The sequence below is a fragment of the Schistocerca gregaria genome, chromosome X, assembly GCF_023897955.1.
Source record: "Schistocerca gregaria isolate iqSchGreg1 chromosome X, iqSchGreg1.2, whole genome shotgun sequence".
NCBI lineage: Eukaryota > Metazoa > Arthropoda > Insecta > Orthoptera > Acrididae > Schistocerca > Schistocerca gregaria.
Window position 1 is genome coordinate 710,230,269 of NC_064931.1, and position 72,089 is coordinate 710,302,357.

Below are 72,089 nucleotides of genomic sequence, written 5' to 3' on the forward strand. Positions count from 1 at the left end.
AATGCCATCATCATCCCGGTGTGTCTGGATATGCTGTTTCGATCAACTTACTGATTTAACGTAAGACCAGAACTTCCTAGGATTTTCTGTCAAGTCGGTTTATAGAATTTTACTTCCGAATTCACTGAACGCTTCACGCATAGCCCTCCTGACGCTAACTTTGACATCGTTTAGGTTCTGTTTGTCTGAGAGGTTTTGGCTGCATGAAGCTCTCTTTGCTTTCGCAGTAGTTTTCAAACTTTCTTGTTGAACCACGGTGGGTTTTTCCTGTCCCTCACAGTTTTACTCGGCACGTACCTGTCTAAAACGCATTTTACAATTCCCCTTAAACCTTTTCCATAAACACTCAATATTGTCAATGTCGGAACAGAAATTTTCATTTTGATCTGTTAGGTAGTATGAAATCTGCCTTCTATTACTCTTGCTAAACAGATAAACCTTCCTCCCTTTTTTATATTCCTATTAACTGCCATATTCATGGATGCCGCAACGGCCTTATGATCACTGATTCCCTGTTCTGCACTTACAGAATCGAATAGTTCGGGTTTGTTTGTTATCAGTAGGTCCAAGATGTTATCTCCACGAGTCGGTTCTCTGTTTAATCGCTCAAGGTAATTTTCGGATAGTGCACTCAGTATAATGTCACTTGATGTTCTGTCTCTACCACCCGTCCTAAACATCTGAGTGTCCCAGTATATATCTGGTAAATTGAAATCTCCACCTAAGACTATAATATGCTGAGAAAATATATGTGAAATGTATTCCAAATTTTTGCTCAGTTGTTCTGCCACTAATGCTTCTGAGTCAGGAGGTCGATAAAAGGAGCCAATTATCAACTCTAGCTCGGTTGTTGAGTGTAGCCTCCACCCATGATATTTCACAGTAACTATCCACTTCTACTTCACTACAGGATAAACTACTACTAACAGCGACGAACACTCCACCACCGGTTGCATGCAATCTATCCTTTCTAAACACCGTCTGTGCCTTTGTAAAAATTTTGGCTGAATTTATCTCTGGCTTGAGCCAGCTTCCTGTACCTGTAACGATTTCAGCTTCGGTGCTTTCTATTAGTGCTTGAAGTTCTGGTACTTTACCAATGCAGCTTCGACAGTTTACAATTACAATACCAATTGCTGCTTGGTCCCCGCAAGTCCTGAATTTGCCCCGCACCCTTTGAGGCTGTTGCTCTTTCTGTACGTGCCCGAGGCCATCTAACCTAAAAAACCGCTCCGTCCACGCCGCAGAACCCCTGCTACCCGTGTAGCCGCTTGCTGCGTGTAGTGGACTCCTGACCTATCCAGCAGAACCCCACCACCCTACAGCGCAAGTCGAGGAATCTGCAGCCCACACCGTCGCAGCGTGGGCTCTGTACCAAAGGTCCTCAGTCAGTCCTGTCGATGATGCTGCAGATGGTGAGCTCCGCTTTCATCCCGCTAGCGAGACTGGCAGTCTTCACCAAATCAGATAGCCGCCGGAAGCCAGAGAGGATTTCCTCCGATCCATAGGGACACACATCATTGGTGCCGACATGAGCGACCACCTGCAGATGGGTGCACCCTGTACCCTTCATGGCATCCGGAAGGACCCTTTCCACATCTGGAATGACTCTCCCCAGTATTCACACGGAGTGCACATTAGTTTTCTTCCCCTCTCTTGCTGCCATATCCCTAAGGGGCCCCATTACGCCCCTGACGTTGGAGCTCCCAACTACCAGTAAGCCCACCCTCTGCGACTGCCCGAATCTTGCAGACTGAGGGGCAACCTCTGGAACAGGACAAGCAGCCATCTCCAGCCGAAGATCAGTATCAGCCGGAGACAGAGCCTGAAACCGGTTCGTCAGACAAACTGGAGAGGCCTTCCGTTCAGCCCTCCGGAATGTCTTTCTCCCCCTGCCACACCTAGAGACGACCTCCCACTCTACCACAGGTGAGGGATCAGCCTCAATGTGGGCAGTAACCCGGGCAGCCACAATAGTAGTCCGATCGGGGGTTGCGTGGGACGAGCTGGCCGGCCCCGACAAACCCCCATCTGGACCCCCACAGTGATGCCCATTGGCAACAGCCTCATGGTGTGTGACCCAAGCCAACACTGCCTGAAGCTGGAAGCGAAGGGTTGCCAACTCAGCCTGCATCAGAACACAGCAGTTGCAGTCCCTAGCCATGCTAAAAACTGTTGTGCAAAGAACGTCTGAATTAATCTACAGAGATCACAAACAAATGGACACAAAATTTAAATGGTTATTAAAATACAAGATTGCCTAGTAAATGCAGTAATGCTGCTACTTGCGCACTGCTGACACACTGCTTGGTGGCGGAAGGAGACTACGCGATTTTACACTATTCAGGTACTAAAACGCGATGCTACAACTTTCAAATACTTTAATACGCCCAAAATTAATGAATTAAACAATGCAAGTACTAGAAACACACAAAGAAATTAAGAACTAAACTATGTAACAAATGAGTGAGCTAGGAGTATACGACTTGCTCCTGCAGCTGCTTATCTAACGATGGCAGGGAGCACGCTTGAGCAGAGCATTAAAGAGGACTTCACACCGAAAGAGAGAAGACCCTGCTAAAAGTAAGACCAGCACTTGGAAATAAACACTGTACAGCTATAATACGTACAAGGGCCAAAGCACATTAATTATCTGTTTCGAGGTACATAAAAATTTTACAGCTAATTTATTAACAACACGTTATGCACCAAATCGTGCTCCAGATAAGGCTTCTTTAGTATATCCTTTGTAGACGGTGTCTTTCAGCTTTCCCCACAGAAGAAAAGTCTACAGGCACCAAATCCGGGCCGGCCTTTGTGGCTTCAGTCTGGAACCGCGCTGCTGCTAAGGTCGCAGGTTCGAATCCTGCCTCGGACATGGATGTGTGTGTTGTCCTTAGGTTAGTTAATTTTAAGTAATTTTAAGTCTAGAGGACTGATGACCTCAGATGTTAAGTTCCATAGTGCTTAGAGCCATTTGAACCATCAAATCAAGGGAATGGGCTGGCCAAGGTACGGGTCTTCTGCGTCTGATCCAGCGATCTGGAAACCATTCGTGAAGACATAGTATACTACTTCGTGCATTATGGGCTGGAAAGCCATCATGTTGGTAGCACAGGTTCCTCCTCGTCAGCAAAGGAACGTCTTCTTACAACCATGGAGGATGGTCTGTTACGAGCCTGTAATACTTAGACGCGTTCACTGTTCCGTCTATGAAATACGGGTCTATGAGCTGGTAATTCACTATCCCTCACCGCACGTTTTCACTCTATGGACGTTGACTTCAGCCTGACGAAGCCAACCACTGTTATCAACAGACCAATAGTGTCTGACCAACTGTAAATGTGTCTTCGTCACTAAGCGATGGTATCCTGTCTTAATGACGATGTACAGAAGTTAAAACCTTTCTCATAATCATTTCCATGCATCTATTGATGGAGAGAAAGGGCTAGAGATGGAATCTATGTTGATGGAGAATGCATAGGACACTTAACCTGACCCATGCCACTTCCTCGTGAGATTACATGGGTACTAACCTAAGAATCAACTGCAACAGCAGCAAGAACATTAATTTCCCCCTCTTCTGCCGTCACTTGTTCCCATCTGTTACGTTGTCTAGGTGTTACACCACCACTTGCACGTAACTAGTTGAACAGGCTGATAAATAATTGCCGAAATATTTGACACATATCTTGTCGCATATACCGTACAAAAAGGAACGGTATTCTTCCCACACTCCCCATACACCACGAGCATGTCTACTTTTTCTGTACTGGTAAACCCCATCTCCCCCTCACGACCTTCTGCTTGGTGTGTCGAACACTGACTGACTATCGGGACGCAAGTCACTCAAGGAATACAGGAGCACACTGTGTGCAAACATGTCAACATCGTACGTAGTTACTACGCAGTTTGAATAACACAAACATGTGTTGGTGCGGAATCTTTTCAAAACACCACATTCCGTAAACGTCCTGCAACAGAATTCTGCAACAAATACCACTGACACTTTAATTTATCTGATTTTTACTTTGTTAATGTCAATAGGCGTTTTTCCATTTAAGGAGGTTTATGTCGGCACAGAAACAACACTTTGCAAGTACTCTTACTATCAATCCCGCCCGGCTAGCTTCACCGTCTAACATGCTGCTTCCCGGGCGGGAAGGCGTGCCCGTCCGCAGCACGAGTACGCCCTTTGGATTAGTGTTGAGGTCCGGTTTGCCGGCCAGCCTTGGGATGGTTCTAAGGCGGTTTCCCATCTGCCTCAGCGAATGCGGGCTGGTTCCTCTCATTCTGCCTCAGTTACACTATGTTGGTGATTGCTGTGCAAACACTGTCTCCGCGTACGCGTACACCATAATTATTCTACCACGCAAACATTTGAGGTATGAGACGAGACCTTCCGGAGGGGGAGGAGGGGGACTGTCCACTGGGGACCGAGGGTGGGTTCGGTGTGGGGCGGCGGTTTGGTGGGTGGACTGCTTTGGCCTGTTGGGTGGTTGTGAGCCACTGAGGGCTACGGCGGGACGAAGCCTCTCCGTGGTTTCTAGGTATCCATTTCGATACACACACACACACACACACACACACACACACACACACACAATTACTATCTGTTTATTGGCTAACAATACGAACCCCTGATTGCGTATGGTTGCACAAGAACCACACTTTCTAAGAATTATTAATATCTGTTTCCTAGCTAACAATACGAGCCCCTGGCGATCGCGTGAAACCCAGCTCGCGATATTCGTCCACGAGACTCAGAGGGCCATAGACACGGGTTCCCAGGTAGACGCCATGTTTCTTGACTTCCGCAAGACGTTCGATACAGTTCTCCACAGTCGTTTAATGAACAAAGTAAGAGCATATGGTCTATCAGACCAGTTGTGTGATTGGATTGAAGAGTTCCTAGACAACAGAACGCAGAATGTCATTCTCAATGGAGAGAAGTCTTCCGAAGTAAGAGTGATTTCAGGTGTCCCGCAGGGTAGTGTCGTAGGACCGTTGCTATTCACAAAATTCATAAATGACCTTGTGGATGACATCGGAAGTTCACTGAGGCTTTTTGCGGATGATGCTGTGGTATATCAAGAGGTTGCAACAATAGAAAATTGTACTGAAATGCAGGAGGATCTGCAGCGAATTGACACATGGTGCAGGGAATGGCAATAGAATCTCGATGTGGACAAGTGTAATATGCTGCGAATACATAGAAAGAAAGATCCCTTATCTTTTTGCTAAAATATAGCAGGTCAGCTACTGCAAGCAGTTAATTCCTTAAATTATCTGGGAATACGCATTAGAAATTATTTAAAATGGAATGATCATATAAAGTTGATCGTCGATAAAGCAAACGCCAAACTGAGATTCATTGGAAAAATCCTAAGGAAATGCAGTCCGAAAACAAAAGAAGTAGGTTATAGTACGCTTGTTCGCCCACTGCTTGAATACTGCTTAGCAGTGTGGGATCCGTACCAGATAGGGTTGATAGAGGAGATAGAGAAGATCCAACGGAGAGCAGCGCGCTTCGTTACAGGATCATTTACTAAAGCGTTACGGAGATGATAGATACACTCCAGTAGAAGACTCTGCAGGAGAGACGCTCAGTAGTTCGGTACGGGCTTTTGTTGAAGTTTCGAGAACATACCTTCACCTAGGAGTCAAGCAGTATATTGCTCCCTCCTACGTATATCTCGCGAAGAGACCATGAGGATAAAATCAGAGAGATTAGAGCCCACACAGAGGCATACCGACAATCCTTCTTTCCACGAACAATACTAGACTGGAATAGAAGGGAGAACCGATAGAGGTGCTCGAGATACCCTCCGCCACACACCTTCAGGTGGCTCGCGGAGTATGGATGTAAATGTAGATGTAGATGTAGACTACCAATCCATTCAGTGAAAACCTCACGTCAACAGTACATCCCATTTCCGAAATATTGGCGGTGAAAGTTTTAGGTGATTGACCCTGTGTAAGTACGAAATATGTACAATATAATTGTTGTTGTTGTCGTTGTTTTCAGTCTGTGTACTGTTTTCATGCAGCTCTCCATACCATCCTATCCTGTGCGAGCCTCTTCACCTCTGAATAACTTCTGCTACCTACATCTTTCTGAATCTGCTCACTGTATTCATCTCTTGGCCTCCTTCTATGATTTTTAACCCCGAAACTTCCCTTCAGTACGGAGTTGGTGATCCCTTGATGTCTTAGAATGTGTACTATCAACCGACCCCTCCTTTTGATTCAAGCTGTGCCACAAACGTCTTTTCTTCCCAATTTTATGCAGTAGTTCCTCATTAGGTACGTGATCCACCCATCACTTTTCGAAAGGTTCTGTTCTCGTTTTGTGTAAAATGTTTATTGTCCATGTTTTACTTCCATACATGGCTATACTCCAGACAAATACCTTCAGAAAAGATTTCGTAACACTTAATTCTATTTTCGATGTTAACAAATTTCTTTTTTCAGAAATGCTTTTATTTCCGTTGCCTGTTTACATTTTGTATTCTCTCTAGTTCGGCCATTGGCAGTTATTTTGCTGCCCAAAAAACAAAACGCTTCTACTACTTAAAGTGTCTCGTGTCCTAATTTAATTCGCTTAGCATCACCTGATTTAATTCGACTACATTCCATTATCCATGTTTTGCTTTAATTTATGTTCATCTTATATCCCCCGTTCAAGACACTGTCAATTCCGTTCAACTGCTCTTGCTGTATTTGGAAGAATTCAGTGTCATCGGCAAACCTCGAGGCTTATATTTATTCGCCCTAGCTCCGTTTTCCACGTGCCCACCTTTCATGTCACTCGACTCTTATGACTGCCGTCTAGTTTCTGTGGATGTTTATGTATATTACACCAGCTGTCATAGAAATTTCTAAGAGATTATTGCAGTCAACACTGTCAAAAGCTTTCTCTAAGTCCGCAAATGATATAAATATAGGTTTGCCTTTCCTTAACCTATCCAAATATGTTCAGATATGTGTGAAATCTTATGGGACTTGACTGCTAAGGTCATCAGTCCCTAAGCTTACACACTACTTAACCTAAATTATACTAAGGACAAACACACACACCGATGCCCGATGGAGAACTGGAACCTCCGCCAGGACCAGCATCACAGTCCATGACTGCAGCGCCTGAGACCGCTCGGCTAATCCCGCGCGGCTTCACCTATCCTCTAAGGTAAGTCGTACGGTCAGTATTGTCTCGCGCGTTCTTACATTTCTCCGGAATCCAAACTGATCTTCACCAAGGTCTGCTTCTACCAGCAGCCCATGACTGCAACGCCTCAGACCGGACGGCTTATCCTGCGCGACTAACCCCATCAGAGTCCCACAAGACCGTCGCCATGACTTTACTGCTGAGAGTGTGGCTTGGAACTTTTTCCTCTGAGGAGAGCTGGTGTGGCACCACACCAAGCATTACCGTTACTCTTTATGGTCTTTCGTTAGGCGGCGAGGAACCCAGCAGAAACACCTTTTAGTACCCCAGATGGTGGAAGAGTGTGTCAGCACTACCATCAGATATGTCCAGTTGTCCAGCGAGGTGTTTGATTGTAATCAGTCGGCCACCTCGAATGAGTGTGTCGGCATGTTCCAGCATTGCAGGAGTCACAGCTGTGTGCAACTGGCCAGCAAGCGGGAGATGGGACAGATAGGTTTGCGCGACGTTGTTGTGATGATGACACACGCCTCGCCCAACTATCCTTTGTGCTTTTGTTCACTGGCAGGTGTCCGTATACATTCTGAAAGTGCCTGTGAATATCTGCCACGCTCAGTGACAGCGCTCTGCTTGGAACGCACCTCCATTCATAACGTCACATTGAAAGCTACATATAGCGTCCATCTCTTGGATATCCATGAAACTGTAGGGGCTGAAGCAGGAATATTGCACGATGTCCCACAAAAAATTCCGCATTTTGCAACCGAAGCTGCCAGTGAAAAAAAAAGTTGCATTACTTATTGAAAAAAAATGGTTAACATGGCTCTGAGCACTATGGGACTTAACATCTGAGGTCATCAGTCACCTAGGACTTAGAACTACTTAAACCTAACTAACCTAAGGACAGCACACACATCTATGCCCGAGGCAGGATTCGAACCTGCGACCTTGCAGTCGCGCGGTTCCGGACTGTAGCGCCTAGAGTAGCTCAGCCACTGCGGCCAGCCTATAGAGAAGGAAATACTGCGCTGAATAGGCGAAAAAGGATTCTTAGAGACTAAACGCCCTGTTCGGGGTTATGACGTTTGTGCAATATGTCACGCACATACAAAGGCATTAGAATGAGAATTCAACGAAGACGAAGAATTGCAAAATATATGCATTGTGAAGAGCATAATTTAAATCTGGTACTTAACGATGTCGCATACGGAATTCAGAAAGCCAGGCCCTTTTTGACCCTGCAAAAGCGTTCTATCTTTTCTTCAGTCATAGTGTTAAAAGAAGTGAAGTTCTTGTATCTTTTGTACGTCAGAAAAGCTTTACCCAACAATTTGGTGTTGGAGATACCGGTCTGCTAAAGTCATTCGTTATGCTTATGTCGAAGTATTAAGGCTCTGTCGAAAATAACATTGACGTCTAACACAAGGGAAGAAAAAGAACAACTTGTTGTTTTCAAAAACCGATTAGAAAAGTTTGAATTTGTTTTCAGATAGAGCTACAATCAACGTTTATAAAAGGTACTAACACATTATCTAAAATTACGTATCCGCCAAATGTAAAGTTCTTTTGTTCAGAATAAGACTGATAATTCACCATGCTAGCGAAGCACTGTCATCAGCTACGCTCTGACAGAGAAAGGGGGCATTTAACCGCATTTTGAAAGCAAAAGAACTCGAAAAGTGAAAAACACTTTGATGAATTGCGTCAAGACGAACGGCTAGTGAATCAGAAACACTGTTTTTTACGGTTGTTTAACCTAATTGCAGCCCAATTAAAAAGCATGTTTGACGGTATGGTAGTTATAGTAATTTCCTCAACAGTATATTGGTAAAATTTGTAAATTATTCTTCAGAAAACGAGATGCACAGTATAGCTGCATTTCTTCAAAATCAATATGGGGACTATTTATTCCCATCCCAGGTAACAACATTCAAAAACGTTCTGAAAAAATTGCAGTAACCTCTGTAGTTGACTTAAAAAAAACTATTAGTATCTGAGAATTCGCTCGTAGCTGATAGCGTTCCAGATTTATATACGGCATTTTATCTTTTTTTGTCTATTCCCAGGGGCGTGGATAATTTTTTCTAATTTTCGTAAACTGTTTCAACGTTTAGAATTGGAACACAGGTTACATGTGTTGAAAGTTCTGACGCCGTGGTGGTAGTTTGGATTGGCAATCCTGAGATGAGATGTGCGCAAGATCGTTCAGGAAACATTTTTATTAATCGCATAAAATATTAACTGGTAAAATCAAGAGACGCCCCTCCCCCCCCTTTCTCAAACAGTTAACCATAAAATAAAATACACTGCCTATACACTGCCTGTACTGACCTCAAAACACGGCCATTAAAGGGAAATACAGAGATAATTACTTATACAGAAATCTATCAGACTGAATTTTTACGCTAGCCCGTTGCTAATATCACAGTTACGATATCCTATATATCTTAGATCTGTAGCGTCATTTACATCTGTCTTTTATAAAACGATTACATAACATTCATCGGTATTTGAAATCCAGTTAGAACTTTCCAAAAAGAAAACCATCTTCAAACAGTTGCATCGTGACTTTTTAAAACTGAATAGTAAAAATAGGGCTACCCAAAATACTTGATACTCAAAACATTAGGAATAAGGATGGCTACCAAGTATCATGGAAGAGCTTAGAAAGAAGCACGTCTACTTCCATTCAAATGGCAAAGTGAGTTTGCCATAACATCACAAACGAAAAATTTGTATGAATGCAGTGCAGTAGAAAAATTCCTACTCATAGTGATGTCGATGTAAATCTCAAGTATATTTAGCACCTTTGAACTGCATATTGTGTAATAGTTCATTTCAAAGGCTTTCTTTCTCAGCATGGTTCATCTGGAAATAAGACACTTTACAAAAATTTGTCACTCATCTGAATAAAGGAGTAATTCATTAGTCTGGCTGGGGATTAGTGTTTCTGAAAACTTTTTCAGAGCTAAATATAAGAAACCTGTGCGAATTACTGATGACATCCATACGAAGTACACTGTGCGTTCATATTAATGTGACTACCTGTCAGAAGCCTTAATAACCACCTTCTGCATCGAGGACTGCTGCGAGACATGCAGGAAGAGATTCAGTGAGGTTTTGGAATGTCCCACAGGGTTGTGGAGCCATGCCAACTCCTGTGCCGTGGACTGCTGCGGTAGGTTTCTCGATTAAGGATCCATGGTGCGAACAGCACGATCGAAGTGATACCAAAGATTATCGATTTGGCTTAAACCCGGGATTAAAAAATTTGTGCAGGGTATTAGCTACATCTGTGAGATATTTATAGAAAAGCATTTTTATTTGCCATCAGCTGTTTGTATTAAATTTATTCTTGACCGGTTTCGTTTATTTCAATCGTCAGCAACTCGAAGAAAAATTAAAACACCTTTTTGTTTCTAAAAATCCGGGGAGATTTGTGTGCTCAGGCGTGGAAGAGGAAACTCATCCTGGTACTCTGCGGACCACGCACGTAACCTGTGAGCTGTGTAACACGTTGCGTTGCCCTTTCAGTAGATGCCATCGTGCCAATCGAAAACAAACTGCATTTAGCGGTGGATACGATCCCCAGGGGTAGATGGAAATTTGTGTTGATCTATTGTGCCTTCCAGATTGACGTGACTACCCAGGGAACGGCATGAAAGTATTCCCCAGAGCATAACGCTCCATCCTTCTGCCTGTATCCTTATGAAGTGTATTGCAGAGTGTTTGCTTTCTGTCTGATGAAGCATAAAACGTGATTCGTCTGAAAAGGTCACCTGTCGCAACTCGGTCGACATCCAGTTGCAGTATTGGCTTGAAAATTCCAGGCTTCGTCGCTGATGAACAGCAGTCAGCATGGTTGGATAAACCACGTACCTGCTACGGAGGCCAATACGTAGCTCCGTTCACTGAACGGTCATTGCGGCGGGCCGCGCGGGGTAGCCGCGCGGTCTGCGGGCGTCTTGTCACGGTCCGTGCGACTCCCCACGTCGGAGGTTGGAGTCCTCCCTCGGGCATGGGTGTGTGTGTTGTCCTTGGCGTAAGTTAGTTTAAGTTAGATTAAGTAGTGTGTAGTGTTAGGGACCGATGACCTCAGCAGTTTGGTCCCATAAGAGCTTACCACAAATTTCCAATTTTCATTGAGGAGACAGTGCTGTTAGCCCTTTGGTTCATCTGCGTGGTCAGTTGCCCAACAGCATCCCGTACTGAGACGTAGAGCTTCATATCGCGTCTTATGTTAAGTAAGAGACGGTAGCCGGCAGAGAACCTGAGACACTGAGTCATGGTTATCAGAAGATGCGCTGTGATCCAGTAGCTAGTTGCATGTAGTCTGGACTGTTACCGAAAGGTGTCAGCTTCTTAGGGACTAAGAAATTATCGAGTACTTAAGACATAGCCGGCCAGTGTGGCCGAGTGGTTCTAGGCGCTTCAGTCTGGAACCGCGCGACCGCTACGGTTTTCAGGTTCGAATCCTGCGTCGGGCATGGATGTGTGTGATGTCCTTCGGTTAGCTAGGTTTAAGTAGTTCTAAGTTTTAGGGGACTGATGACCTCAGATGATAAGTCCCTTAATGCTCAGAGACATTTGAACTTAAAACATATTCTGGAAACAAAACCAGTTATTGTGACTATTACGACTGCGATTAATTGTTGCTAATTTGTTTATTAATATGAATGATAGTAGGAATGGAAAATAAGACATTTTACGAATACTGTTATGTCTGTTGACTGAGTACACGCTACTGTTAGAACTGTGATTTTACAGAGAAAGTGAATTATACTCTGAAGGGAATTTCATAATGTACAACTAGCCAGTGTATGGGACTGGGAAAACAAGAAACATTATTGTATACTTCTGTTATTTAAACAGGGATTTTTTTTATATTTGTCGAGTTTATAAAATTGTTCACTTAGTAAACTAGAACGAGATTTTCACTCTGCAGCGGAGTGTGCGTTGATATGAAACTTGCTTCTCGAAATTAACAAAGGGTCTGTAAGTGTGATCGATGTCTATCTCGGCTTCTTTGTCTATCTCATCTCTCACCCGTCACACCCCATCTGGCCGACAGGTCGGTAAAGTCGCAAGTAATTAGCGAAGTCTTGCCTATATTTCTTATGCTGTTGCAGCTTCGTGTGTCCATCCAGGAGAAAATGCCAAAAATCCATTTTGTCCGATTCGTTATAGACGTAGCCCACAATCATTCCCCGTATCCATGTCACTGCATTGGTTTTTTGGACCGGAAAATAAGATTCTTGGAGGAAAAAATGTGTGTCTGATGAAATTGTGTGAGGGGCGGAGCGTAACAGGAACGTCAATATCTGTTGTGCCAAGTGCCACACCGGAGCCGTCCCACTACATGCTAAACGATGTTCATCAGTGTCCACTGTTGAGGAGCCTAAACCTAGTGGAGTGTCTGCCAAATGAATCGCGTGCCGCCGTTGATTCGTTGCGATCTTCCTATTTTCCACCACATACCATGTCGAGCGTACCGACGTTGGGAGGTAAACGTTCCGTATAACGCGCCATGTCTGTCGCCAGTTCTTGTCTGGGTACTTCTTTTCCAGGGTATTCCTGGGGCACCGGCGCAGTAAGAGTTGGTATCGCATCGTCGGTAGTCGTGTTGTTGGAAAGGATTCTCTGACACAGCTAAGCACAAAAAAAAAAACTTGAAATGTGACAGCTTCGGTGAAATATGGCCCACATTAACTGAGGGGAAGCATTGAAGTGGGCGCTACTAGATCGGCCAACGCACTAGACAAGTCCACCCTCTCCAAGTGGTAGCATAAGCGTTGTGTATTGGATCTTAAACAGGTGTGCCACACTCACGTAGGTTCCGAAAGTTGTTTGTATCCGTGACGCCATTGTGCGCGTTAAAGGCAGGACAAGCGCCACGTGAGTGAGTCTTGGTGCTAGGTATACGTTAACATAGGTCACCCTCTGAATCATAGCAAACGCTCTTAATTTCGGTAACAGCACCATTGTCCGCATCAGCTTCAATATGCGTCGGTAGTTGTCCGCTGCTGTCCGCTGCACATCCGCGTGGAACGTAACACCTAGACATTTTATGGTCTTAACTAACATGAGCGGGCCTTCCTCCCCCGATTGTAATCCTCGACCGACATTCATGCAGCGTGACTTCTGTAGATTAAGCACGCTTTCTGCCGCCATCCCGTATCGCTTTTTCCATGCCAACGCCGTACGTACTTCGTCGCCTTTCCTTGCCACCAGCATCACATCGTCAGCATAAGCGCGTTAATGAAAGGTCAGTTGTGACAACGGTACTGCCTCCAGTCGTCTTCGGAGACCGTATAGACAGAGTTCCAAAGCCATCGCATTCAAAAATATCGAAAGGGGGCAACCTTGACGACCTGACCTTGAAATAACAATGTAGTCAGTACTCCGACCATTCACCGAGACCTTTGATCGCACGCCGTGTAACAGTAGCATGATCACTAGAATGAAGGCCTGTGGTATTCCCAATCTGCCCATCACTGCGTGCAAAAAGACATGATCCACTCTGCCCAACGCATGATCGAAGTCAATAACGACTAGTGCCCCACGCACTCGGCATGCCGCTGCTAATGCAATGATATCTCGGTAGTCACCGAGCGCCGTATGTACGTTACTCTTACCGCCGAGGCATGTTTGATCTATAAGGAGTCTATCAGAAATTGAAGACCGCAGACGATCCCCAAGGATGCGCGCGATAATCTTATAGTCGCAGTTCAAGAGAGTGGTTTGGGTATTAGGATGTTGATACCCTCCGTCAATTCGGAAGGTATCTCAGACTGCGGTAACAGGAGTTCGTTGTACATCTGAATCCAGGTCCGTCTCATGAGGTAACCAAAGGTACGGTAAAATTCAATTGGGAAGCCGTCCTGTCCTGGGGACTTGTTCGGAGCTCCCCTGGAAATTGAGTCTGTCAGCTCGTCCTCTGTTATCGCTGCGAGGAAAGTCTCTGCATCCAGTGGTGGTACTATATCTTGCATTTCTGAGATGACATCATATAGTGTCTCGTGTTTCACTGGTACAGCTCCAAATAACTGGCGGAAATAGTCAGTAAATACATGTGCTATATTTAAAAAAAAAATGGTTCAAATGGCTCTGAGCACTATGGGACTTAACATCTTAGGTCATTAGTCGCCTAGAACTTAGAACTACTTAAACCTAACTAATCTAAAGACATCACATACATCCATGCCTGAGGCAGGATTCGCACCTGCGACCGTAGCAGTCCCGCGGTTCCGGACTGCAGCGCCTAGAACCGCACGGCCGGCGAACAATATCACGCTGGTTGAGAACTTGCTGGCCAGTTTCAGAGATTAGTGCCCTGATCAATGTCCTTCGTCGTCGTTGGCGTTCACGTACTACGTGGTGCATGGAGGGGGCTTCGCCACCAACTGTGTCCGCCAATCTCGCCCGAGCCATTATCCCTTCTATTCTTAGTCTCGTCAGTTGTAATAACTTGGCTTTTATCCTGCGCATGGCCCTGTGCCTTTCCGGCGATGGTTGTTGGATCATCAGCTCCCTCAGGGCTGTAAAATAAAAATCCGCCGTTGTGCGGCTCCACTGCAATTTGTCCTGTCCGTATCGTATCAACGTTCTCCGTAACGTTTGTTTTGCGCCTTTGATCCACCACTGGAGAACCGAGTGTGTGCTCGTTGGCGGCGAACGCAGGTCTCCCAGACCGCCCCTATCGACCGGTGACACGCAGCGTCACGTAAAAGTGCACTATTCATTTTCCAGTGACGAGTTAGTGAAATCGTACAGACGTACGCCATATGATCCGTAAAAGCCGCTGGCCAGATTTCGGCATCCATTATCGCCGTCCGTAGAGCTTGTGTCACATACGAGGTGCATTCAAGTTCTAGGGCCTCCGATTTTTTTTCTAATTAACTACTCACCCAAAATCGATGAAACTGGCGTTACTTCTCGACGTAATCGCCCTACAGACGTACACATTTTCACAACGCTGACGCCATGATTCCAAGGCAGCGGCGAAGGCTTCTTTAGGAGTCTGTTTTGACCACTGGAAAATCGCTGAGGCAATAGCAGCACGGCTGGTGAATGTGCGGCCACGGAGAGTGTCTTTCATTGTTGGAAAAAGCCAAAAGTCACTAGGAGCCAGGTCAGGTGAGTAGGGAGCATGAGGAATCACTTCAAAGTTGTTATCACGAAGAAACTGTTGCGTAACGTTGGCTCGGTGTGCGGGTGCGTTGTCTCGGTGAAACAGCACACGCGCAGCCCTTCCCGGACGTTTTTGTTGCAGTGCACGAAGGAATTTGTTCTTCAAAACATTTTCGCAGGATGCACCTGTTACCGTAGTGCCCTCGCTGCCCCATCATCTTTTCAGCACTGAAATTTTTTTGATGGCGGTGAATCTGTGTGCTTCCATTGAGCTGACTGGCGCTTTGTTTCTGGATTGCAAAATGGCATCCACGTCTCATCCATTGTCACATCCGGCGAAAAGAAAGTCCCATTCATGCTGTCGTTGCGCATCAACATTGCTTGGCAACATGCCACACGGACAGCCATGTGGTCGTCCGTCAGCATTCGTGGCACCCACCTGGATGACACTTTTCGCATTTTCAGGTCGTCATGCAGGATTGTGTGCACAGAATCCACAGAAATGCCATCTCTGTAGTCGATCTGCTCAACAGTCATTCGGCTATCCCCCAAAACAATTCTCTCCACTTTCTCGATCATGTCGTCAGACCGGCTTGTGCGAGCCCAAGGTTGTTTCGGTTTGTTGTCAAACGATGTTCTGCCTTCATTAAACTATCGCACCCACGAACGCAATTTCGACACATCCATAACTCCATCACCACATGTCTCCTTCAACTTTCCATGAATTTCAGTTGGTTTCACGCCACACAAATTCAGGAAACGAATGATTGTACGCTGTTCAAGTAAGGAAAACGTCGCCATTTTAAGTATTGAAAACAGTTCTCATTCTCGCCGCTCGCGACAAAATTCCATCTGCCGTACGGTACTGCCATCTCTGGGATGTATTGACAATGAACTCGGCCTCATTTTAAAACAATGCGCATGTTTTTATCTCTTTCCAGTCCGGAGAAAAGAAAATCGTAGGGCTTGGAACTTGAATGCACCTCGTACACTCTATCAAGTCTACTCGCCGAGTGTCCCGTTACATACGTATAACCCGGTCTGTCGCCATGCTGCAGTTCCCAGGTATCCAGAAGCTATTTCTGTAAGGTTCGCAGGAGAGCTTCTGTAAAGTTTGGAAGATAGGAGACGAGGTACTGGCAGAAGTAAAGCTGCGAGGACGGGGAGTGAGTCGTGCTTGGGCAGCTCAGTGGTAGAGCACTTGCCTACGAAAGGCAAAGGCACTTAGTAAACTGTTCAAAAAAGCTATTAAGTTGTGATTGGTTAAATGTAAAAGACGCAGGATTGCTTGGTTTAACAGTAACGTGGGACTGGCGATGAAATGTATCAGCCCATCAGAGGACAGTACGTTTGCGCCTATTTTATGGACTACAACAGTCTTTTCAAGTGTAAAGTTCAATTTGGAGCTCAGCCATCATTTTTGGATGCGGATATAAGGACCTCGGAATAGATTAGATAACTTTGCATAATAATGAATTAAACTTGGCCTTGGAGTGCCGCAAAGTGGATGCGAACGTGTGAGAAAAACAAACATTTAAAGTGTGACTTTTGAATAACCAATATCCACGTGGCATGCTATTCAAGCCGAGATTGCCAACTAAACATTCGTAGTAGTCAAATCGTGTAATATTTGAGCGAGTAATCTGTCACAGACAATCCGTTTCGTAATCCTTTTGGTAACGGGTTCTGTTTCTTACCATAGGCTGGGTGTTATGAGTCACTGTGACTGCCTGAGAGTGTTGTATTTGGAACTTAAGGTTAGGACGGGTTTGACAGTGTTTTTGTATCAAATAAGTCCCAATACATCGAAGTTTTTATTCACAAAATTCCTTTCAATCAATCGCTCTGGTCACTTGATAAAGAAAATCATTTGTTGCACCCGTTGGAAATTGGAAATTTGTGGCAAGTTCCTATGGGACCAAACTGCGGAGGTCATCGGTCCCTAGGCTTACGCACTACTTAATCTAACTTTAACTTACGCTAAAGACGACACAACCATCCATGCCAGAGGGAGGACTTGAAGCTCCTACGCGGTATGCCGCGCGAACCGTGGCAAGGCGCCCTCGACCACGTTGCTACCGCACGCGGCACCCGTTGATTCATATAATGCTGCAGGTTCTATTACGGCTTTTCCAGTAATGGAATATGATTAGTTTACGACAAGAAAGGCGTGTAGAGCGGACTGCGGAAGAAGAATATTTCTGTAGGACGAGTACATTTCAACCGACGGCAGATGAATGGAAAATATCACCAAGAAAACGAGGGGTGCAGTGTAGACTGGGACAAGGCAGAGACAAATGCTGCAGCTAACGGTCTGCGAAGCAGAGCAACGCTGACAATACGCAAGAAATGATGGCCCTGAAACTGATATAGCTGAAGGTGGAGATTGTACCCGCGGAGCTAACACGCCGCGATCACAGCATAAAACTGGGGATAATTTAAGTGTAATTTATTTGTTGTGTTCTTGTATCAAAAACCTGCAGAGATGGAAGAAAGTGGTAAGTTTATAAATGTGACAGAAGGGGATGAGGTACAGTTCAGTGTGAGTGGCAGTCAGACGAGCTCTACTGCTCAAAGACGAAGGCGTGATATTCTAAATAAGAATGTTTCAATGGATGATTTAACTCGGCTATCCCCATTTGTGGAGGTAGAACTGGAATAAAATTTTTCGAGAAAAGCAACTATGGGAGTTAGTTTAAACTATGGCAGTAGTTGGCTCAGTGCCTTTAATGATAACAGTTTATTTCATGTCTGTCAGTTTAATGTAAATGAGCAAGAAAGTAGATACCAAACTTGGTTCTTTGCCTATAAAGCAAAAATGACATGGAATTGTACGGCGGGGAATAAACCAGAGAGACGACAAGAAATGTTTGCTGCATTGATAGGGACTATGAAAAACAATTCTATGGTAGTAAACAAAAAATTTCGGGAGTGAAATAAGATATAAATAAAAATATACAAATGTACGATAAAGTCGGAGAACAGTCTAGCGAACTTGAACTGCAGTCTGGTAGTATTGATAGTTTGGCAGGTGAACATAAAAAAGTCAGAAGTGAAATTCTAAAATCAGGCTGCTGAATTAAAGAAAAGAGCTGTACAAGGAGCCTAACATCTTGGGAGTGATGAGAAGCAAAAGACTGCAATTTGCTGGACATGTAGTTAGAATGGAGGCAACAAGGTGGCCCAAAATTGCAATGGAATGGATCCTGTCAGGCAGCAGACCAGTGAGAAGACCTAGAAAGAGGTGGATCGATGGAGTGAGAGAAGATTTGTTGGAGCTGGGAGTCACGGAAAACTGGTGATAGATAGCAAAAGACAGAGCAGGTGGAGAGCTCTAACTGTAGTGGCGCGGTCCACTGGGCCTCATTGCGTGAATGAAGATTGGTTTTTTTTACGTCGACATTCTTGGGTGAAGCTAGAACATGGGGTTTTACTGTTACTGAGCAGTATGACCCGTTAGAAAAGTTTAAGGAAGCATTTTTCAAAGAATATTGGGACAAAAAGAAATAAATGTAGTTGCAAAATAGTTTCTGGGCAGGTGGATAATTTAATCCCATAAAGGAAAGTGTGAAAAAGTTTTGCTTCACGGTGGGTTACATAGTTGTCATGTTTGACCAATAAATTAGAGCCGGAACAAATTATTATGGAACTGGATGAAAAGTCACCTATGAATTGGCGTTACAAAATAATTGCTGCTTCCAGAGATGACATAATGTTTATTAATTACCTGTAAAGAGCAGAGAAATTATTACAGGAAGAGCACCAAGTAAATAGGAACTTTAGGCCACATGGAAACGTGAAACACGTCAAAACGTTAATGTGAACACTGCGGGTGAGTCTCGTAACGATACAAGGAGGGGAGCTGGTATGTGGTGCCATACAACGGCAAATGGATAGATTGAAAGAAAGCAGGAATCTGTCTGTAAGTGGTATTCTCGGTGACGTGACGGTGAAGATTTAAAAACAGACGACAGGTGGTAAGAGAAGGAAATGAAACAGAATAGCAGAGTACGCTAAAAGAGATCCCGCCTGTGAAGTGGCAAGTATTTGTAAATAGGATAACAGTAGTTTAAGCCAGCTAGATATGCCCATTGTTTATAGTGACAACCAAATAACGGGATTTGAAAGTAATGACAGGAGCGATATGAATGAAGTTAATGAGGCTAAGTAAGTTAGTAGATGGATGTTTAAAGGTGGCGTGGAACAAGTTATTTATAGGAAAGAACAAGGTAAACACTCCAGCATAGAGAATATGGTAGATGATTTAAAGGAAAATGACAATTCGTGTGATATACAGGAAAGCACGTACAGTAATAGCGATAACGAATCTTGTCGGTCTAAACAGGAGAACACAGATCATGAGGGATTACAGAATTGAAGCGAGAAAAGGGTTGCAGAAATACTGAACGCAATTAATGAAAATGTATGTTCCCCAGTGGGATAAGTGCAGGCAGGTGATGACCATAATGGGGGCCAGTTCAATTAATAAGAAAGTAGGAGAGGATGAATGTGACCAAGAATTAGTGAAAAAATTAATTGCTGTGAAAAGAGGGAAGGTGGATATGGAGAAGAGTTTTGATGTTTGTAGGCAGTTTGACAAATGCTCAGAGGGTGGATAGTGAGAGAAATCCTGCAAATATGTATGTAATCACACATGGAGAAGTGTTTTTTACACGGGGGAAACTACACGATTTACTGGACGTTAATAATATGTTTGAGGGTACGAGGTGAAGAATTATAGTGTTTTGCCGACACTGGCTGTGATCTTGTTGCTCTTAGTCAGAAATTGTTAGATGCTGTACCTAATAAGAAGAAACTGGTAATAATGCCTCTCATTGGTACCTAAATAACTGTAGCCAATTGAAATTTACAGAAACCAGTTAAATATGAAGTGATGTTACCTGTTAACACGAATAGTATCCAGTTGCATCACCACTTTCCGGTAATTTCCCGGTTTGAACGTTGGCTTGTGGATCGTGGTAGATTTCTTTAATAAATACAAAGGGAATTTGTATTTCAATGATGATTCTGTGGTTATGAGAGTAAAGCGGAGAATAGTTAGTATACCATTTCACAGGAAAAACAAACTGACAGATGCGGAAAGTAACACTATTCCTATAAGTTACCGCAGTAAAATGAAATATTTGGAAAGATATAATGAATAAGGCGAACAAGTGGAATGGATACAGCGTAACTGTTCGCAGTAGCAACTAAAGTAGAGAAAAAAGTTGATAGTATTCATGATTTAGACGAACTACAAAAGAGAGTGAAAAGAGGTTTTCTTTAAACAGCCAAATGTTTTCTCAGATCAGCCAGGTGCACTAAGAGATTATGAATGTTATTTGACTGTTAAAGAAAATCCACAGTTTTTCAAAAGACTGACATAAATTACTGAACAGCAAAAGCAAGCTGTGAGAAATTTCATTCAGAATATGCTTAAACGGGGAATCACCGAGAAAGGTCACAGAATATATAACAAATCTGTAATACTGGTGATAAAAACAAAAGAATCTGTGAGGTTGGTGTTAGACGCTAGGGAATCTCTTAATAGCTTTCAGATTAGAGACCTAGTCTTAGTCAAAAACAAGAGAAAAGTCAAAAAAGGTAACAACAGAAAGGGAAAACCTTACTGATGAGTACATGGGCCCATTTAGGGTGCCTATAGATCAGAATATAGGAAATTAGGAAGACTCTTAAGATCAAGCAATATTATGGACATAAAGAGATGTATGTAAGTCAAAGAAAGGAGCTATGTAAAGACCCCAGAGAACACTGCTCTCTATCTAACGTCAGGTGACTGACGATCTCTAAGTACGAGCTATTGGCAATATTATTTAATTTTTCTTCCTTATTGTCAGTATTCCTCTTCTATCATTCTGAACTTCGTCTATCATCTTTTATCTTCTTCACTATGGAGAGGAAACTAAGTTAATTACTAGAAGGATAAATAAATTCATAATAAAGGAAAGTAGTAAGAAATTTGGAAGAGTAATAATGAGGTCTATGATTATTTAAGAATGTAATTAACGAGGCAATAAAGTAAATTGTTGCTGAGAAGGGTGTGTCGTGGTGTTGCTATATAGGCAACAAATATTGAAGTAGTGCTGTAAAGAATACTAGAGGTGACATGTAAACGAAAGGTTCAGTACAAGGAAATAAATGGTGGAATGATATGACTTATGGTAGAAGGGGATGTTATTGAGTAGGAAAATTCACAAGATATTCGGGTGCAGTGAAGTAAATGATACCTGATGTGCCTTAACAGGAAACTAACTAATACTCACCATTCAAAACATGACCATTGCCCACCCATGCGACGGAGTAACGACAGTATGCAAGCGGAGCGGACACGGACGGGGGATCACTCTAGTAAAAATATGGGCTACAGATGGGAAAATCCATTGAGATGAACGACTTTGACAAAAGGTAGATTAATATTACGTAGTGACTGTGAAAGACTATCTCGACAAGGCTAGGCTAATTTTATTAGTGCCAAGTCCGGAGTAAGAATTATGTACTTCAGTTTATTAAGACTGTCTTTGGAAATTTACTGTACACATTATTAAGAATTTGTTTCCAATTTTTAAAAATAATGATAAGAGTGTGAGGCGCAGCGCTTAATATTAAATAAGCGACTGTAGCCGGCAGACAGCCTCAGGCAATGAGTCATGGCAATCGCATGAGAGATGCGCGCCGATCCAGTAGCTAGCTGTAAGTAGTTACGACGATGGCCGAAAGATGTCAACCTCTTCGTGAATAGAAATAATGGCTCGAAATGGGAAATTAAACGTAAAATCAGAGCCGCGACGAAATAATTTGCATCTTCATTATACTGACATATCGAGATCCTTCTTTCTTTTGACGAGGTTGTCTATCACCTCCAATGGTGTAAGACATACTGAACGATTAGTGGACAGGAGGCCTAATCCCTTTAGTCTTATCCGAAACGACAAAACACTCTTACTAGTCTAACTCAACTGATGTAGCATCCATTAATTATTTTATAGCCTGTAAATATTAACCAATTATTATCTAACGATTGTTATGTGACTTATTGTGACGTAATAAGCTTTAAAACTTTCCTGTCATGTTGAATTCTTGCAGGTATGTCTTGAGTCTCTTTAAAGTGGAGATGAACTGTCGTTTCTTCCAGAAACGTGTGCACTACACTGCTGCATCCATTTTCAATAAACTACCACAAGAATACAAAAAATCTCAGCAGGAATTCACGTGCTTCAAATGGAAGCTGAAGAGTTCCCTCATGAGTCACTCCTTCTATCCTCTCTTTAAGCTGTTTCCTGTGTTATATTGTTGACTGCGTAGACACAAACGTATCACTTGTCTTTTCTGAGTTCATAAACCTTTTATTTTATCTGTTATTACTCTTCTACTGTAATTTCAGGTTTTGATACGTTCCATGACCTTGGAGATTTGCTCCTCAATTTGGACCTACGATGCGGATACATATCTTTGTTACATTATTACACAGTGCTCTCGTGGTAGATGTAGGTCTGGATTCTTTCTTCACAGATTTCCTTCTCGATCAATGTAACTCATCAAGAATGTGTTCAACTTCAAATTCAATTTCTTCAATGTGAAATTCAGTTAAGGCCTTGAACTATTATCGTTCATCGCTATTTCAGCGTCCTTCACCGATTGAAATCGGAAATAGTGAAGAAAATCCAGACCGTACGTTGTTATGTTCTGTAAACTTTGACTTTCATTCCGTTATAAAACAACATAAAAATGGGGTAAAGGTCGCCCATCGGCAGTTCTCTTCATGACCGTCTATCAGGTAATGTCGTCTGTTCTTACAGATCTTAACCACCCGGGGAAATGAGATGACCGACTGTTGACAACTCAAGCACATTGTATGTTTTTGGAGTCACTTTTAAAGTGTATTTTCCTCCTAAGGTCTGTCTTTTGGAGCAGTACCCTTATTTTAATGTATTTAAAAGGCCACTTGAAACAAAACATTTATGTTTTCTCAGCGCGCTATTTATGGTAACCCCGGAAATACTGAGTGGGTGACGTAAAAGCTGTGGTCATGTATGGTTAGTATGATTAAATTAGCACAATTATTTAGTAACCCTTCTCTCTTCCTAAATACGTATAAATAATGAAACTTACCCTGAACTATCACTTTAGGTAAACTGGTCAACCGACAGGATCTCAATCATGTTAAGTACTGCAACCTACTTCTTTCTATCAGAAAAGTTTTGAAATTTCCACAGACTCTGTTCGTCCTTTAACCCTCTTCTAAACAAGTAAACGCTCAATGATTGGTCACTGACCCTAGGACACAGTCATCGGGTGTTGTTATGCATTTGGAAATAGGTCCAACTTACGTGTTAGTGTTGCATCACTACAAATAAAACTCAGAGACACTCTAAAGTCTAAAGCATTAAACGACTACACGTTTTTGGTGACTACTGTCTTGTTTAAACTTAGTTTCTTTGATTTCATGTTTCAGTGATCTCAGGCGCAGTAGTTCGGCGCTATAGATATCGACAGAAGTCAATGTAAGTTTTCAGTACTAAGTAAACTTTAGCCCACAGTGGAGTGTGAGGTGTGGAGAAAGCAGGCACAACTTCGTCGCTACGTTCAGGAGGGACCTCAGACGGGGAATGTTGTACGTCTGGTATAAAATGATGCAACTTTAGACACGTGTACGAGCAGATAAATTGGCAGCTTGTCATTGAGTCTTTCATATTCAAACACACTTATTACACCATTTATTTTTCAGTTGACACACGACAAGAATTTGCTGCCCTGCTTTAGCGCTGCAGTTGTTAGGCACTAAAATTCGCAGCAGCTGTAATCATAAGAAGTCGTCACGAAGTGTAGTGGCTTTTACAGATAATAAGCAGGAAGGCGAAGCTCAGCATAGTATCGACAACTAATATATATGGTGGTATTTCTACCCGCTGCAAATTTTGCAATCTAAGAGTCATTGTAGGTGTTCAACAGTCAAAATTGAATATCTTATTCATTACAACTAATTTGTGCCACAGTTTAACCGGTACGACCTTACACCCACATTAAGATACAATTCTCTGATTTCCCTTGGCGGCGGGGGGAGGGAGGGGGGGCTGCCCCATCGTCCTGAACCCCCATCCTGTATAAAGAACTGAGTTAGTGAACTCAACCTCCTTGGTACCGAAAGTAAAAGATCCATTGATGTCAGTGAAATCATCAATGACTTCTCCTCACAGGAAGCACCCCACACGGTCCAGTTTCACTAGAGGTGAAGCTGAGTACAAAGAGGTCTTATACGTACCAGAACGTTAGACAACAGATAGAAGTATAGGACCATGTTTATTTGTTACAGATATCAATCACAATGATGTATTTCATTTTTAATAACGTTTACCAGTATTAATAATGTTCTTTGATCCTTGAAAAATAGGGAATGAACAACAGTTTTGTTTGTACAACATACTGCATTAAATTTGTACTTCTGCTTGCTCTAATTAGAGTTATGTTAGTTGCTGATAGGTTACACATTTTATTTTAGGGAGCCAGGACATATATTTTTGCAGGCGAACCGGTTCTGCCTACTTTACGCCTCTGCGTAGCGCATGGACGCAGCTCCATTTACGAAGGTGCGTCATTAACATACGACGTCTTTTGTAGTTGTATAGGACGAAGGGTTTCTTCCTCGCTGCCATCACTTTTCTCTTCTTGTTTTTAAGAAAGGCTTATTTATAATGACCTGTCTTTTTCCCTGCCTGTCACTCATTATAGTATCACTTTACGAAAAACATCAAGTTACTGTTAGTTATAGTCATCGTAGACTTACGCATAATCTCTGCCTGTCACTCATTATAGTATCATTTTACCAAAAACACCAAGTTACAGTTAGTTATAGTATTCGTAGACTTCCGCATAATTACTGTGGTATTATGTAGTTCGACAGCCCAATCAAATTAACAGAGTACAGTAACCGGCGTAGCTGCGTCGTTATCAAATAACGCACTGAACACAATGCAGAAGTGGAAAAACAGCGTATACTAAAAGGTCGTCCAATTACATGTCAGAATTAAACAGCCGGTAATACGACACTCGTAGCTCGTTAAATTTCACATTCCCTCACGGCCTAAAAAGCAGATTTTTCCAGTGTTGAGTTGAACTGAATCAGTTTCTTCTACAAAAACATCATACATTTTCAAGACAGCTTTTCCAGTCAACAAAATTATATATAAATATCTTTTAAGGAAAAATTTCTATCATGAAAAATCTTTCTACTTGACGTGGGGAAAAATGGCGTGGAAGTTTCTAATTTGGAAGAAATAAAATTCAAATAGCGGCAAAAATATATGTTGATTTAGAGTAATGGTTATGAGAGTCTAAATCTTTCTCGAAAACAAATTATTCTGTGAGCTTGACTAATCCTGTGCCAGGACATCAAATAACTTCAAAGTAGAGCTGTGACGTAAACAGCATGCAACATGTAGTCATTTCCATAAGTTCTCTATGGCTGAGTGGTAGTGTCCACTCATTTATATATTCAACTAGCTTTTACCCGCTCGTGTGTCAGTAGTACTGTTACGAGGAACAGAACTCGGGATGTCCACTGTCCCCTCCACTGCCCCATAGGACAAAGTCACGTGTTCTGTTTATCGTCTTTCTACATCCTTGGCATAACTGCTCAGACACGAATACATCGGCTTCAATGCAGTTTTTTTCTTGAATTACACTCCTGGAAATTGAAATAAGCACACCGTGAATTCATTGTCCCAGGAAGGGGAAACTTTATTGCCACATTCCTGGGGTCAGATACATCACATGATCACACTGACAGAACCACAGGCACATAGACACAGGCAACAGAGCATGCACAATGTCGGCACTAGTACAGTGTATATCCACCTTTCGCAGCAATGCAGGCTGCTATTCTCCCATGGAGACGATCGTAGAGATGCTGGATGTAGTCCTGTGGAACGGCTTGCCATGCCATTTACACCTGGCGCCTCAGTTGGATCAGCGTTCGTGCTGGACGTGCAGACCAACCGCGTGAGACGACGCTTCATCCAGTCCCAAACATGCTCAATGGGGGACAGATCCGGAGATCTTGCTGGCCAGGGTAGTTGACTTACACCTTCTAGAGCACGTTGGGTGGCACAGGATACATGCGGACGTGCATTGTCCTGTTGGAACAGCAAGTTCCCTTGCCGGTCTAGGAATGGTAGAACGATGGGTTCGATGACGGTTTGGATGTACCGTGCACTATTCAGTGTCCCCTCGACGATCACCAGAGGTGTACGGCTAGTGTAGGAGGTCGCTCCCCACACCATGATGCCGGGTGTTGGCCCTGTGTGCCTCGGTCGTATGCAGTCCTGATTGTGGCGCTCACATGCACGGCGCCAAACACGCATACGACCATCATTGGCACCAAGGCAGAAGCGACTCTCATCGGAGAAGACGACACGTCTCCATTCGTCCCTCCATTCACGCCTGTCGCGACACCACTGGAGGAGGGCTGCACGATGTTGGGGCGTGAGCGGAAGACGGCCTAACGGTGTGCGGGACCGTAGCCCAGCTTCATGGTGACGGTTGCGAATGGTCCTCGCCGATACCCCAGGAGCAACAGTGTCCTTAATTTTCTGGGAAGTGGCGGTGCAGTCCCCTATGGCAGTGCGTAGGATCCTACGGTCTTGGCGTGCATCCGTGCGTCGCTGCGGTCCGGTCCCAGGTCGACGGGCACGTGCACCTTCCGCCGACCACTGGCGACAACATCGATGTACTGTGGAGACCTCACGCCCCACGTGTTGAGCAATTCGGCGGTACGTCCACCCGGCCTCCCGCATGCCCATTATACGCCCTCGCTCAAAGTCCGTCAACTGCACATACGGTTCACGTCCACGCTGTCGCGGCATGCTACCAGTGTTAAAGACTGCGATGGAGCTCCGTATGCCACGGCAAACTGGCTGACACTGACGGCGGCGGTGCACAAATGCTGCGCAGCTAGCGCCATTCGACGGCCAACACCGCGGTTCCTGGTGTGTCCGCTGTGCCGTGCGTGTGATCATTGCTCGTACAGCCCTCTGGCAGTCTCCGGAATAAGTATGGTGGGTCTGACACACCGATGTCAATGTGTTCTTTTTTCCACTTCCAGGAGTGTATTTAAGGAACGGCTAGTTTAATCAGAATTGGGCGACATATGTTTCATGAAAGTTTGCTCAGCCGTTCAAAGGCCATCTGCTGCTCTGTGTAGTAAAGAGTTTGCCGACAACAACACCCTGCTTAGTCGGTATGTGGTACATAATTTTATGTCGTCCTACATGTCTTAAGAAGTGTTCACGAGAACATATGTTTATCTTTTATAGTCCACTTACATGTACCATTTTTGTCTTTTCCATTTGCTGCGCCTGGGACAACGAAAAGAGTAGTATGGTGATCATGGGTGAACCGTAAAAGATAAACATATGCTCTCCTGTACTTTTGAGTAGATGTTTTTGAGCTCCACAATTTATTACTTTCCAGTTTGACGTAGTTTAAATCGCCTGCGCAACGTATTGCAAAAGAGTACATCGGAAACAGCGTTCTGCTGCCTTGATTCGCTATTGTCAACGTTTATCACCTCTCCCTTCTGATTTAATTTTTTAAGTAGCCTTTGGTCTTCCTAAGGTTTCAGGCTATCTCCATACCAAACTTCGTCAAACTAGAATCAATGATTCTGCCCTGAATAGGTGCCAAAGAGAGTTACTTATACATTTTCAATATTGGTACCTCATGGATTACTTTCACCAAGAAGTTAAGTGCTGAATCATGATTGAAATACGCTGGTTCATGATACAAACCACAGACAGAACACGAGGTACTGTTTGATAACAAGAGGACTTTGACACGATGTCAAGACGTAGAGAACAACAAGTGTACTGACTGTAAGAAGCCTGACGATGATGGAAAATCAGTACGTGTAGTTTCAAACAAAGTTGTTTATAGAAAATGCTGACAGTACAGTTTGCTATCATCTATGAAAACAATACAGGGAGATAGAATATTAACCGAAAATATCAGTATGTGTGTGTCTGAACGCAGCCCTAAAAATGTAATCAAAAGATTTAACTTCAGAACCCTAGCGCCTAAAACCAACACAATAGCTTATTTGTTTGCTACGCAATCACGAAACTATTAATGACTTGTTTTGTTGCACCTGTATCGTAAAGTCTGATAAAAAATTAATAAGAAGCTATAAAATGGAGGCACAACGCAACAGATCACACCTTTCGTTAAATACAGGCTTTTTGCTTTTTTTAAACTCACAGTTACATGTTGCCCGTAAGTAAAAATTGTGATTATTTCGATATTCACTCCCTCTCTCCATCTCTCTTTATTTGCATACGCTCATCATTGAGACCACTCTTTTTCAAGTCATTATCATTTCATCCTACCACACTCAAACAATCGTTATCTCGCTACTCATTTATCATTTATCAATTAACCTCATACCACATCAACCAATGTCTGGATAGTTAATGGCATACCTTGGCGCAAAATGTGAAGTTCACTACTAACCATTAAAATTGCTACACCACGAAGATGTGCTACAGACGCGAAATTTAACCGACAGGAAGAAAATGCTGTGATATGCAAATGATTATCTTTTCAAATCATTCGTACAAGATTGGCGCCGGTGGCAACACCTGTAACGTGCTGACATGAGGAAAGTTTCCAACCGATTTCTCATACACAAACAGCAGTTGACCGGCGTTGCCTGGTGAAACGTTGTTGTGATGCCTCGTGTAAGGAGGAGAAATGCGTACCATCACGTTCCCGACTTTGATAAAGGTCCGGTTGTAGCCTATCGCGATTGCGGTTTATCGTATCGCGACATTGCTGCTCGCGTTGGTCGAGATCCAATGACTGTCATCAGAATATGGAAACGGTGGGTTCAGGAGGGTAATACGGAACGCCGTGCTGGATCCCAACGACGTCGTATCACTAGCAGTCGAGAAGACAGGCATCTTGTCCGCACAGATGTAACGGATCGGGCAGCCACGTCTCGATCCCTGAGTCAGCAGATGGGGACGTTTGCAAGACAACGACCATCTGCACGAACAGTTCGACGACGTTTGCAGCAGCATGGACTATCAGCTCGGAGACCATGGCTACGGTTACCTTGACGCTGCATCACAGACAGGAGCGCCTGCGATGGTGTACTCAACGACGAACCTGGGTGAACGAATGGCAAAACGTAATTTTTTCGGATGAATCCAGATTCTGTTTAGAGCATCATGATGGTCGCATCCGTGTTTGGCGACATCGCGATGAACGCACATTGGGAGACTGTATTCGTCATCGCCATACTGGCGTATCACCCGGCGTGATGGTTTGGGGTGCCAGTGGTTACACGTCTCGGACACCTCTTGTTCGCATTGAAGACACTTTGAACAGTGGACATTACAATTAAGATGTGTTACGACCTCTGTCTCTACCATTTATTTGATCCCTGCGAAATCCTACATTTCACCAGGATAATGCACGACAGCATGTTCAGGTCCTGTACGGACCTATCTGGATACAGAAAACGTTCCACTGCTGCCCTGGCCAGCACATTCTCCAGATCTCTCACCAACTGAAAACGTCTGGTCAATGGTGGTCGAGCAACCGGCTCGTCACAATACGCCAGTCACTATTCTTGATGAACTGTGGTATCGTGCATAAGCTGCATGGGCAACTGTACCCGAGCACGCCATCCGAGCTCTGTTTGACTCAATGCCCAGGCGTATCAAGGCCGATATCACGGCCATAGGTAGTTGTTCTGGGTACATATTTGTCAGGATATATGCACCCAAATCGCGGGAAATGTAATCACATGTTAGTTCTAGTATAATATATTTGTCCAATGAATACCCGTTTATCATCCGCATTTCTTCTTGGTGTAGCAATTTTAATGGCCAGTAGTGTAAATGCCAATTTCAAGCTCATGGAGATGTGCACTCCTTGTGACGTAAGTAATGGGAGGACGGCTTCATTTCTAGGAGAGCAAAATTCCGGCGACCGTAAGAGTATATTCTACTCCATGGGGCACGTACACATATATTAGTTTCGTCACTCAGACAATCAGCTGCTTTATTTCTTTTTATTATAGCTTATTACAAACGTGTGTAGTTTCTTTGCATGCAGCCTTTCTTTCTTTATGAGCTATTCATTGTTCACAAGTACTAAAATCTCGAACGTTCTGGCTATAGAAATGTAAATTTAGTGTCGTGTTCTACGTCTTACAGGTCCTGTACTATACTTAGTTTCCCAAGGAGGTTGTCATTTTTAAGCTGTGTGTAACGTCCATTTATGATACAACAATTCATAGTTGTAATGTTGACAAGAACGACCAATGCATTTGCCTCGGGGTAAAAACCAGAAAAGTTGCTGTAGAATGCTTTACACGTGTTTGAAGTACATGGTGTTCATCTGCTCATCACCAGTGTTGCTTCACTTACTATGTTGTTATCTTCCACCAGATTTAGGTATTAAAATAAAATGTCGTTATTGAACATATCCGTTCGTGACATATCGATATCTCTGCGCTGACTTTTTAGATCAGTTTTTTTAAACTAAGGGCCATTGTTAGTCGGCACGCTCTAATAATTTGAAAGATTTTCTGCTGGCTGTCAAAGACTGAAGTAGTTTTACGACGGCTATAGAATAATTTATCTATGTCTTCAAAGAAAGAGATTTCTGCAACACGAGCACAGCGATTTTAAGTCAATGATATTTTTTGTAACTTCATTTCCAGCCGCCTATTTCTATAGTTTATTTTATAGTTCACTTTACATGTGCTTTACAGCATTTTACTCGGTTTTATCGCCTTTGCAGGTTATTTTAAAGACAATTTTCAGGGTATTTTAGATCCTAAAAAGCTGAGCCCTGTTGTTAAACATACTTTTTGATATTTCTAAACTTAATGAATTCTCACTAGGGACAGCTACAACCACTGGCACCACCCCCTGCAGACGCCGTTCTCAGAGACATCTTTAGGCTTGTCATAGAGGAGGAAGTAGATGCTATTGGTGTTTTCATTAAACATTACAGTGATAGATGGATTGATAGAACATACGGAGTAAGCAAGGAAAAAGCATGTACATGCTATGTACTCAACCTATAAGTTTAACCAACACTGCAACACAGATCAGTGACCAAAAAAATAAAGAAACGCCCGGTTTACTGAATCTAATATTGTTGAAAACTACGAAAGCAGACTGCTATTCACCAAAAGATACTGGAAATTGTGGTCAGATACTTCGAATTGCAGAAGTATGCAAGAAAGCCAATGGAGTAGGAGCAAAGTACACCATTGCTTCAAAATACAAAGAAATTATTAAAAATGCGTCAGCAGTCCTATTTGGCAGTGGCATTATCGACATTCAGAATTAAAAACAGATTCCCCCCCAATGCAGGTACATCAATTACGATGACTCAAACGAAATAGAACAACTACGGCTTCTTACAGCATCATCTGCACCTCGGAATGCAGCAAATTGGAATGAAGTCATTTCAGTAACTTCAGAAGTGGAGAAAGATTTATCATCGAATTATTACGAGGACAGTTATTCAAGAATTCCATAAACAAGTATGCAAGACATTCCCATGTAGATAAGTTATATAGTTCAAATGGCACTGAATGCTATGGGACTTAACATCTGAGGCCATCAGTCCAAAATGGTTCAAATGGCTCTGAGCACTATGGGACTTAACATCTATGATCATCAGTCCCCTAGAACGTAGAACTACTTAAGCCTAACTAACCTAAGGACATCACACACACCCACGCCCGAGGCAGGATTCGAACCTGCGACCGTAGCAGCAGCGCGGCTCCGGACTGAAGCGCCTAGAACAGCTCGGCCTCACCGGCCGGCTGACAGGTTATAATTCAAGGCTTTGATTACTTATGGTAGAAAGATCTTGTAGTTATGACGCAATGTTCATGGGAAACCTTAATGGCAAGGCAAGGAAGGGAGGGAAAATATCTTGTTAAATGGCTCGGATTCCTTTCATCACATGACAGTTGGGTGGACGACACTGATTTGATGTATAACAAGGCGTGCACACCTCAAACAACGCAGTAGCACAACATTCATTATAGGAAACGCATCAGCAGATGTGTGGTATTCTCGGTAAATTGTCGATAGGACATCATATTCGTACTTATAATCTGGCCCAAATCTCGAGAAACGACTTGCACATGGCAACACGTGAATCAGTCTCTTAGGTGAGGCCAGCACACGTCGTTATACCGTGTATCTAGCAAATTAGGATCTCATAGGACATCACGCTGCATATAGAATATTAGCTGACCATGCTAAGCAAATAGGTCAAGAAGCGGTGTCAGTGTTGCTCAGCATATTGCCTCACTCTTAGTAGATGAAGCAATACGCGCAAATCTTAAACTGAGTACAGGTATAAATTTCAGTCACGTTATGAATGCCACCCGTCGCCCACTAAAGAATAAAATGAAGACGGGCATGTCAGGGTGTAAAAAATGCATGTAATTATCATTTACAGCAGATAAAATAGCCTCCAAAGGGAAGCTGATTAAAATGCCAGAGACCTATAACTGCCAAACAGGTCAGGTGGCATCCTATTGTTCTTAACTGCAGATTTTGCGGGGATTTCAGCGATTGGTTCTGTATAATATGGTGTGGCAGCTATTGCCAGAGCAGTGAAAAATTCAGAGAAGGCAAAGCAGCAGCTTAACGGGGCCAACAGGGATGATAAATTCATGGAATCTGTGACTACTGGGAAAGGTTTATGTCTCAAACCACGGAAGTAAGGGCTTAGATTGTTCAATAAAAGAAGATATTAGCTATACTGCCAGATAGATCATTTACAAATACTTAGATGCTGAAATTCGTCAAAAGGTTCTCTGTCCCATAATTTCGAGGAGTTATAAATGTAGACAGACATTGCAGGAGGCCTTGGGACTCACTGGGTAGCGAATCTTTGAAAAAGAACTCAAAATTGTGCCTATTGCTTCGAATTATTCTGAAATTTACAGCCATCACAATAATTACACCCCTACTTCGCCGATAAACATATATTTTACAGTATTCAGCGCTAAACACATTCCTTTGCAGACGGGTGTGATTCATTTTTTTACCGATGGCTACACTGGTGGCTAATGAAGATACATAAAAACAGTAATCACGCATAGCAGATCAGTAGTTGAGATTAAGGATCGATATCATACATTGTGATTTTAAATGGTCGATTGTCAGCGTGAGGTGCAAATTACTTCCCACCAATCGAACTAAACGAAGGGGACTGCAGTGTTGCGCTGACAGACTTAGAATCGTTCCACACCATTCCTAATATCATAACATCAAATTGCAATATGCGCATGGGAAGTAGTAAAGTCATGCAGCTGCCTCACAACGCATACCACACAAGGTTTAGATTTATGGACGTCAACGCACTTAAAAACTGAAATAAGAACGGCTGAGCACATAATAAACTTTTGAAAAGGGAAGTCAAGAGGAAAGCTACTAAGTCTCTCAATGCGTCAAATTCTGCAGAACACTCGAAATAAATTTTACGAGTAAATTTAGTCACTTTATGTGTGGTGTCACCGCCAGACACCACACTTGCTAGGTGGTAGCCTTTAAATCGGCCGCGGTCCGGTAGTATACGTCGGACCCGCGTGTCGCCACTATCAGTGACTGCAGACCGAGCACCGCCACACGGCAGGTCTAGAGAGACTTCCTAGCACTCGCCCCTGTTGTACAGCCGACTTTGCTAGCGATGGTTCACTGTCTACTTACATTCTCATTTGCCGAGAAGATAGTTTAGGATAGCCTTCAGCTACGTCATTTGCTACGACCTAGCAAGGTGCCATTATCAGTTACTATTGATATTGTGAACTATGTACCGTCAAGAGCGACGTTCATCATTAATGGATTAATGTTAAGTATTCCACCAGCTACGTCCTTTGTTTCTAAATTCTAATTTCCTTGTCCTGTTCCAGACCTCACGCCAGCCTGCGTGAGCTAAATCGCGTGCCTTTCGGCCTCCTCTAGCAACACGGTGTTGGATCTACTGCGAGCCGGCCGCGGTGGTCTCGCGGTTCTAGGCGCGCAGTCCGGAACCGTGCGACTGCTACGGTCGCAGGTTCGAATCCTGCCTCGGGCATGGATGTGTGTGATGTCCTTAGGTTAGTTAGGTTTAAGTAGTTCTAAGTTCTAGGGGACTAATGACCACAGCAGTTGAGTCCCATAGTGCTCAGAGCCATTTGAACCATTTTTTTTTTGATCTCCTGCGAACCACAAAATTGGCGACGAGGCACAACCGCGTTCTTATCGATATTGCCCTGATTTACTCGTGTAATGGCTTCGCCAAATCTCCAGATGTACTGTCCGAATTTTATCGCTTATAGAATCAGCAGACGCAGGCCTTACTGAATGCCCTTGGACAGCTCGTCAACGTGCGATGCAAAACGATGTGGCAGCAGCCGCTTCCCCGCTAACGCAGCCACAACACGCTGTTGCACCAACATTTCGACCTTTTGATGCTGCACTGGAAAGCTGGACGGAGTGGTCACGCCCATTAGGATTCCATCTCGCCGCCTACAGAATTCAAGGTAACGAGCGGCAGCCTTTTTTGTTGTCTTCAGTCGGGGTGAACACGTACCGTGTGATAGTCAAATTATTCCCCGCCGCGACGTAGCAATTTTGTCTGCATTAGATGCATATTTCAAGGAATCAGTCAATGTAGTAGCGAAAAGGTATACCTTCTTTCGTACAAAACGTACGGCAGGTCAGACTAATCGCGAGTGGGTTGCAACCTTGCAAGGCCTTACTAGGGATTGTGCTTTTCAGTGTCAATGTGGACTCCCTTAAAAATGGTTCAAATGGCTCTGAGCACTATGGGACTCAACTACTGTGGTCATTAGTCCCCTAGAACTTAGAACTACTTAAACCTAACTAACCTAAGGACATCACACACATCCATGCCCTGGGCAGGATTCGAACCTGCGACCGTAGCAGTCGTACGGTTCCGGACTGCGCGCCTAGAACCGCGAGACCACCGCGACCGGCGGACTCCCTTATTCAGATACTATGGTACGTGATGCAATTGCAAAGAATGTCTCTGATGGTCGTATAAGGGAACAGAATTTGAAACTATTAAATCCCTCCCTTCAGCAAGTGATGGACATATTGGATCGGCAGGACACACTTGACTTTGCTCAGGAATCATTTGAAACTTCGCCAGCAGTGTGTCAGGTTAACCGGCCCGCCGGGCGAGCTGCACGGATCAGTAAACAGCCCTCGCGCCCGGCCGCGCCGCTGCCGCCAGGCTCTCGGCCACGTGTGCCGCGCAGGCAAGCAAATGCAGTGAGCAAATCATGCCCGCGGTGTGCTACTAAACATTCGCGTAAGAACTGCACGTCACTCCAAGCTATTTGCTTTTATTGTAATAAAAAAGGACATGTTCAGAGTGTTTGCCAGAAAAAGCTCAGATCGGAAGCTCAAAACCGTTCCAGGCCCTTTGCTTCGCCCCTGAATCGGAATCGGACCAAGGATACTCAGGCTCGCGAAACTTCGAGCATGGAAATTCATGTAGTTGATTCCACTCCGCGAAGTGCAACTCTCTCTAACAGTGACTGTGATCGTCACAAATATAGTGTGCGTCGATATCGCCGGAACTCCCGTCAAGCCGTAAGTGATTATGTACCAGTGTCAGTTCACGTTGCACGAGACAGTCGCTCTTGTCGTCAGCAGGACAATAAACATTTTGTAGACTTGGAAATTAATGGCAAAGTGATACTATTCCAGCTCGATACAGGAGCTGCAGTTTCCCTGATAAATCAAGACACTTACAAACTGTTGGGCACACCTCCGTTGCGTTCCGCAAATGTTAACTAGCTATTCAGGTCAATAGATCCTTGTGTTAGGACAGTGAAGCCTTCTTGCAACATACAAAGGACATACAAAACTTGAGTCCTTTTACGTCCTTCATTCTTCTTCTGAAGTGAACTTGTTTGGTTTCGATTTATTTCAGTTGTTTTACTTGTCTATAGTAAGTCAGGTCCTATCAGTGAAGCAGACAGTGCCTTCAGACACTGCTTCTCGTTTATGTGAAGAATTTGCAAACATTTTTACACCTTGCCTCGGTTGCGCTAAGAACTATAAAGCACATTTGGAAATGAAAGTAAACGCGCAACCGAAATTTTTCAGAGCGCGCAATGTTTCCCACGCATTGCGTGATGAGGTCGCAAAAACATTACACGATTTGGAAGCACAAGGTGTAATTGAACGTGTGCAGGCTTCTCTATGGGCATCACCCTAAGTAATTTAGCCAAAATCTTCCGGCAAATTGAGACTTTGTTTGGACTTCAAGGCAACAGTGAATCCACGACTAGTGATTGCAACTTTTCCTTTACCCCGCCCGGAAGATCTTTTTGACAAACTGTGCTCGGGTAAATATTTTTCGAAGCTGGACCTTGCAGATGCGTACTTGCAAATACCGGTGGACGAAGAATCCCAGCGCGTTTTGGTGGTTAACACGCATCTTGGGTTGTATCAATTCAAACGACTGCCATTCGGGTGTGCATCCGCCCCTGCATTGTTTCAGCAATATCTACATACTGTTCGTGCGTCGGTCCCAACTGCAGCAAATTATCTGGACGATATTGTGATCTCTGGAAAGACGGAAGAAGAACATTTGGCCAATCTCAGAACATTATTTCAGGTCTTGCGACAAAATGGTCTTCTCTTGCGGAAGGACAAATGTGTGTTTTTTGCTCGTGATTTGCTATACCTAGGACATGTACTCAATGCCGAAGGCATATATCCCAGTCCCACGCACCTTCGTGCCATACAAGACTTGCCTTCGCCGCAGAATTTGAAGCAGCTACAGAGTGTGCTGGGAAAAATAAATTTACTACCACCACTATGTGCCGCACGCCTCTTCCATTTCAGCTCCGCTTCATCGCTTACGCCGTAAGGGTGTTCCGTTCGTCTGGACGACGGAATGTGAACACGCCTTTCGCCGGTTGAAATCGGCGTTGCTTTCCAATACTTGCCTTACGCCATTAGATCACCAGAAGCCCCTATTGTTGATGGTGGATGCATCGGATTTCGGGATCGGTGCTGTGCTTGCGTAGAAAGATGGATCGCACGATCGCCCTATTGCCTTTGCGTCCAAATTGCTCTCGTCTGCTCAAAGAAATTATTCGCAGATCGAGAAAGAAGCATTGGCTCTCGTATTTGGTATTACAAAGTTTCATGAGTTCTTGTATGGTCGTCCCTTTACGATAATCACAGACCACAAACCTTTGACATCGCTTTTTCATCCGACCGAACTTGTACCTCCACGTACAGCGCAGAAATTCATTCGTTGGTCTATTTTCCTCTCGCAGATTGGTCAGGACTTTCAAGTCACACATATTGAAAGAGTCGCATTCTCGGGAGGATGCGTTATTGCTCTTTTTGTCCTCGTATCTCTCTCAGCCCCGAGATGGTCGCTCGCCAGCTGAGTTGCTCCACGGCCGTCATCATCGAACCTTGATGTCTTTGCTACATCCGCCGCATCAGGTTCCTGTGCAGCGACAGACACCTGCTTTTGCTCCAGGCGACGTTATCTACTATCGCCACTATCGAGGTTCAAGGCGTTGGCTCTAAGGGCGCATTCTTCGCTGCCTCGGCAGCACTATGTATCTGGTTTTGGGGGCCTCTGGTGAGGCGCGCCGGCATCTCAATCAGCTGCGTCTCTGTCGTCGCACGGGATCTGCCGCTCGCCGTCTGCTTTCAGCGACGGTGCCGTCCGGTCAGCGCCCCGGGGACCCATCTACTGGCTCGCCTCAGCCCCAGGTGTTACCGACGCTGCATTCCATTTTGCCCCATGGCGACGCGCCGCCGTCACCGCGGCCGCCGCCTGTTCTCCAGCCGACGACGCCCGCAGTGGACGCGTCGCTGCAACCACCGGGCGCTTCCCTGGGTCACGCGCCTCCTATCGCTTCCCGTGACCAGTTGTCCTCCGACATGGAACTCTTGCCCGCTCCGGACCATATATCGTCTTCGCCCGTCGGGTGCCCCGCCCGATGGATGTCGACCCTTCGGCCCCTCCTGTCTCTCTACGGGCGCATACACCGCATGTTGGCGTGCACCCTGGAGCAGGTTTTCAGGCGTTTCCTAGCTCTCCGCGGTCCGAATGGCAGGGTGCGGGTGGCACAGCCTCGCCTGTTGTTAGGCTCCCCGCCTTGTCGCATACGTCAACATGGGGTCCTCCCCACGGCGGGCGGAAGCCTTATGCCACAACCGTACGCCGATTTGCGGGGGAGGAATGTGGTGTCACCGCAAGACACCACATTTGCTAGGTGGTAGCCTTTAAATCGGCCGCCATCCGGTAGTATACGTCGGGCCCGCGTGTCGCCACTATCAGTGATTGCAGGCCGAACGCCGCCACACGGCAGGTCTAGAGAGACTTCCTAGCACTCGCCCCAGTTGTACAGCCGACTTTGCTAGGGATGGTTCACTGCCTATTAGCGTTCTCATTTGCCGAGAAGATAATTAACGTAGCCTTCAGCTACGTCATTTGCTACAACCTAGCAAGGCGCCATTATCAGTTACTATTGATATTGTGAACTATGTACCGTCAAGAGCGACGTTCATCATTAATGGATTAAAGTTAAGTATTCCACCAGCTACGTCCGTTGTTTCTAAATTCTAATTTCCTTGTCCTGTTCCAGACCTCACGCCAGCCTGCGTGAGCTAAATCGCGTGCCTTTCAGCCTCCTCTAGTAACACGGTGTTGGCTCTCCTGCCAACCATAAAAGTGTGTACTACCAGTTACCATATGTAGGGTCGAGTGCAATATTATGACAGTGCCATGTCTCAACAACAAACTCATTTATACAATGTACAGGTTCTTCCCTACAGTAGGTACAACATACAGGGTGAACATTAATATAGCCGACAAACTGCAGGGACGAATTCGTGAGCAATTTCTTCCTTTCATGTTTCCAAAATCTATTGTTCACTCAACAAATGTGTTGTACTTGTAGCAGAATTACAGAACAAACTGCAAAACCTAAATGGTACATGCACGAAATTACCTCAGGACTATCACAAATTGGAGTATCACGCTGACAGCCTTAGAAACGGCTGTTATATTCGCTAATATTTCTTTCTAAATAATTGTAGAAACTGACAATGAATGTAGGACCACCTGCCGAGTGATAGGTAGGGAGACACCTGTAAAATATGTTCATATCAACTGAGCTAAGTTTTCGAACTACGGGCGACTCGTGAATTGAGAAAATCGCAGCCCAAGGTATACTCGGTGCGGTTTTTTTGAGCACAGTGATGCCGCCCTGACTATGCTCGGGCTTGGTCTCCAAAGTGCTAAACTGCTAGGCTTTAAAGACTGTCATGAATCATTAAGATATCAGTTGAATTAGACACACCTTGTAATTAGGCTGTTTAGGTTTTTTTTATTGGTAACGCCGCCGCCACGTAGCGCTCTGTATGAAAATCACTGGCTGTGCCTTGTGCAGTCTGTGGCTGGTTTGCAGTGTTGTCTGCCATTGTAGTGTTGGGCAGCGGCAGCTGGATTCTAACAGCGCGTAGCGTTGTGCGGTTGGAGGTGAGCCGGCAGCAGTGGTGGACGTGGGGAGAGAGATGGCGGAGTTTTGAAATTTGTAAGAATTGATGTCATGAAGTGATATATATATTATGACTATTAAGGTAAATACATTGTTTGTTCTCTATTAAAATCTTTCATTTGCTAACTATGCGTATCAGTAGTTAGTGCCTTCAGTAGTTTGAATCTTTTATTTAGCTGGCAGTAGGGGCGCTCGCTGTATTGCAGTAGCTTGTGTAACGAAGATTTTTGTGAGGTAAGTGATTTATGAAACGTATAGGTTAATGTTAGTCAGGGCCATTCTTTCGTAGGGATTTTTGGTAGTCAGATTCCGTTGCGCTAAAAATATTGTGTGTCAGTTTAAACACATTCTTGTATAATTTTTCTAAGGGGACGTTTCAACCTGGAATTTTAGACCAATAAGAAAGCGAACCTCAAATGTGATATGAGTGAACTGGATTATTGTAATTTGACAAAATCCAGAGTTTATTTAATTTCTGAATTTCATGAATACGAAAAATTACAGCAAGATCGTCCTAATAATGAATACAGTCTGCTTTCTGATATGTTCACGAGGTTTCGTCCAGCAAACTATAACAGTGAAGAGAATGAGGGATGTCCGCCCAGTGAAAGCAAATCTAAGGAGCTAACTCCAATTGTTATAGTTACTCCAAACAGAACAAGTCAACGAAGTATTGACCTGTTGACTTGGCATTGAATCTGACGTTTCTAAAAACCTCCCAGAAAGCACAGCAACACTTACATTAAAACTACATTACTGGCTCACCAACTACAGCCACCTCAACGGAATTGTACAGAGATCTGTATAAATAAATAGGTGCGCCATAACAGCGAAACCATTTTGCAATGACACCTCAAAATGTTATCATTAAAATTGATGTTCAAGTATTTCTTCATGAACATGGACATTTAATATTTGAAGACCTCAGGTATATTGCCTTCATGAATGATGGCTGTGTCACGGCAACATTTTCATCAATCATAGCTCCAAGTACGCTCTTCAGAGCCATCAGCTGCCTCAAAACGTGAAAATATGTGTTATGGTTTAGTCACTATTATCATGGTAACAGTTGCGAAGGAGAAAGAATGATTATTGAAGAGATACTGAGACTAATTCTAAATTTCGATCATACAGACTCATTTGATTAATGAAGGTCCATGAATAATATTTATAGATTTGTTACATTCACAAGACGTATCTGTTAGAGACCTGCAAAGATATTGATGTCCTCCACTGCATTGCATTTGGCTGAGAAAGAATGATGATAATTGTTCGGCATGTGCATTAGATAATGTAATAGCACTGTTTACTTTGATAATATGTAAATGACTTTCAAACTGTCATGCCTTCTTATTTCACAAATTCGCCTCTGGTACTCTACCCTAAGATCCACCACAACATGCCTCCACTCACGGTGGATTCTGGAACAGTGCTGGCTGAACTCTATACCTATCACCACTCCATTGACCACACCTATTTTAAGATGGGCCAGACGGATTAGTTTCACATCAGTCTACTTCTAGTATTTGAAGAGGAAGATTGTACCGAGCATCCATCACCCTGAAGCAGTAAGGCTTTGACAGTAATAGCAGCTGCAGCAGCAACAACAACAAGCGCTCTCGTTATGAGGATGTTGTCGATGATGACAGTGTCCCAGTAAACATCTTTGGTGATGGTTGCGGCTTAAATACACTGTGTTAGACAACACATGAATCATGAACATAAATACCCTTTATTTTTTGTACATGCATGTGTGTTCATCTGTATTTTTACACATGTTAACTATTATGTTGCTGTTTTAGGATTCGTGCACGTTTTCACAATTAGGGCAATCCCCTGTATGTATGCTGTCACAGGAGCCGGATGTCAGTGATTTAACTAAACCATCCCTGGAACCTGCTGCTGATGGCTCTCTATAGATTTGTGAGTAATTGTATTTTTTCGCACGTTTTAAGTAACCCATGTGGTTCATCCTGTTTTAGAATCGAGCAGTTGTTATATCACAGAACCCATGCCAGCCACAGCGTCAGTGGTACTGGAAAAGTAGCGGGTGAACGTTACTCCACTCACTGAGATGCTTGTGGCACCATCTCAGGATGTGTATCGCATATATATGTATGTATTTGTTTCTGTATTTGACTCGCACAATTTACTTACGTGGTATCTTTCTAATCTTTCTTGTTGTTCCAGCATTGCAGCATGCAAGTAAACTTCTGTATTCAGGTGGTGGCCACACCATCAAAGGATCTGATGTTGTTGATGATCATGACGATATTGATTATGGCGATACTAAGTTTCTCATAGCTCTTGTAGTTGTGTGTGTGTGTGTGTGCGTGCGTGCGTGCGTGCGTGCGTGCGTGTGTATGTGTGTGTGTGTGTGTGTGTGTGTGTGTGTGTGTGTGTGTATTCTGTAGCGCGTTTTCAGAAATGCTTGACGAAATGGTTCAAATGTCTCTGAACACTATAGGACTAATCATCAGAGCCATCAGTCCCCTAGAACTTAGAACTACTTGAACCTAACTAACCTAAGCACATTACACACATCCATGCCCGAGGCAGGATTCGAACCTGCCACCGTAGCAGTCGTGCAGTTCCGGACTGAAGCGCCTAGAGCCCCTCGGCCACCTCGGTCGGCTAACAACTTTGTCTATCAATGCCAAGCCGAATAATGAAATGGGTAAGGGCCATAGGTGAACGCGTTATTGTCTCGATCAATTCCTGAAGCTCTTTCTCTTAAATAAAACAAGAAAATTTTCTGAAATTGTAATCATTTGTTTGCATATACACGTGCATACTACCGAGTTCTATCCCATTCGGATAATTTCTTCGTAGTGCATCTTTTTTTTTTGCATGTGGGTAGAGGGGGGAGAAGGGGAGCGTAGAACGTAGAACTGGCTACGAAAGAGTGACTCTGCAGTTCTAATACGAACACATACATTAGAAGAAAAAAACATTTTGTTGCTGCCCTTCAACAGCGAACACAGCATAGTTTAAGAAAGAGTTATCTGAAATCAACATTATAATTTAGTAAATTTGTTCACTGTTAATGAAGCTTAAATTATGCGAAATATGTATATGACAGTCAGTTTAAGTGATACAGAAAAAATGCTGCTATAAAAGTCAGAGTTCGCACTTAATTCACAATCACAAGACGTTCCGTGGAGGTTTTTTAAATATGATCAATAAATTCTCCACCCTTCTCAAGAAGGACACCACCTCGTCCTGCTTGAGTGGTCTCGTGCGAATTTGGTGCTTCACGGGACCGCACGAATAGGCAAGTGAACCAACGCAATGCAGTGTGATGCGGTAATTCTGAACTCCGTGCGCAGCCCACTAGCGCGGCACCTGATACCTATTCCTGTGAAAAATAAGTTTTCCGATTTCCATATTGCAAAAAGTTCTGTATCTTAATGAAGCAAAGCTACATCAAATCCTGGAGTTCGTTTGTTCGGTAAAGATTCTCCTTTCCTTTAAACAACTAAAAACACTTATTTCGGTTTTGCGTATTTTCTTCAGTATATGATACTTCTCCCACCGATTCTGAGAAAATTTTTCGCCCACTGAATTTATGTTTTTCGTATCTTATAATTTCACAACACGATCTGATGAAGTTTCTGTCCCTTCTACATATGTGATAGTTATCGTGAAACATAATTTCTAAGTAGGCTGTTACATAAAATTTCAATCGTTTACAGGGGAAAATGTAGTCGCTGGTCACTTCACGTTTGGTACATTTTAAATGATACGTCGTTATGCAGTCAATGCATCTAACAAATCTCAATCGTTTTTAAAGCTGAAACAAAAGCCATATCTGACAACAGTGTGGAGAAAACAGAAGTTGAAATATTTCCTTTGAGCGTGCTATCGCCTAGTGCGCTGCTTGAGCAGTTCATTGTCTGTTGTGAAGAGTTCGTGGAAGCTAAGTGTTATTCCGCAATCGGCAAGACGCACCAGTCAACACTGCACATTAACTATAGACGGATAAAAGACAAAACATTTTCCATGGAAAACTCGTATCTTAAATATCAGTTACTGCATCATCATTGTCTACGATAAAGGAATGATACTAATATTTGTACCGGTATACGGAAAGGCATATTGACGGAGAATTCCAGCAGTTGTATGAAGAAATGAAATGTCGACCTTTGCTATTCATGGAGTATGCTCCACTGTTACCTACAACGTTTGATTATATCGTGGACACAGTAAAACGAGTTCTGCAGCTGAATTCAACTATCACAGTTACGTTAACTACCTTTTTCTTTCATAATTTCTTAAACAACTATTTTCACAATCGTTGTAAAGTTAGTAAAACTATGAGGACAACACTGTTAAGAAATAACATACCACCGTCAACGCAAAATTATTTTAAAAAATTTTCAGTGGTTTTGGAACAAATGGCAAATCCGTAATTGTCTTGGAAGTATTGAGTTTTTGCAAGTTACAATGACGGGCAAGGAGTATTATACACTGGCTGCAGACCACATACAACCCTTCGTGACTATCATGCGTCGCGACGGAAGTCACATATTACAAGAAGGTAATGCATCATATCACAAGTTCAAGCGGCTCTGAGCACTATGGGACTTAACAGCTGAGGTCATCAGTCCCCTAGAACTTAGAACTACTTAAACCTAACTAACCTAAGGGCATCGCACACATCCATGCCCGAGGCAGGATTCGAACCTGTGACGTAGCGATCTTGCGGTTCCCGACTGACGCGCCTAGAACCGCACGGCCACACCGGCTGGCCTCATCATATCACAAGGCCAGGAGTATGTTAGAGTGGTTCGAGGAATACAGTGGGGAGTTCCAATTGATGTGTTTCCTTCCGAAGTTGCCAGATCTGAATCCGATCGATCACATCTGGCATGTGATTAAATGCGGCGTCAGAGCTCATCGATCCCCTTCCAGCAATTTACAGAAATTAGCTGACTTGTGTGTGCAGATGTGGTACCAACTCACTCCAGCGACCTACCTAGGCCTCATTGGTTTCATGCCACGACGTGTCACCCCTGTTATCCGTGCCAAAGATGCAGATATCGGCTATGAGGTAGGTAGTCGTAATCTGCTGGCTGATCAGTGTACTTGAGCTAAACACACTGCTTTCTTTAAACAGCTATATCGTTATTATCAAGAGAGGTAGAAATCCAATGTGTATTATCAGAATTACTGTCACTATGCTTTTTCATGTGCCTCTGACGCTTTTGCCTGCCACAGTAACTGTAAATAATGAAATATGTTTCGCAGTCTTGATTCTGTATCATGTAGTGAAGTGGCTGACGAACAGACTTCTATAATAGCTTGTTCTGAACACTTGGTTAGGGAATGGAGGATGCTGAGCTTCCCAAGTTTCTTTGTGTCGTACCTCATACATTTTTTCCGTATAGTGTCAGAACACACCTGTGGTAGACATATGTACTGAACTGACTGATTCTGATAAACTTGTCACTGAGTTTGGGGTCAATTCAAGTTTGAAAAGCTGTTGCTCTAACTGTGCCCCAACATACTGCTCTAGTACCTTAGTTATGCGAACACATCGATTGTTTGTGTCGCAGTATTGTTCACATGCACAATGGACTCGTTTAAATTATTGGTAACAGAAACCACCACAGCTGTATCACCTTAAGCGATTTAGGGAAATTTCGGAAGACCGTGAATTTCGATGGCGTGCTGGTGATTTGACATGCCCAAATCGTTTAATAACAATGATGGCTAGCTTCCTTTGAAAAGGTACAGCAGATTTCCTTCCCCAGACTTCATCAATCAAAGCATGTGCTCCGTCTGTAATGACCGCGTGGTTGGCACACATTAAAAGCTAATCATATTTCCCTCCATCTTACCTCCCTAAATTTCTTTTCTGAGACGGACATCTGTGCCAGATACCTCTGACCTCTGATGTGGTTGTGTGCTACATGGCTAAAGTGCCATAAATTTCATTCTCCGAAAAATTTTCATCCTTTTTTGAAATCGTGAAAATTATGAAAAATTAGAAATATTGAGTTTTTTCAGTTGAAACGAAGAAGTTTTCTCGTAACTACTTGCTTGCGAAGTACTCGCCTGGTGTTTCTTCTCTCTCTAAAGGTGAGAAGGAACGGGAGTTTGAATTTATTTTCGCAGAGGCCCCGGCTTGTGTGTGGCGGAACGGGCACTGCTCTTTATTAATGCAACAAGCAGCAGCGGCTGTGCGATGGCATACCCGCCACGGGGGAGATGAACGTCGAGAGGCAGTGTACATTCACGCGCGGTGGAGCACATTTTTATTTGAAGCCACTAACTACCATTTGTATGTGGTGCAGCTTGGCTCGTGATTAGTGGGTTCAATTCTTTCGACAGGGCATGGTCCTTAAGCTACACATTTCGAATGACTTACCTTTCTGCAGGGAGGCATCTGCGAATGCGATGGAGAGGGAAAGTCAGGACGAGCTGTCTTCTACAGTCCCCTGCGTAGCCCTTGTACACAGAATATTCTATTTGAATCCGATCTATGCAAACCTACAAGAGACCCTGAAAAGCAGTGAATGGTTACGGCCTAGCGAACAATATCAAAAACGTGCTGCTAGTAGGATACAAAGGAATGAGCCGCGACGGCCTTCGCAACGTGCTGTTGGTACAAATAGCGAGTAAAATCATAGAGTTGCTGCAATTTAAGAGAGAGCGTAAGGCCTAGTGAAAGTGAAGCGGTCAATATCTGTGGAGCTCATACCGCCATCATCAGATGTTCACATCCACGTCAATACTAACACTTACAACGCTAGCTAAACGACGGAAAAAATGATTTACTGTTATCACATCTGGCGCGTATGGTTCCTAAAATCGTACCACGCTACACTGCATCGAAATATTTTTACGATTCCAGAATCATATGACATGCAAAGCACATGTATTGCATGCGAATACCATAACATTATGAATTAGAGTATAATTCAGGGTGTCCCAAAAAGAATTACCCGATTTTAACTTGTAATAATATTGAGACAAATGTCACTAGGTAACTGAAACAGAATTAGATGTAATCGGCTAGATGTAATAGTGTAGACTTTCAGATAAAATCCGCTAGCCCTGGAGCGTGCAGCCAGTCTCGCACAACAGAAGCGTATTGTGTTATTGAATTCAGTCGTACTAAAACAGTATTCGCTGTTCAGCGGGCGTTTCATATTCGATTTCGAGCTAACACACCTTCACCAAAGAACATTATACGGTGGAATAAACAGTTTGAAGAAACAAGGCGCCTCTGTAAAGGCAAAAGTCCTGGTCGGGCACGCGTTCCTGAACAAACAGAAGAACGAATTATATCATGCAATCCTACGGAACAGGTTATTCCCACAATTTTTAACACCCCAAGTACAGAACCCATAATGACGACGCTTTTTTGCAAAAGAAATAGCAAAATTAGCCATCCTGGCAGTGACTGCAGCTACTGACAACAAAATTTACAGTCATGTCAATATGGTCAACAGCGATGCTATATATATACTAATAATTACCCTAAGGAAAAGACTGAATGAAACAATATCATAAGAGTCAAAACAGAAACATTAAAGAAAGAATTAAATAATTATTATTTACGAAGGTTAAAGCCCAGACCATAAATCGACCAAACATAACATTTATCCTAGAAAAGAGATGTAGCCGCATCGAGCTGTAAGTTCGCTGTGACTACAATGTAACTCGGCAATGGAGATGTTAACTTCACTTCTCTCTTCTACGCGGGCAACAGTAGTACGCATGTTAAGCAATGCTAGACTGTTTTCAAACTGATTTAAAGTTTAAAGTTTCACAATACATTAATCAGAAGTCGTACTAAATAGGATCATTTTTACCGTTAGACAAATAACGGGATTTTGATGAGTGTGACAGAGAAGTGAATCGTGTGATTACCGATTTGTGATGGTCACGAACATCAAAGGACACAGAAAGAGACTGATCGCCGACATAAACTCGATTATTAGACTTGAGTAGGCCACAACTAAACGCGAACACGAAGAAATTACAATTTCGCCGTGTTGTCAGAAGTTAAGGTCAAGGTCAGAATTACTGATGTTAACATACGCAACTCCTGGAACGACATATTGGTGCGTGTCCTCAGCATAAAGAAAGACAATAATTACGAAGAACAATAAACCGTAATTCAACTTTAATTCTCCGTGTCTCCTACATCATTTAAAGGACATTAAAAGTGTATTCACGAAATTAACTGATTATTCTGATAACATGAAGGTTCTAGGTGATTTAGTGACAATTCAACTGTAAACAGTAATAACTTTAAACTAAAAATACGACGCATTCTGAACATTGCTCAAGGGTATGTTATCTCTGGAATTGTGTCGTGTAGTAGGTGAATACGCGACGTAGCGACGGAATGATGATTAACAACTTAACATCCTCACAAAATTCGTAATGTGGCCTCGGCTTTGGTGATGGAACGATGATTCAAGCCACTATTTTTTAATGTTTGAATAACCATTCTCAAAACCGCGCCTAAGAACTATAATTAGCAAGTTGGCGTTAACTGAAGAGTCTGTCGCGAACACGCAAGGGAATTTGGTTATTTCAGATCGATGGAGGCATTGCGTTATCCAGTGGTGTACTCGCCACATTTATAAGTGAAGATGATCGAACAAATTGGCTCAAATGGCTCTGAGCACTATGAGACTTAACATCTGAGGTCATCAGTCCCCTAGAACTTAGAACTACCTAAACCTAACTAACCTAAGAACATCACAAACTTCCATGGCCTAGGCAGGATTTGAACCTGCGACCGTAGCTGTAGTGCGGTTTCAGATTGAAGCGCCTAGAACCGCTCGGCCACACCGGCCGGCTGAAGAAGATCGACATACAACAAGTACAATTGCTTTCATTACAAGCAAGGGCGGCGCACACACTCCGGCGTGCTGCTCCATCGAGACATTGATATAATTTTTGAGATACAATATCTGAAAATAACCAAACCACGCGAGGAGTTTTTTTAATAGTTAAAAATTGGCGTTGTGATCGATTGACACCGTTCCACGTCACCTCGACAGGGACGCCCATCACCATCGAGCCAAGAGACAACAATCCCCACATTATTTGGCGTCACAACGTGCGGGGCTCGTCGCTACAACGACTGCAACATGCGGGTGGACGCTTCGCGACTACGAGATACGCGACCACATTAGCAGAGGGAGCGACACAACGCGTTGGAGAACTGAACCACAGCAGGAGTTGGTCGAGAGAGCGACATCGGCTGCCGACAGTGACGTGAACATGACTAGAACAGCACGCAGGCAGGCGATAAATAGTATTCACTACTCAAAATAAGTGATTATCCATGTACGGTAGTTTTTTCTGCTTTTCAAATTGGTAATAGTAAGAATTTCATTGTGCTGGTGTCAGGTAGAGGTAAGATTAATATTGTGTGACGAGTGTGACCACAGCTAGTGTGGGTACTAGTAAAGAGCAGTTAATGTGATTTAAATCGTGTCAAGAAGAGGGAGAATGTTGCTTAGCGATTTCGACAAAATTGTCTAGGAATTATGCGATGAATTGAGTGAAGTTTCAGACCATGAGGATACCAATAGAACGATTGTCACTGTGGGAGTAGAATCTTTTGCCGAGTCAGACAGAATTATCGTCCCTAGTGTATATGACACTGGGCTAGAAAGTAAGGAAAACATAGCTGATGATAATACTTCCGATCCTAAGGACAAAGCCGTCAATGAATACATGACGGATGTTACACCAACGGGGTCAGAAAATGTAGATGTTCTTAGTGCTATATAAGCGAAATTTACTATGTTGGATGATTTAAATGCTAAGTTTCCTGAACAGCAAGCGACTTTAAATGTTAAATTCTCAGACTTGGACCATAAGTTACTGAACAGCAAACGTCTATAGATGCTGAATTCATTGATCAACAACAGGCCTTACAAATTAAGTTTGCTGAACAACAGACTAATTTCATTGCGATTTGGGAGGCCAAACTAGCCGAACAACAGGCTAAAGTCGATTATAAGTTTAACATTCTGGTGTCAAGGTTAGAAAACCGAGAAAACGAAGATATTAGAATCATTGATCGTTTAGATAAAATCAATGAAAATGTTAATACTTTTTCAAAATAATTTGGGGTAATGTCTGAAAAAGTTAATGTAGGCCGAAAATAACATTTGTATCACGGAAAGAGTAGAGGGATTGACAGGTCGTGCAACTGATTTGGAGAAAAATTCGTTGAATGAAGTGGATACTTATGTGTTAGAACAAACTAAGAAACTGGACGAAGATCTATCCGAATGGATAGAGAACCAAACTGTAGAAATTAACGGAAAGATACGTTCGGCCATAGAGAGCGCGCAGAATCAAATTAATAGACAGGCGACCAATAATAACCAATTGATAGAGACTTTTGTTAATGAATTTTGTCAAATTAAGGATAAAATAGTTGAGGAATGTATCAAGAATTGTATATCAACAGTTGGTAAACGAGCGATCTTCTGAGCATGTCATTTTTTTTTTTTTTTTCATCTTTCATTCCTGCTCCTGATGGGAGGAGGCGGGCACATGGAGAACCTAATGTTCTTTGGTGCCTTAGCTTATCTTATGTACTGCTGTTGGGGCACAGTTTATTATTTCAGTTGGGATTTTTCCTGTTTGATCTTATATTTTCTTTGGTAGTGAGAGGATGTTAAGACCCTGGCATTCGCCCAAGTGCAGGAGGGAAACCTCTCGAAAACCTCCGCAAGGGTCATTGTGTTGATGTTGTTCGATGTGTTTCTGCCTTTGTTGATTAATTGTGTCTTTAGTCTTCTGTCAAATGCTTTAGTATTTCAGTTGCGGTGTTTTGGGTGAATCCGTCTTCTATTGCCATGCACTCCTTGATTATTTTCGGTGGAAATGGATGTTTCTGCTGTGGGTAATTAAATTCTGTGGGCTCGTAGTTTAAGAGGTCTGTTGTTAGAGTTTTGTTCGTTGTCCTGTTTTTGCCAATTCTTGCTGTCAGCGTGATCCATCTGCGTTTTATGGGGGTAATTTTGGTCGTTTGGTATACAGTTTCGTTTCTTGTTCGTCTGTTAAGCCGTCCTGCTATTCTTAAGATTTTCCTCTCTAGCGCTATTAGCCTCTGGGTGTTATTTTTGCTAGCTAACCAGACTGGAGCAGCGTATTCTAGTACTGGTCTTACGAATGCTTTGTACGTGTGAAGCAGGGTCTCATTGCTTGCCCCGTTTGCTCTGCCTCTTATTAGTTTAATTAGGTCATGAAGCGATTCCAAAGAGGAAAACGAAGAAATAAACGACAACGTGAAATCTAACTGCGAGAGAAAATTCCCGCGAATGCAACATAGCACGTCTGTAGGTGAACCGTAGGAAAAGAATAGCTAATAAGATGAGGAGTATGATCCCTACGTTCGGAGAGGATGCATTTCGTCATTAAAAGTGGAACATAGTTTTTTCAAAAGTCGACAGTTTCCCCACAGTTTCCACTGAAAAGAACAACATTAACCCCAGAGTGTTAATCAATTGTTTTAAAAGAATATTTCCCTGTAGCTGGACGGAATATGATAAATTACAGTTTATCTTGTCGAAGATTGTAGGAGAAGCAGTGTTATGGGCCGCTGAAGTTAGCGAGACCTGTAACACGTGTTCCGAATGTGAGAGATTATTTCTAGCTAAATACTGGTCTTCAAATTCTGAATACTCAAGTCCATTATTAGCTGTGACTAAACCAAACGGTTATATTCTGCTAGTTCTTGACGCTCGCGACATTTAAAAAAATTATCAAACCCGTAAGAACCCTCCATGAAAACTTAGAAGAGCTATTGCAGAAATTCCACGGGGTGAAATTTTAGTCCGCCCTCGACCTGCGAAGTTCCTACTGGTAAACTAAAATATCAAAGGAATCGCGAAACTATACAGTATTCATTTTTCTGGGACGGAGTTACCAATTTAAGGTGACACCGTTTGGTCTTACTGCTAACGGTGGTGTTTTCATAACTGCTTTAGATACCGTGCTCGAAACCGATTTATTACAACGTGTCACTGTATATGTAGACGATCTATTGATCGCCACAGAAACTTGGAGCCAACATATCGAATTAATTGATCGTGTATTTAATGAATTTCTTGAGTTCAGGTCTCGATCAACTTGACCAAATCCCAATTTGGTAGAAATCAAATAAAATTCTTAGGGTATATTGTAGCTCCAGCAGGGATTGTACCTAACCGTAAAGAGTGGGATGCCATTAAAAACTGTCCGTACTCACAAAATAAAAAAAATTAAAGTCATTTTTGGATCTGACATCTTTCTTTAGAATGTTTGTGTCGCATCAGTTATTAAATAAAGACTATTTTTAACATCTGTTCAGTAAAACTGTTCCATGGCAATGGACGGAAGCGTGTGGTTAAGCTTTCGATGATATTCGAAATGCTTTGATAAATGCTCGATTGCTACATCATTCCCAGATCAATAAAGAATTTTATGTAGCGACAGATGCGTCTGAAACAGGATTAGGTGGTACACTATCCAAATGGAAGATGAAAATAATGTAGAAAGCATAAAAATTATCTCCTTTGATAGTCGAACCTTATGAGGTTGCGAGAGATCGTACAGCACGACTGAGTTGGAAGTGCTGGCAATTATCTGGCCTCTTAATAAGTTGCGATATTTCATACATGGGAAACGAATTGTAATTAATTGTCACCATAAGGCGGTGACGTTTTTAATGACAAGTCGGATGCTGCATGGCCGACTAACATGTTGGGCATTGTTGCTACAGGAATATGACATAACCCTTAAGCATGTCAATGGAAGGTATAATGTCGTAGCTGACGCATTGTCAGGGTTACCAACTGAAAATGCAGATGAAGAAGAAAGGGTAACGGGCCTTAAAGTAATGATGTTTGGAATACTTCTGTATAGGAGAAAAGTGAAAGAAAAATGTTCGCAAATAGGACAAATGGAACAATCAGATGATAAATGGAGAAAAATTAGAAATGAATTAAGAGCAGGAATTCATAGTATCGTTAATGACCATTACCAATTGCAAGCCAATGTACTATTTTATCGAAGAACCGAGAAGATATGTATTCCCTCACAGTGCGTTGAGACATTATTATGGTTCACACATGCAAGATGGGGACAATTTGGAGCTCACAAAAGCGTGATGAAATTATAACAACTGTGTTTTTAACCGGATTTATTAAGGAAAACTCAGGAGATACTCAATAGATGTAAAATTTGTCAAAGAGCAAAGCCGGTTAAATATTGCATTAAAGGTGTATTACATCCCATTATAAAAATAAAACCAGTGAGCATCGTATCATGTGATACGTGTGGGCCGTTTCCCTCAGTTAAGGGAAATTTTAGATATATTTTCGCTATGTATGATTTATTCACGAAGTATGTGAAACTTTACGCTTTGCGAACAACTAATGTAAAACCCATGCTGAGATAGATTACGGATGATTATTTGGTTAATGTAGGAAAACCTGGAATGCTTATTTCAGATAACGCCTCATATTTACGAAGTAAAGCGTGGAAGGAAACAGTGAAGGCATCTGGAATTCCTCATGTATTCAATGCCCACTTTAATCCATCGGGAAACCCAATAGAAAGAGTCTTTAGAGATTTAAATAGATTGTTTGGAACCAGTGTACCCAATAAACACCATAGGTGGATCGAATTAATTGAAGATTTTGAAAAGATATACAACGAATTACCCCATGTGTCAACTGGGTATTCACCAAATGAGATTCTATTTAATAAGCAAGAGAGTAATAATTGGCTTGGTAACCTAACACGTATGCAAAGTGAACCAAAAGATCTTGCTGAAATTATAAAAAAATGCATACTAAGACTTGCAACATAAAGCAAGTATTCAGAAACGTCAATTTGATAAACAGCTACACATGAGGGTTAATAATAAGGTTGGTGAAAATGTTGTCTTAAAGAATCATCCAAAATCTTAAAGGATAAGGAAATTAAATCGAACATGGAGCAGTTTGTGTAAAGGGCCATATACGATTGTTAAGATACCACATGAAAGAAGCTACATGTTGGAGGAGGAAGAAACCAAGAGGATAAAAGGGGTGTACCCTCATGGAGAGTTAAGGAAATACTTTAGTATATTAAAGGTTTAAATTTTAAGTATGCAAACTAGGAATAGTTATAAAGCAGAAAGATGTTGAAACAAATTTGTAATTTTTTTCTATGGAGAATTAGTGGACAATGAATTAGTTTTAAGGAGTTCTTGCAAAAAATAAGTTCTGTTTACTTAGGTCATTAAGAAATATTACGAGCTACGAGTTCGTAAGGATAACTATTTAGTGTTCATTGGAAATGTTTGTTAAGAAAAACAGTTAAGTGGACATTATGATGTTATTAATTTATGTTTTAATATTCTTATGCTAATATGGCTCTACATGTTGTTTGACAAGCAAGGGATCAGCTTAAAAATAAGCACGCGAGCACAATGGAAAATCTTAACGTGGTCATTCGGGAATAGGGGAATTTATTAGAACAAAGTCACTTACTTTGAGGAAGGAGTAGATGAGAGACGAATAAGTGTGAATAGGAAATAAATGAATGAACCAATAAGACATGAAACCAGGGAAAAACTAACTAATCGGAACCATAGAACGGTAACGGTGTGAGGAATGTTGTACGTGTTTATAAATTGATAGTACAAGTGTGAACGTGAATATAGATTAATTATTTATTTATTTTATTTATTTGTGCATTTATTTTACCTGGCAAGATTAGGGCCTTCAGGCCCTCTCTTACACCTAACCAGGCATACTCAGATTGAACGAGTTACAGTTTCTACAGAACATTGAGGACATATAACGTATTATACACTATTGATGTTAAAGAAAAAAATAGATGATATAACAGTAGTACAATGATAATTATAACAATAAAAAAATAATTATAACAATCAGGAATAATAATAATAATAATAGTAATGACTATGTATATGAAAGTAAACATACTTTTCTTTTGTGAATGTCAGTCCTATTGTTAGCTGGGAATTTTCTCGTTATGTTCTTGCAGCTTGTGAGTTATTCTCATCGAGCAGAGACATAAGACGATAGAATGGGGCGAAAGAGATATATAAGAGGTAGATAGGTTAGAGGAAGAGAAATAGAATGGTAAAATTCGAAGTTGTGATGGAGAGGAGAAAGAAAGAGATGAGAAGGGCACAACAATGGTGGCTATACCGTCCCTAATATGTAAGTTTTGAGTTCCCTCTTGAATGTTGAGTGGTTCTGGATAAGACGCAGATCACAGGGGAGCGCGTTTCATAGTCGTATGGCTGAGATGGAGAATGACACGTAGAAAGATTTTGTGTTATGTAAAGGTACAGCCAAGATGCTAGACGTATCCGATCTGGTATTGAGACTGTGGAATGATGATAGGTGTTTAATGTGAGAAGATAAGTATTGGGGGCACCAGTGGCTAAGAAATCGATGAAGTAAGCGCATCGAGTGGAGATCGCGTGCCTTATGAGGGCGTATCCAACCTAGCTGGGAGTATGAAGGACTGATATGATCATAAAACCGAATATTGCACACGTATCTAACGCAAGCATTCATCACTAGCTCGAGGCATCTAGAATTTTCACTATTTGTGCCGTGTTGAACTACATCACAGTAGTAAAGATTAGGCAAGACTAGTGTTTGGACTAAGTTTTGTTTAACATGGGTTGGAAATATTTTTTTTAAATTTTTGAATTGCATGTAGGGAGGAGAACGATTTCCGGCAAGCTGTGACTGTTTGTTCTTCCCAGTTTAGATGTTCGTCCAAGATTATTCCAAGGTCTTTTACTGTTTTTTGGTATGGTAGTTGGGTACCATTGAGGAGTATTTGAGGGACTGTTTCGCGAAAGTACCGGCTGATTAACTTTGGATGAGATATAAGTATGACCTGGGATTTCTTAGGGTTTAGTTTCAGACCTAGGTTCTATGCCCATCGAGAAACAGAGCGAAGATCTGCGTTCATACTCGCTACTGCGTCAGCAATGTTCTTGGGGCTTGCACTGTTGTACAGCTGGATGTCGTCGGCATATAGATGGTAATTGCAGGAGTGAATCACTGAAGAAATATTATTAATGTACAGTGAGAAGAGTAATGGACGGAGGACGGAGCCTTGGGGAACTCCAGAGCGCACGTTTTTCCATGATGACTTTTCCGACCCACAAATGACTTGTTGACTTCTGTTTTTTAGGTAGCTGTCGAACCGGTGTATTGCGCTGTTTGAGAAATTCAGCTGTTTCATTTTAATCAGTAATATATCGAAGTCAACTGTGTCAAAAGCCTTGCTAAAGTCAAGCAGTGTTAGGATAGTAGCTCCACGTCTGTCCATAGCATGTTTAATGTCATCAGTTACTTTGATTAATGCAGTTGCTGTACTGTGGTGCTTTCGAAAGCCTGACTGATATTCGTCATGGATGTTATGAGTTTCGAGGTAATCCGTCAGCTGTTCAAGGACGATGTATTCTAGGGCTTTAGATATTACAGGTAGTATGCTGATCGGCCTGTGGTCACCTGGCGACTTAGGGTTGTCAGTCTTGGGTATAGGTTGAATTAAACTTTGCTTCCACTCAATAGGATATGTACTACTGACAAGAGACGGGTTGAATATGTCTGTGATAACGGGAATAATAGTGTCTACGACGTTTTTAATCATGCCAATGCCCACTCCATCATTTCCTACTGCTCGGAAGAGATTCTCTTAATTGCCTTGTGTACTGTGCCGGTAGTGACATGTTTTACGAAAAAGTTGTCTCTCGAGAGATTGCTATCTTGGGGCTGGTAATTTGTCGCTGCGTGGCAGTTTACAGCTGTTGAGAAGAAATCGTTTAATTCTTCTGCAGACGCTTGATAAACAGCGTCAGATCTTCGCTTCCCTATACCGAAACTGCGCAGCTTTTTCCATAGTGCAGCAGGTTTTGACATGCCGCATACGACAGAGCGGGCAAGTCTGATTTTGGCATTCCTCACGCATTGCTTGGTTCTGTTTCGAAGTTTCCTATAAGCTTCGTACGCCTCAGGAGTTAGGTTACGCTTGAAGGCCCTATGTGCAGCATCACGTTTATTCATTAACTGGCGTAATGCAGTGGTGAGCCACGGAGCGGGAGCTCTCTTTACCTTGACAATGCGTTGAGGAGCATGTTTATCATACTGTGCAATAATTTTGCGACATAATTGCCGAATTTTTCCGTCTAAAGTCGGTTCATTGCTTATATTGCTTATGAATTAGACCTATCACAAACGTTATTACTTAAATGAAGAGACAATATGCAACGATGCACGTTCAGAACTGAAGTAACGATATGTAATTTCATGTTATGTATCGAAAAGAGAACTGGTCGAAATGTTTCAGCATACTGAACAGTGGTGGTGCGGACTATCTTAGGCTATATTGTGCTGAGGTGTTAGTGCAGTCTAGCGGGAGCGCAGCCGCTGGCCAACGAGAGTAACCAGAGGAGCACGCGTAATCGGATCGTACTCGCTACCATGTACGATCCGATGCTGTTGCAGCTTCAGCATGGTCGACAGAGGAGAAGGCACTGGCATCGAACCGGGCCATGTCTGCAGCTTTGCATGGTCTGGTGCAGGTGCAGCGACGGTGTGGCGTTGCGCCGAAAAACAAAAGGTGACAGTGAAATCAAATTATGAAAAATTTAAGAGACATGAACCGTAAGTTCATATAGATGTAAAAGAAATACCACAATGATTCGATTTTTTTGTATGTGTCTGTGTGCGAATATCCATATGCCAATAATAAGACAAGGACCTTACCTGGTTACGGACGTTGAAGCGGGAAGTCACTTACCCACTTCATCGTCCGGGGGGCATGTGTAACACTTCCTATTTAGAACACATAATTACCACCCTTTTGTTGCAAAAGAAATAGCAAATTAACAGGGATGGTATATAAACACTAATAATCATCATAAAGAAAGGACTGAATGAAAAAATAACATAGATTCAAATCAGAAAATTTAAAGAAAGAATTCAAAAAATATTATTTACGAAGGTTAAAGCCCAAACCATAAATCGACCAAACATAACATTTATCCTAGAAGAGAGATGTAGCCGCATCGAGCTATAAGTTCACTGTGACTACAATGTAACTCGGCAATGGAGTCGTTAACTTCACTTCTCTCCTCTACGCGGGCAACAGTAGTAAGCATGTTAAACGCTGCTATATTGTTTGGAAACTGATTTGAAGTTTAACGTTTTACCATATAGACTGGAAATATTAGTCAGAAGTCGGACTAAAGTAGGATCATCTTTGCCGTTAGACAAGTAACGTAATTTGGACGTATGTGACAGAAAAGTGAATCGTGTGATTACCGATTTGTGATGAGACTTAGCCTTCGTGGTACTTAAAAGTCACGAACATCAAAGGGCACAGAAACAGACTGATCGCCGACATAAACTCGATTATTAGAGTTCAGTAGGCCGCAACTAAACGCAAACACGAAGAAATTACAATTTCGCCGTGTTGTCAGAAGTTAATGTCAAAGTAAGAATTACTGATGTTAACATATGAAATTCCTTGAATGACATATCGGTCTGTGTGTGCTCAGCATACGGAAAGACAATAATTACGAAGAACAATAAACCGTAATTCAACTTTAATTCTCCGTGTCGCCTACATCATTTAAGGGACATTAAAAGTGTATTCACGAAATTAAGTTATTATTCTGATAACATAAAGGTGCTAAGTTATTTGATGACAACTCAAATGTAAACAGTAATAACCTTACACTAAAATTACGACGCATTCTGAACATTGCTCAAGGGTACGTTATCACTGGAATCACGTCGTGTAGTTGTTGAACACACGACCTAGCGACGGAATAATAAACAACAACTTAATATCCTCGCAAAATTCATAATGTGGCCTCGGCTTGGGTGATGGAATGATGATTCAAGACACTATTTTTAACGTTTGAATAACCATTTTCAAACCGGACATAAGAACTACAGTCAGCAAGATCGTGTAAACTGTAGGGGTCTGCAGCGAAACACGAAAGGAAGTTTTGGTTATTTCATATCAATGGAGCCATCGCGTTATCAAGTGGTGCAGTCGCAAAATTTATAAGTGAGGAACGTCGACAGACAACGAACTCAACTGCTTTCGTTACAAGCAAGGGCGGCGCACACACTCCGGCGTGCTGCTCCACCGAGACAGTGATATCATTTTCGAGATACCGTATCTCGAAAGTAACCAACCCATGCGAAGAGTTCGTTTTCTTTATATATATATATATATATATATATATATATATATATATATATATATATATATATATATATATATATCTCGGGTGATCAAAAAGTCAGTATAAATTTGAAAACTGTATAAATTACACAATAATGTAGATAGATAGGAACAAAAAAAAATACAAAAGTTCAGAAAATGTCCGACAGATGGCGCTTCATATGATCAGAATAGCAATAATAAGCATAACAAAGTAAGACAAAGCAAAGATGATGTTCTTTACAGGAAATGCTGAATATGTCCACCATCATTCCTCAACAATAGCTGTAGTCGAGGAATAATATTGTAACAGCACTCTAAAGCGTCTCCGGAGTTATGGTGAGGCAATGGCGTCGGATGTTGTCTTTCATCATCCCTAGAAATGTCGGTCAATCACGATACACTTGCGACTTTAGGTAACCCCGAAGCCAATTATCGCACGGACTGAGGTCAGGGGACCTGGGAAGCCAAGCGTGACGAAAGTGGCGGCTGAGCACACGATTATCACCAAACGACGCGCGCAGGAGATCTTTCATGCGTCTAGCAATATGGGGTGGAGCACCATCGTGCATAAACATCGACCGTTCGAGCAGGTGTTTATCAGCCAGGCTGGGGATGATGCTATTCTGTAACATATCGGCGTACGTCTCACCCGTCACGGTAGCAGTTACAAAACCCGAATCACGCATTTCCTCGAAGATAAAAGGCCCGATAACGGTAGATGTGGTAAATCCAACCCATACCGTGACTTTCTCGTCGTGCAATTGAGTTTCCACGGCAGTTCTAGGATTTTCGGTAGCCCAAATTCTGCAGTTTTGGGCGTTGACAGACCCTCGGAGCGTGAAATGAACTTCGTCCACAACACGTTACTCAACCAATCGTCATCTTCCGCCATCTTTCGAAACGTCCGCACCGCAAATGCCCTCCGCTTCACTAAATCGCCAGGTAACAGCAGTTCATGATGCCGATGAATTTTGTACGTATAGCATCGGAGGGCGCGCTCAAATGCTAACCAAACAGTAGTGAATGGAATGCCGGTGCTACGTGCGACTGCACGAGCGCTGACGTCCCCGTGCATAGAGGAACCCGCTACAGTCTCCATTTCTTCATTAACTGTCTCAGCAGCATTACGCCTTGTGCCTGGTCGGCCACTACCGGGTCTATCGTCTAAACAACGCGTGGCTTCGAACTTGGAAATCATTCTCGCCACCGCTGCATTTGTCAACGGACCTTTACCCGTTCGAGTTTAACTTACCAGGGCTTAAGTCATGGGAGGGCAGTAGGTGGTATAGCACTTAGCAGGTTAAAGTATTTCTAAGTTCTAGGCGACTGATGACCTGATTAGTTAAGTCCCATAGTGCTCAGAGCCATTTGAACCATTTTTGAACTTCTCGTCGGGTGCAAGTTTTCGATTTGACGCCACTTCGGCGACTTGCGCGTCGATGGGAATGAAATGATGATAATTAGGACAACACAACACCCAGTCCCTGAGCGGAGAAAATCTCCCACTCAGCCGGGAATCGAACCCGGGACATTCCGTCGCGCTGACCATTGAGCTACCGGGGGCGGACATCGAAATCGCTGTCAAAGGGTTACACACAATGCTGGTGACTACTATGAAGGTCAGTAAAACTTTGAAACACGTATCTATTTTGTACGAGCTGTAAATAAATAGTTGCCACTATTAAAGTATTAAAGTTCCAACCCTCGTATATGTTGGGACCACGTTATATCTGAATATGACGTCAGTTATGGGGCTCGTAAATTTCCATTGAAAAGGAATTTTAAAATGCTTCAGGTTTTGATTTTTCATTGTTCAGACATGAACTATGTGGCTCATTTTCAGTTCAGCGTCCGACAGTGACAAAAAAATCTTACATGCCCATAAAATTAGCATTTTAGCAAGTTTAATTTAAGTTCAACTAGGCACTGTAGTTATTAACCCTTGTTACTTGCCCGTGACTTTTCTAGCACAGGAGATGATGGGCACGGTAGCAGAGGCATTCCTGCACCCTGCGGTAGCCTAGAAAGTTCACAGGTCCGCAATAGGATTTGTATTTTGGGAATTTGGAAATTTGTGGTAAGTTCGCATAGGACCAAACTAATGAGGTCATCGGTTCCTAGGCTAACACACTACTTAATCTATCACAAACTAACTTATGCGATGGACAACACACACACCCCTACCCGAGGGAGGACTCGAACCTCCGACGGGGGTAGCCATGCGAAGCGTGACTATGCGCCTGAGACCGAACGGCTATCCCGCACGCTTAGCACTTGTAAAAATCTATATTAAACAGTAATTTTTTCATTTCTACGTCACTACAATCATGAAATTTTTGTACGGAAAGTATTGTAGAAAAAGGAAGCTATTTGTGATATAATACTTGATCTAGACAAAGAAGAATTCACTGTAATATATGCATAGCTGGATAAGTGTTACTCCCAGATGTCTGTATTGGCTGACTCATTTCAAAGACCCCCATCAATAAGCTCCATAGTATTACCACTACACACACACACACACACACACACACACAAAAGTGGGAACAAAATCGGTACTTAAATGGGACCTCAAATTCCTGAGCTGTTCTGGTAATATCCTCGTAATGACTGGTCTCTATCATGGCGATTATTATTTCTATTGTATTGTTTCCTAAAAGCAGGCTATCAACGCCATGTAATTCGTACCTGTAGCTTCGTCGACCAAACGTGGATGCTTACCACAATCTTCTTCAGTTAACTAACTGGATTATGACGATCTGTTCATTGTAAGCGACGTAGTCAACAGAATGAGGAACCCATGAGTCAGTCATGCCTTTTGTCATCCCATGGGATGGATAACTGAAGGGCGATGCTGGAGGTCAGCACCATATGCCAGATGGATATGAGCGTATGGTATCACTGGCCGGGAGGCCCCTATTCGGGGACGTTCGGCGGCCAAGTGCGAGTCTTATTTCATTCGACGCCACATTGGGTGACTTGCGCGCCGGTAATGAGGATGAAATGATGATGAGGACAACACAACACCCAATCCCCGAGAGGAGAAAATCTCCAACCCGACTGGGAATCGTACCCGGGCCCACTTGCATGGCCGGCTAAGCAGCAAAGCAGGCGGACCATGTGCGAGATAATTTGAGTCGACATCTGTGATTAGTGCCTGTGTTTGCTTGTTATGACATTAGCAGGAAGCAATAATTTTAACAAACAACAATGGTCTGTATAGTTCCCTTACTGTATGGACAAGTCCAGAAATGTCTTAGCACGAAAAGAGCCATCTGTCTGTGATGTGGAGCCTTGTCTGCCCTATGCACATCCACCATTATTGGTATGAAATGGGGAGGTGATATCCTGTCAGGACACGTCCAAGCAGGGAGCATAGCTTTCTACTGTGCTATAAACCATTTCTGGTCTACTATATGCGCATCTGCCGAAAAATAAACGTTACGTGTTATGCGGTGTAATGTAACCAGTCTGCATGATAATTTGCTGAGGACCAGCCCCGCAGATACGAAATAACGAGTAATGAACAAAATTTTCCATTACAGAACGCAGCATAGGCTGGACGCTGCGATGAGTCGCGGCAGGAAATAATTGGCTCAAACACCTGCTCTGCCGGTGGGCGTGGTGGGGTGAGGCGGGGGCGTCCCGCCCCCGCGTCACTCGGCCGCGGGCTGCTGAGTTGAGCGGCAGCTGGGGGCTGGCCGACCGTGGCTGGGCCGCGCTCCCCGCCTAAACACAGCACGCGTTCAGTGCCTATGCAATATGAAATAAATGCGTCTCTAATACAACTCCTGTTTTATTCATGTGTTTAGCTTTCTCTCCCCCTCTTTCTGTCATAGTATTTTTGTCGTTCGTATCGTTTTTCGTAATATTAGTGTGGTAATGTAATGGCAGAATGTTTATTATTTTTCTTAATATAGTGAAATTTCATCATTTCTGTGATGTGTCATAGTTCTTTTCAGTGTAATATATAGAAGTAAATTTCCAATGGTTCAAATGGCTGTGAGCACTATGGGACTTAACTTCTGAGGTCATCAGTCCCCTAGAACTCTGAACTACTTAAACCTAACCAACCTACGGACATCACACGCATCCATGCCCGAGGCTGGATTCGAACCTCCGACCGTAGCGGTAGCGCGATTCCAGACTGAAGCGCCTAGAACTGATCGGCCCCTGCGGCCGGCAAGTAAATTTCGCATCGTCTTTTCCAAATATCAGGGTCACAGTGTAATCGAGAAATTTTAATACGCCATATTTCGTAATTATAATTATTCTGTGGCTTTGTCTGTATCTGCATGCGTATGGTATCAGCAGCTAACGTTTTTCTAGGCATTTTTTGGTCTTAACTTTCCATCATTGTTTCTGTGTAATGTTCATATTTTAATGTCAATGTCGTAATTGTATTCATATTTCGCTCTATTTGCGGTAGTTGAGCCAAGACACTTCCAGCAGGATAACGCTAGAAAATGTTTTTCTAAAATACGTGTGTAGCACAAAAAATTATTCAATTGGCTCTGAGCACTATGCGACTTAACTTCTGAGGTCATCAGTCGCCTAGAACGTAGAACTAATTAAACCAAACTAACCTAAGGACATCACATACATCCATGCCCGAGGCAGGATTCGAACCTGCGACTGGAGTGGTCGCTCGTCTCCAGACTGTAGCGCCTAGAACCGCACGGCCACTCCGGCCGGCTGTGTAGCACAAGTACTTAATAAAATGAGCCGTCTTTTCTCCGCCACCATTTTGTGTGACGTCATAACACGATTGCCTGAAAATGGGGGGGAGGGGGGGGGGGTGGAAGGGCATGTGAGGGTGGGATGGCGGGTGGGCTACCTTGACCCTGACCCTGACAGTTCATTTGCATAAGTATGAATAAATTAAAGTGACCCATCTCCCTCTTTGCTGTACTATTTATAGCAAGTTGCAGTTTACGAAATTCAATTTATTAACTAATCTTGTGAGTATTAAACTGACCGTTAGAACACAGAGTTCCTCTGTTAATGATGATCCCCTTGTCAACAGGAATGTTAGTGTTCAGATTCTGTCTATCGGAAGGAAGCGACACAAAAGGCTGGTGTAAAGGCTGTTCCCTACAGTTTTTGAATTAATTCTTTCCCATTCATAATAGAAAAGTTTCTTCCGTATAGAAATGCTTTGCGTATTATTTTCAGCAAAAAAGCTTGGATTCACCCGGATTTCCAAGTCTATTCACAACCATGCAATCTGCGGGCGAAGAGCTGAAGCTCTTGGGTTCATTAGTTTTATTCTGTATAAATTCTCAGGACTGATAATATTGCTACACTTAAGAATGGACATCTCAAAGTCCCTACTGTCAGCGTTAAGTGCATTATGATCAATCTGTGTGATGGTCTCTTCAAAAAACTTGACCATCTATGCAACGTAACCTTTTTTTATGGATGACAACAGCGGTGCTAGCTTTGTCCACCCTGAGTGTAAAAGATTCGTTGTATCCAAGTTTTTATTAACTGAATTCATGACAGACAGATCCCTATTTGGCATCATAGTTTGAAATGCATTCTCTATAAAATCACTAGCTTCACAAACAAATTTAAGTTTATCCATCCTACTGTCAACCATGTTATCAATTGCTGTTTTCAAGTTAGCTACAAGGTTAGTAACCGTTGTGTCGCCTAATCGGAGTTGCAGACTATGTTTAAGCTCTTTCGTCCAGAGCTCTTCAGAAACGGCTCTGAGCACTGTGGGACTTATCATCTGAGGTCATAAGTCCTCTAGAACAAATTAAACCTAACTAACCTAAGGATATCACACATGTTCATGCCCGAGGCAGGATTCGAACTTGCGACCGTAGCGGTCGCACGGTTCCAGACAGAAGCGCCTAGAACCGATCGGCCACCTCGGCCGGCTAAGAGCTCTTCCTGGTGAGCATTGCAGACAACATATGTTTAGTTGACCATGGGTTTATAAATAAACATGCGGAGAGTGTTTTATGTCTTACGTTGGGCAGACTGGCAGTATGTTCATAAGGAGATTTCAGGAACATATGCCCACTAAAGAACGTATAATTGAACGTAACTTCTCGGTCGCTGAGAATTTGAAAACTAGCAGAAACGTAGAAAGCGTATCAGAATCGTTCCATAGTTTTCATCGTGCACTTTCATAGGGAAACTGGAGATTGTGAAACACTCTCATGCAGCTAAAAATGTAAGTCTAGCAGAGAAATTGATTACTAAGAATCAGAAGTTTTATGTTTCAAGGATGCGAGCTAACATCGCAAAGATGTTGTGGTTCACATGCGGTTCCTCTTCGTCGAAATATCTTGGCTCAAACTCGTCTAGGGGTTGAACCGCACCCTAAATTTGACACTTGTGACCATTTGGTTAAATTGTAAGTTTGCGAAATACAAAGTTAATATAACATATAATAACAATAATAATAATATTGGGATCTAAATTACCGACCCATAAATGATGTAGGCCACACAGTCGCGATCTGATCAGAATAATGTTTATTCACAAAGCAACCTAATAGCGAAAGTGGTCGTATTTAGAGTTGCTGTTACATTCGAGAGCATATCCATTTGACACAGTTCGATCATTCACAACCTCATCGCGAAATACAAGTCCAATGCTACACCTCGTTAGTAACGCGAAAAGTTCGAGTTCATACGAGGCGCACTGCTGCTGACCGCTCAGAGACAAAGTCCCGCAATACCACACAACGCGAAATTCTCTAAGTGGTTTCACTTCTAGTGGACCGACCGTCAGCTTTCGCGTCTCCTCCAGTACTGTCCACTTTAGTGTCTCCAGCCCAACTGCCCACTTTCGCGTCTGCATCAGCACTGCCCCCCCCTCTGCCCGTCCTCGGCCACGTTTCCCGCGCGCCGAATATCCTCGCTCAACTGACTATGGCATTTTCCTTCCCTGAAGCCATCCATCTGATTCCCTACAGCTTATTCCACATTATCTTAAAATTTAACCTATTTTAAATAATCAAAGCTTGACCACGTTTACGTTCTAAGTAAAATAACAATAATATCCATTACATAATAAGCGTTAAATTATTTTGCATAAACCAATACAATTTACTTTTTAACGGTGAATGTCACGGCCAGTAGCCTTGCACCAGTGTGCTTTCTGGTAATTAGATAAAGAACAAAGTAACTATTATGCACTAAACTTTACAACTAATATTCTATTACCTGATGATCCAATAAGGTGTCGTGCTGTCTTTGTACAATGTTTTGTGTGGAGGAAATGATGATCCGATGCTTAACTGAAAATACTGATAATTTAAATTCACTATACCTTTTAAACAAATAAAGTTACAGAGTTGGTATTTACAACATTTGTCATTTTAATGATGCGCTTCTATATGGAATATCGATCGTTAACTTCTGCCAAAGTATTCAGATTTTAACATTCAGGTGTTCTTACAAAACATGTTAATTTTACTTTAGCAGGATATCCTAAACTACACTCCTGGAAACTGAAATAAGAACACCGTGAATTCATTGTCCCAGGAAGGGGAAACTTTATTGACACATTCCTGGGGTCAGATACATCACATGATCACACTGACAGAACCACAGGCACACAGACACAGGCAACAGAGCATGCACAATGTCGGCACTAGTACAGTGTATATCCACCTTTCGCAGCAATGCAGGCTGCTATTCTCCCATGGAGACGATCGTAGAGATGCTGGATGTAGTCCTGTGGAACGGCTTGCCATGCCATTTCCACCTGGCGCCTCAGTTGGACCAGCGTTCGTGCTGGACGTGCAGACCGCGTGAGACGACGCCTCATCCAGTCCCAAACATGCTCAATGGGGGACAGATCCGGAGATCTTGCTGGCCAGGGTAGTTGACTTACACCTTCTAGAGCACGTTGGGTGGAACGGGATACACACGGAAGTGCATTGTGCTGTTGGAACAGCAAGTTCCCTTGTCGGTCTAGGAATGGTAGAACGATGGGTTTGATGACGGTTTGGATGTACCGTGCACTATTCAGTGTCCCCTCGACGATCACCAGAGGTGTACGGCCAGTGTAGGAGATCGCTCCCCACACCATGATGCCGGGTGTTGGCCCTGTGTGCCTCGGTCGTATGCATTCCTGATTGTGGCGCTCACCTGCACGGCGCCAAACACGCATACGACCATCATTGGCACCAAGGCAGAAGCGACTCTCATCGCTGAAGACGACACGTCTCCATTCGTCCCTCCAATTCACGCCTGTCGCGACACCACTGGAGGCGGGCTGCACGATGTTGGGGCGTGAGCGGAAGACGGCCTAACGGTGTGCGGGACCGTAGCCCAGCTTCATGGAGACGGTTGCGAATGGTCCTCGCCGATACCCCAGGAGCAACAGTGTCCCTAATTTGCTGGGAAGTGGCGGTGCGGTCCCCTACGCCACTGCGTAGGATCCTACGGTCTTGGCGTGCATCCGTGCGTCGCTGCGGTCCGGTGCTAGGTCGACGGGCACGTGCACCTTCCGCCGACCACTGGTGACAACATCGATGTACTGTGGTGACCTCACGCCCCACGTGTTGAGCAATTCGGCGGTACGTCCACCCGGCCTCCCGCATGCCCACTATACGCCCTCGCTCAAAGTCCGTCAACTGCACATACGGTTCACGTCCACGCTGTCTCGGCATGCTACCAGTGTTAAAGACTGCAATGGAGCTCCATATGCCACGGCAAACTGGCTGACACTGACGGCGGCGGTGCACAAATGCTGCGCAGCTAGCGCCATTCGACGGCCAACACCGCGGTTGCTGGTGTGTCCGCTGTGCCGTGGGTGTGATCATTGCTTGTACAGCCCACTCGCAGTGTCCGGAGCAAGTATGGTGGGTCTGACACACCGGTGTCAATGTGTTCTTTTTTCCATATCCAGGAGTGTATTATAGATGTGATCAATATTGAAGTTTTACTGGGATCACCATGAAAATGTCCGCTCCTGGTAGCTGTGTGGTCAGCACGACGGCACGTCATACCTAAGGGTCCGGGTTCGCTTCTCAGCTGGGTCGGAGATATTCTCCGCTCAGGGAGTGCGTGTTGTGTTGTCCTTATCGTCATCATTTCATCCCCAGCGACACACAAGTCGCCGCAATGGTGTCAACTCGAAAGACGTGCACCAGGCGAATGACTAGCCAACGGGAGGTCTTAGCCACATGGCATTTATTTACCATGAAAATTTGTGAAGGATGGTAGATTAAAATTACTGTGGCTTCATTCCTTGAATCAATGCAGAATTAAATAGTTTGCCTAAATGTTTCAGTTTATGGCCGATCTTAGGCCCACCATATTTAACACGGCTACACCTCCTTGGCCACAAACAGTTTCTACGGGGTTTCCCAATGACATAGGTTCTCGTCTGTCTCACTTGCACACTACAGCGCTTAGGCATCACTCAGCACAATAGACGTCTGTGAATTTACCCATCTCATGGTGAATCTGCGCTCTGTGTGGCACACGGACCTGGACGACAGGGTTGGTTTGACAATTCCTGAGGGCTGGCTCTTTCGGCCATATACTCAAATCATAGTGAAATGTTCGTTAACTCACAAGGTTGACAATTTTTCAAAGACTCCCAATTCATACTTAACTGGAAGAATGCAGAAGGTCGAAATTTAATTCATACTTAAGTCTAAGACTGCAGAAGGTTGAAATTAACAGTACAGATTGTCTGCAAAAATCAGCAGAGTCCTGTAACATGGGAGGTATCAAGAATTGCGTCCCACAGGGTTCAGTCACGAGCCCATTACTTTTCTTAATATATATTAATGACTTGCTACTCTATATTCATGAAGATACAAAACTAGTTCTGTTTGATGATTACCTAAGTATAGTAATCACACCCAAAAAGCAAGAGTCAACTGAGGAAATTGTAAACAATTTCTTTCAGAAAATTGTTAAGTGGTTCTCAGAAAATGGACTCTTACTAAATTTTGAGGAAACACAGTTTATACAATTCTGTACAGTAAATGGTATAACACCATTGATAAATATAGGCTATGAACAGAAGTCTGATGCTAAGGCACAATACTTAAAATGTCTGGTTGTGTGCATTAATGAGAAATTGAAGTGGAAGAAACACCTTGACGCTCCGTTGAAACGATTCGGTTCAGCTACTTATGCTATTAGGGTCATTGCAAATTTTGGTGATAAACATATTAGTAAATTAGGCTACTATGCCTATTTTCATTCACTGCTTTCATATGGCATCAAATTTTGGGGCAATTATTCACCAAGAGAGAAAGTTACCATTGCACAAAAGCGTGTAATCAGGATAATAGCTGGAGCACACCAAAGAATGCAGACATTTATTTAAAGTACTCGGGATGTTTGCAGTATCATCGAAATACATATATTCAGTTATGAAATTTGTCATTAATAACCCATCCCAATTCAAAAATAACAGCGAAGTGCGTAGCTACATCACTAAAAGAAAGGTGATCTGTACTATTCTGGCTTAAATCTCACTTTGGCTCAAAAAGGGGTGAATTATGCTGCCAAAAAAATCTTTGGTCTTTTGCCAAATAGTATTGAAAGTTTGACAGATAGCCAACCAACATTTAAAAGCAAATCAAAAGAATTTCTGAATAACAACTCATTCTACTCAATAGATGAATTCTTAGATATAAAGTAGTAACTGAAAATAATAAAAAAAGAAAAAAATAATTATTTTGTATAGAGAAAACTTATTTTAAAGTGACATGTTCCACATCATTACGAAAGGTCGTATCCATGATCTATGGAATGTGTGTATGTGCGTATGTATGTCAGTCTATTTCTTTATTCTTGATCCCAAAAGATGGCACCATATATCAGGTATTTTATTCCTTCTTTAATTGCTTTTACATCCGTTTTATTTGAGTAGCCTACTTTCACACTGTTTTCAATCCGTTTTTCATTTGCATTGGCTTCAGTAACCAGTACAAGTTTTACTTTATTCTTATTTATTGTACTTCCAAACATGCACATCCTTCCAAGGACAACTTCCATCCGCTGTATCGGCAACCTCCTGCCAGGCAGTCAGACGTAGCGTGCTCATGTATTTCACTCTAAAAGCTCTCCACCATCCGAACAGGCGTTGGAAGGCCCAACGGTACCGACCGGCCGTCGTGTCGTCCTCAGACCACAGGCGTCACTGGATGTGGATATGGAGGGGCATGTGGTCAGCACACCGCTCTCCCGGCCGCATATCAGTTTACGAGACCGTAGCCGCTATTTCTCAATCAAGTAGCTCCTCAGGGTTGTCTCACAAGGGCTGAGTGTACCCCGCTTGCCAACAGCGCTCGGCAGACCGGTTGATCACGCATCCAATTGCTAGGCCAGCCCGACAGTTCTTAACTTCGGTGACCTGGAGGGAACCGGTGTTACCACTGCGGCACGCCCGTTGTTTGATGTATTCACAGCCACTACGATATATATTCCAATATTTATGTTTCAAGATTAGAAGTATGGCCCTATCCCAGCATAGCTGCATACACTCAGGCCACTATGTATCTAACTTTTCGTTGCTAGCCTAGGGCAACGATTTTTACAAAAAATCTTCTATTGTTGAAAACTCGGTGCACACAAAAGGTTTTGGTTTAAGATTAATACCTTCTCCGCAGCTCATAAACGTAAGTCCCCCTTCACCCTGGTTTTTATAGTTTTAAATTTTTTCCGTCTTCTCGTGGTGGATGGGACAGTAGAGCTAATCTTTTTCCATGTATTTTCCCAGTTATAAATTCTGAAGGTGCCCCGAAAAAGCCAAACATATCAATAAAGCTCTGTTGTTATTGCGACTTGGACTGTTTCTGTTACTGAAAACGAATCATTAAGATTGCTGCAGCAAGGCCACAGAGCTGGAGTATTTGAATTCATTAAAGGTTGAGGATGGTATTTATGTAATTTAAATTTTGGGTAGGTAGTCATCGTTCTACGGATCGGAGCGTGGAATGTCAGATCCCTTAATCGGGCAGGTAGGTTAGAAAATTTAAAAAGGGAAATGGATAGGTTAAAGTTAGATATAGTGGGAATTAGTGAAGTTCGGTGGCAGGAGGAACAAGACTTCTGGTCAGGTGACTACAGGGTTATAAACACAAAATCAAATAGGGGTAATGCAGGAGTAGGTTTAATAATGAGTAGGAAAATAGGAATGTGTGTAAGCTACTACAAACAGCATAGTGAACGCATTATTGTGGCCAAAATAGACACGAAGCCCACACCTACTACAGTAGTACAAGTTTATATGCCAACTAGCTCTGCAGATGATGAAGAAATTGAAGAAATGTACGATGAAATAAAAGAAATTATTCAGATAGTGAAGGGAGACGAAAATTTAATAGTAATGGGTGACTGGAATTCGAGTGTAGGAAAAGGGAGAGAAGGAAACATAGTAGGTGAATATGGATTGGGGCTAAGAAATGAAAGAGGAAGCCGCCTAGTAGAATTTTGCACAGAGCACAACTTAATCATAGCTAACACTTGGTTTAAGAATCATGAAAGAAGGTTGTATACGTGGAAGAACCCTGGAGATACTAAAAGGTATCAGATAGATTATATAATGGTAAGACAGAGATTTAGGAACCAGGTTTTAAGTTGTAAGACATTTCCAGGGGCAGATGTGGACTCTGACCACAATCTATTGGTTATGACCTGTAGATTAAAACTGAAGAAACTGCAAAAATGTGAGAAATTAAGGAGATGGGACCTGGATAAACTGAAAGAACCAGAGGTTGTACAGAGTTTCAGAGAGAGCATAAGGGAACAATTGACAGGAATAGGGGAAAGAAATACAGTAGAAGAAGAATGGGTAGCTCTGAGGGATGTAGTAGTGAAGGCAGCAGAGGATAAAGTAGGTACAAAGACAAGGGCTGCTAGAAATCCTTGGGTAACAGAAGAAATATTGAATTTAATTGATGAAAGGAGAAAATATAAAAATGCAGTAAATGAAGCAGGCAAA